Here is a 72089-nt window from a genome sequence, read left to right on the forward strand (position 1 = left end):
GAGGTCGTCAGAGAGCGGGAGGTGGCCAGGTCGATCGCCCAAGAGCGGTAGGTGGCCACGGAGAGCAGCGCAGATGAGAGAGAGAGAGAGAGAGAGAGAGAGCAAACACAATTTCATGCCCTAGATGGGCATTTTACATCGAAACTTAGCGACGAAACATTTCCGTCGTCAACACTGATGCTAATTAGCGACGAAATAATATTTGTCGCTACACCGTCATTAAGTTCTGACATGTTTTGTGATGGAATAATATCTGTCGCTAAGCAGTGATGGATATTATTTCATCGCTAATCCCACAACTAATTTCAATGTTAGGGACAGCTCGTTTTCTTTCGCTAATCCATCGCAAAATTGTGACGAATTATTTTCGTCGCAAATTTTCATCGCTAATTGACGTTTTCCTTGTAGTGGCGGGGCACAAGGTCTCCACCCCTGCCGCGTCTCAAAATTCTACCCTCCATCCCTCACGGGTTTGGATTTTAACCTCCATCACCTTTTCATGTCCTCCATCCCCAGTCCAAACGGGATGAGGCAGGGCAGGGCCTCGTTTTTCCTCGGTCCATTGCCATCCATAAAGAAGGATGGGGGGGGGCATGGTGGGGACGGGGCAAGGCGGGGATCGGGACAAGGACAGGGCAGGGCGGGAGAATGCATCCCCTCCTCCATCCCCGCACGGGTTTTGATTTTAACCTTCATCCCCGTTTCATGTCCTCCATCTCCTGTCCAAAGTGAGCGAGGCAGGTTGGGGCCCGTTTTCCCATCCACTGCCATCCCTAGAGGTAATATGCAAAGTATACACAAACTAGTTCATGGTTTGGCCCTGGCCGAAACCCAATAGAGTAGGGCCCTCAAAGGCGGACCCCACGTGGGATAAGAATAATAAGAATGTGTTGATGTCTACTACAAATATTGGTCATTTTTTAAACAGGTCACCAAAACTTTTGGTTAGCCTCTATATCCTTGGGAGAGCGGACCTGTAGTTGTCAAAGAGAAAAAAAATAACTCTAAAGGGGGCTAAAGTTCGCAAAAAGGTGCAATCGACACAGCAAAAGTTTTTCTTTTAACTTTTCGTTAAATCTAACCTTTTAAATGTAATCTACATGTTTTTAATGGACATCGGCTTTTGAATCAACAGAAGCTGACTTGTGTACAAGTTTTTTTGTTGATATAAAAATCGATGGTTATAAATGATGGTTTTTTTCCGATTCAAGAAAACATGCTTTTTCATTACAAAAACATGATCCAAATGTCTATTTCCACTAAATAGATCCCGCTGAACACATTTACTAAGTTGGATTGAAGATTTCAACTACATTGTAAATATATACATTCTTAAAAGAAATTAAGAAAAAAAAAGAAATGTGGTTTCCCGTCATTGGGTTAACCCCAAACATGCAAGAGGAGAAGCATCGACTATCCCGCGGCGTAACCGAGCAGGTAAAGCAAACTTGACAGCCCACGAAATCCCTAATTTTGTCACGCTTATTTCTTCATAAAATAGTGGCTGGTAGTGCCCACCAGCCACTAGTAGGATTTCGACTACATTGTAAATATATACATTCTTAAAAGAATTTTAGAAAAAAAAAAGAAGTGGTTTCCCGTCATTGCGTTAACCCCTAACATGCAAGAGGAGAAGCATTGACTATTCCGCGGCCTAACCGAGCAGGTAAAGCAAACTTGACAGCCCACCAAATCCCTATTTTTGTCACGCTTATTTCTTCATAAAATAGTGGCTGGTAGTGCCCACCAGCCACTAGTAGGATCTCGACTACATTGTAAATATATACATTCTTAAAAGAATTTAAAAAAAAAAAAAGAAGTGGTTTCCCGTGATTGGGTTAAACCCTAACATGCAAGAGGAGAAGCATCGACTATCCGGCGGCGTAACCGTGCAGGTAAAGCAAACTTGACAGCCCACCAAATCCCTTTTTTGTCACGCTTATTTCTTCGTAAAATAGTGGCTGGTAGTGCCCACCAGCCACTAGTAGGATTTCAACTACATTGTAAATATATACATTCTTAAAAGAATTTTAGAAAAAAAAAAAGAAGCGGTTTCCCATCATTGGGTTAACCCCTAACATGCAACAGGAGAAGCATCGACTATCCCGCGTAACTGAGAAGGGAAAGCAAACCCGACCGCCCACCAAATCCCTATTTTTGTCACGCTTATTTCTTCATAAAATAGTGGCTGGTAGTGCCTACCAGCCAGCGACTAGTAAGGGTGTCAACGGGTCGGGTTTGGTAGTCTGGACCTAAGTCCAATCAGGTTTACTATATAAAAAATTGTACCGATAAGAACTACATGTACCCAACTCGGATCATACCCGGTAAAACCATATTTTTTTCATTTTTACATTAAAAATTTGCTTAATCGAAACTCAGGTCAGGTCTGAGTTTGGTATAAAATTTCACAAACTATACCCGAACCCATGTATTAAGGTCCGGACCCAGGTCTTAATAGCGTCATATTATTTATCACCATACTCGGACCGGACTTTGTTAAGGTAAACTGGCCCATTGACACCCCCTAACCACTAGACTGCATACCGCAAACAGCTAGGACTTACGGTAGGCTAGGGAACCACCAGCGGGCCCCACTTAAAGTTAACGGGCGAAAACGTTCCACCACACGGTCCCGGAAGCTGATCAGGTCATGCTGAAAATGAGCGTTTTTGCTCATGCGGACATCGTGGCCGTCTGTTTGCATTTTGGATGAATGTCACGTGGTTTTGTTGACTTTTGAGATTTTTTAAAATGCAAATCGGATGGCCACGATGTCAGCATGAGCGAAAACGCTGCTTTCCCACGGTCCCTGTGCCCTGGTCAGAATATCAATATAAAAGATTAACCACCAGTCTCTGACTTTCTCCATGAGTGGTTGTACTCTTAGCTGTAAAGTATTAGCCCACAACCTTTCAAAAGTAAAACAAAACTATCCAAATTACACGTAGATTATGTTTGATGGTTTGTTTACGATGAAAGGAAATGAACAATAAAGACAGAACATAAGATTAGTTTTGTTCATTCAGTAACGACTGTACCAAGTTTTGTTTGGACCGTACGGATACCATATTCCAATGTCCTATGTTTTGATGATGATGTGCAGATAATTTGGAGATAATGGGTGGGATTAATTTGGTTTGGATCGTATCCGCCCAATCTTATGAGTGTTTTAACATGATTATTATGGATTTTAACTTCAGATATAGATATCGGACTGAATCTAAATACTAAAAAATATTTAAAATTAAAGTAATTTGAAAAAAATTAAGATTTGCTATTTTTTATATATAAATGCTTTAATCGGTGTCTTATTAGATCTAATTACGAAAGTTTATCAAAAAATTATGGATTTTAGCTCCAAGTATAGATCTCAAACTGTATCCAAATACGAAAAAATGTTTAAATTTTGGATAATTTGAAAAAAATAAAAAATCATATTTTTTATATACAAACCAAAAACCTCAAAATGCATATTCATGTTCATTTTATATACAAACTAAAAATAAAAAATGTAAGAAAATAAATCATATTCATATTTTTATACCAAAAAGCACATTGCAAGGAAAAAAGCGACCCAACAAAAAAAAAATCATAAAAGCCTAATTACCAAAAAGAAATGGAAAACATGCATCTCCATCCGCCATAACCACAATCTCAAATTGAAAAAAAAAGTGATAATAATACGCTATGAACACCGGAGCAATCACTAAAACAAAAAAAAATGTCGTCTAGAACATAGATTAACTATCCCAATTACAATACAAACTCAACAAGCAACCAAACCCTTAGGAAGAAACTAACTAAATAAAAAAAGAGAAACTAATCTTAATTAAAGAAAATAAAAATAAAAAGCATGTTTCCTTATCCCCCATCTTCACTGTCGTTTGGCGTAGTTGGTTGAGGCAGAAAGCCTGAAACTACCACCATCCCCAGCCCTTCCCCTCTAGATTCGGCCGAAAACCTCGGCCACTGCCACCTTCTCCCCAACCTCCCTCAACCTCCTCATCCGCCGATGTCTCCACCATCATCCCTCCTTCTATGATGCCATCACCGGTGCCCACTGCTTCCGGAACCACCTACTGCTGTAAGAGATCGAAGCCTGGTGCAGGCGATTACAAGAAGGAAAGAGAGGAATGGAGCGATTCCACGAAGAACATAGAGGAGAGAGAGACGGGCGTGCCTGTCGAAGCTTTTTTTTATTCGTTCCCCCGTCTTTGTTCTTTTCGTAATAAGGGGTGAAATGTAAATAACGAGGTATTTTGGATGCGGCGAGCAGCATTTCACACATCAACAGCATTCAACATTTGTTAAAAAAACCATGAAAAATATCCTTTTCGTCGTGCAAGATGCGGCATCAAACATAGCCTTAGAAATAGGTGGGCCAAGGCGAGTGTGGGAGATAAGGTCTTTATCCCCAGCCCGTCTCAAAATAGTGACCTTTATTCCGAGCCCATCCTTGTGATTGGGGGACCTTCGCCCACGTCCCATTCTCATTTCTGCATCTCACCAAATTTATCATACTCGTCTCCTACCACTACGGTCGTTAGGAGGAGAAGGAAAAACCGAGCGATCGAGAGGGTCGAATTATTACACGGAGCAACACAAGGAGTTTTGAGAATAGGTCAAAAGAGTTGACCACGATGACTGGAAGGAGATGAAAGAGAAGTAAAGAAGCAGAAAGGGTCGTTTTAGGCTTTAGGATTAAAATTTTAGTATTAAGAATATATATATATATATATATATTCGTATAATTTTATTAAATAAGAATATTTTATTCATTTTACTAATGAAGATTGAGGACGGACAATATGGACGAGAAAAAGTGTAAGTTCATCTCAACTTCCATCCCCTCATAGGTTTTTATTTTTGCCTCCATCAACGATCCATTGTCCGTTTCATGTCCTCCATCCCCACTCCAAACAGGATGAGTTCTGACGGATCCACACTTCCCACCCTACCCGTCCACTGCCATCCCTAAATACACTATGTCTAATACACAAAGTAGATAATCATGGGCCTAGTTCAAGATCCAACCTAGTGAGTCAAAGCAAGCCTTATCAGAATGCCAAAGAGTAGCTTCACCAAGCTTAAGAACTGACCCAGAACTTGACCTAGTTGACGCGTATCAATAACCACCGAGTTTATTTTTTCCATCTCGTAGCACTCATTGATTCCTCAGATTTTAAATGACGATCAGAGCCCCTGCTTCAATTCCCTGTGTTCCCAAGGTATCGGAGGTCATGCTGAACATGAGCGTTTTTGCTCATGCCGACATCGTAACCGTCTGTTAGCATTTTGGATGAATGCCACTTGGTTTTGTTGACATCTTTTTAAAATGCAAATCGGATGGTCACGATGTGAGCAAAAACGCTCATGTTCAGCATGACCTGATCTGCTTCCCCAGGTATCGCACCTCTCTCTCTCTCTCTCTCTCTCTCTCTCTCTCTCTCTCTCTCTCTCAGGTTTGAGGCCGGGGGATAGCGACCAGCTTAGCTGTGCTGGTTGCACTCGCGTCTCACGTGAGGTAGGGTCCATCAAATGATTATTAAAACACACCAAGAGATGCCACATAGGGTGGGTTCCATCTTCCCCACCACCAAGTGATTATTAAAACACACCAAGAGACGCCACATAGGGTGGGTTCCATCTTACCCACCTCCCCCACTTCTCCCCGTCTCTTCTATCTATACCTCTCCCCTTCCTTCCTGACTCGGTTCTCCCTCTCTCATGGTCATCATGTGAGCGAACGTTCATATAGAAACCAAAAGGCTCCTTGTAGGGTGTGTTCCATCTTCCCGCCCCCTCTCCTCACTCGCTTCTATATCCTCCTCTCTCTTCCTCTTCCGCCAATACCCAAAATTCTCTGTTTCTCTCTCTAGAGTCTAGACCAATACCCACATATTCTCCCCCTCTATGAAGATGCTAACCTCACCCTTGGGGAGGATCTTCCAGGCGTACTGGAAGAAAAAGGCCGGCCTCCTCACCATCACGCTCGCGGTCGGCCTCTGCTCCCTCTTCTACCTGTTGGGCCTCTACCAGCACAACTTCAGCACCCGCACCGTCCTCGACTCAGGCGTCTCCTGCTTCCCGGGCAACTTCACCATCTCCAGCCACCCCTCGGTGGAGCTCGACTTCGATGCGCACCACCAAGCCGAGCCCCTGGGCGAGCCAGAGAGCGCCTCCGGCTGGTCCCGCTCCTTCCCTGCCTGCGACTCCCGCTACAGCGAGTACACCCCGTGCGAGGACCACGACCGCTCGCTGCGCTTCGACCGGGAGCGGCTCATCTACCGCGAGCGCCACTGCCCCGAGAAGAACGAGCTCCTCAAGTGCCGGATCCCAGCGCCCAACGGGTACAAGGTGCCGTTCCGGTGGCCGGTGAGCCGCGAGTGGGCCTGGTTCTCCAACGTGCCCCACCGGGAGCTCACCGTCGAGAAGGCCGTCCAGAACTGGATCCGGGTGGAGGGCAACCGGTTCCGGTTCCCAGGCGGCGGCACCATGTTCCCCCGCGGGGCCGACGCGTACATCGACGAGATCGAGAAGATGATTCCCCTCCGGGATGGGTCGATCAGAACCGCCATCGATACCGGTTGTGGGGTAAGCGACACGTTTAGTCTCTGCCCCTAAACATTTTCGTCCTCTCTCTCTCTCCCTTTTATGTTCCGGGTATTATTATAATGTTGGTAGCAGTGATTTTTGTTGTCGTTATTTTGGATTTTCGAATGGAGTTTTACCTAAGGGAATTGGGCGATGGTAGGTGAATTTGGAGAGTTGGTGCGTTTGTTTTGGTGTTTCTGTTTGTTGGTGGTCATTGTTTGGGTTTCTTGCAGAGTGGCGAGATTTTAGGGATGATTTACCGAGGGAGAAAAATAGGGTTACCTATCTTCTTTCTCAAGTAACTTGACCACCAAATTCATAAATTAAGTTCGGTGGTGGTGTTGCTTTCTTTTCCAACCCGTGTTCAAGGTTTTGGAATGAAAAAAAATCAAGGTGGTTTATTTCCTTTTTGGCCCGCAAGTTGATGGAATTGGCGTTAGTGAGTTTCATCATGCTTTAATTATCGCTAGAAAAGTTAAAATTATCACGAGTTTCATCATGCTTTATCCTGATTCTGTTTCTTCTCAATTTAGGTGGCGAGTTGGGGGGCGTACCTCTTGTCCAGGAACATACTGGCCATGTCTTTCGCGCCGCGGGATACGCACAAAGCTCAGGTCCAGTTCGCGCTCGAGCGCGGCGTGCCGGCTATGATCGGAGTCATGGCGTCCAAGCGACTGCCTTACCCGTCTCGCGCTTTCGACATGGCGCACTGCTCGCGCTGCTTGATTCCATGGCACAAATATGGTGAGATGGAGCTCTCTGTGTCAGAATTGGCATTGCAATTCAATCAAAAATGAGCTTACCACCTTGTTGACAACCAATCCTGATCACAATTATTGATGCAGATGGGCAGTACCTGATCGAGGTAGATCGTATCCTCCGGCCGGGAGGTTACTGGATTCTTTCCGGCCCGCCCATCAACTGGAAGCTCCATTGGAAGGGGTGGGAGAGGACAGAGCAGGATCTGAACACAGAACAATCTGCAATTGAAGCGGTTGCAAAGAGTCTGTGCTGGAAGAAGATAAAGGAGAAGAACGATGTGGCGATTTGGCAGAAGCCCACTAACCACGTCGACTGTAAGATCAATAGGAAGGTCATCAAGTCGCCACCTTTCTGTCAAGGTCAAGATCCTGATTCCGCATGGTGAGTTTGGCCGCTCATCCAAAAAATTATGCAGGGAGATTCATCTCAGTTAGGCTAAGCTGGTGTCTTTTTGCATTTTTGTAGGTACAAGAACATGGAGACATGCATAACGCCGCTGCCCGAGGTCAGTGGGATACAGGAGATAGCAGGAGGGCAGTTGAAAAGGTGGCCGGAGAGATTAACGGCGTTGCCTCCCAGAATTAGTAGCGGGAGCATCCAAGGTGTTACAGAGGAGGTTTACAAGGCAGATACAGAGCTGTGGAAGAAGAGGTTGAGTTATTACAAGGCAGTGATAAACCAGCTGGAGCAGAAGGGGAGGTATAGGAATATATTGGACATGAATGCTTACCTTGGAGGATTCGCAGCTGCACTGATCGAAGATCCGGTGTGGGTGATGAACGTCGTTCCGGCGGAGGCCAAAGTCAATACCTTGGGAGTGATATATGAAAGAGGGCTGATTGGTACTTACATGAGATGGTAAGATCCATAATTATGCAGTTCGTGGCATCTGCAAATACGTTGTCTGAAGTTTCGAACTTCGGCACCAATATGGGTTCGTCATCTTCTTTCCGTGGGAATGTTTCAGGTGTGAAGCAATGTCTACGTACCCGAGGACGTATGATCTATTACATGCTGATTCTGTGTTTTCCTTATACAAGGACAGGTATGAAGATACTCTCTTTCTCCTGAATTAGATTCGCTAATATAAAAGACTTTCCTTTCTGTATCCAAACAAATACTGATTTACTTTTCAAAAAATTTCATCGATTGATTTTGTTTCGGAGAAATCTAAGGATTCTAAACCTTCCAAAGGTTATTTTCTTATTTTTTGATCATCCTGATTAAAATCATAAAGTGTATTGGAACAGGATTCATTTATAATTTTATACCATGTAAGATCTTGTTTCCGGTGATCTGCTAAAGATTTCGTCCCTTGTGTTGGACCGTGTGGTTTACACAAACTCCCCAGCTGCACTATGCACTCCGTCGTAAATCCTTGAATTGCATTCCTTTGCATTTTATTGGATCTAGAACTATTTCTGCTGGGCTACAGTTTAGATGAACTTCCGCGAGGGTGATAGCAGCTTCGTCAGTTTGAATTTTGAAATCCCTTGGCAAATCTTTTGTTCTTCTTCCTTTAGCTTGGGGATCCAATGCTACTCTTTTGAGTATCCGACTTCTTCGGAATTCCTAAAGAACTTTTCCATTGCTTCACGCCTCTGCTCCGTTCGAACCTGAATTGCTGCACTTCTTGCTGGTTCCTGGCCTGAAAGGTTGCAGCATCATGGAGCTAATTCCATTTATTTGCCCCTACTGCCAACATGGAGAGCTAATATGCGCAGTTACTGCTAATCTTATACTGGTATTCTGAACATGATGCACAGTTGATCTGTTTCTTCGCATGTCCTACGAGGCAAATTTCTGCAATCTCGGTAATCCTTCTTCTACATTCCTTCAACTACTGCAGAACTCTTCCAACTGTGCACTCTCTTCACCCAGACTTGCCGCAAATTCCCACGCTTCTTGCTCATTTTAGAGAAATTGCTCCAAAAAAGAAAATAAAAAACTCACTGATCACCGAGACTTTTGCTTTCTTCATCTTCATGCATCGGCTTTCTATCCGAGTAAGAAAAAGAACTGCAGAATTGTCACAAAAGAATCCATAGATCCGCTCAATTATCGCAGAAGCCGCCTCCGATTCTGATCTAAATTCCATCACCCCTACGAGATCTTCATCCTCCGTGATTTTAATGTAGATCAGAGCCCGATTCCTGCATCGCTCGTGCATTCTTCCAAAAATAAAACGAAAATTCGCATCTTTTCCCTCCGTTTCTTTGATGGATACACAAAACCCCTAAAATTTGGTGAAATATCTTTTCCGATCCTTCTTAGGTGCGAGATGGAGGACATTCTTCTGGAGATGGACCGGATCCTCCGCCCGGAGGGAACGGTGATCATCAGGGAAGACGTGGACGTCATCGTGAGGGTGAAGTCGATCGTCGACGGGCTGAAGTGGGACAGCCAGATCATCGATCACGAGGACGGCCCCATGATCCGCGAGAAGCTCCTCGTCGCCCAGAAGCTCTACTGGACCGCCCCCGCCTCTTCTTCCTCCACCGCCTCCTCTTCCGGCGGCGTCACCACCGCCGATCGGCCATCTCGCTGAGCCAAGAACTCGGAGGAATGACGAAAAATGGGGAAAAGGATCAACGGACAAATAAAGGAAAATAGAAGACGATTCGGTGGAAGGAAATCGGAGGAGGAGCGAAGAACTCAAGAACGAACCGCGATTCTCGGCCGGAGCGGTGGCCGCATTTCCTCACCGGAAGATCGACGGAGTTCGGCGATCGCGACGGAGATGAGAGAGGAAGAACAACCGTCCGTCCGCCTCGGCCTTTTTTTTTCATTTCTATGGGTTGGTATTTATAGTGCTTCCTGCTTCTTTCCTTCCCACCAATGCCAAAATTCGTTTGTGTCAATCGATTTATTATTATTTGGCAAGCGCAATGTGTAATTGCTCTTTGTATCTTTTTTTTCTCTTTTTTTTGGACGGTTAATGAGAATTAAATAGTCTTTTTGTTGATATTTACAGCGAGAAACCGCCTCCGTGAGATTTGAACGTAGACTACCTGACTAACTGCCTAGGCCCCCATCCAACTGTGCCAAGCACCAGGAATTAAATAGTTGAAACCAAACTTTCTCTATTTAGGGATGTCAATTAATCGGATTTTATCTTATATCCAACTGAATTCAATTCTATTTAGTTGCATCTGGTAAGCTAAAACCATATCCAATTATAATCGAATTTTGATATGGTTTCGTTTTGTTTGTTGTTTTGCTACTTAATCTGACAAATATCCTAATTTGACAGATATTCGAATAAGTTTATAAGTAAAAAACGGATTTGGTATGATATTTTTACCATTTGAATCCAAATTCGAGTTCAAAACCGTTTAGCCAATATTTGATTAGTTGAATATGGTATTAGCTACCTTCTATCCTAATCTGAAACGTACATCCCTACTTTTGTGTATGTGTGTGTGTGAGAGAGAGAGAGAGACCATTTGATCATTTGGGTTTTGGGTCAAATATCCAGATGGACTAGATCCACTGAATATGATTAACCGTGCAACATCTACAATGATTCCAACATTTTTTCAAGACAAACTAATCATGTAACCTATTATAGGAAGTTTAATAGGCCCCTAATCTTCATAAACACTCCGAGAAAATATAATGAAAAACTTTTTGTACATTATCTAAAATGACAAATGTGTTTATTTTACTAAAAATCATTGATTGGATCTTATCATCTTAAGTTGAAAATTTTAATTCATTTATTTTTAAGGCTTAATACAATATGTGTCATAAATTTTTTATTACTCTAATTAAGAATACATTTAAACATGAAAACTAGTTCTTTTAAAACATGTTCTTACCAAGTAAACTAGGTATAACACATCTATGAGTTCTGATTAAGCAAACATCAATGCATGTGTTTTTCTAAGCCATTTAGGATGGTTCAAGAGATAAGTGGTTATATATATATATATATATATAAAGTGATGTGTAGTTGCGCAGTCAACTCAAAATGGGATTTTGCTTAGGGATGCTCAATGTTTTTCACACAAAAAATGCTAAAAACATCAAAATCAGGCAAAAAAGACTTTAGCAGCGCCCGAAACCACCGCTAAAAGTCTTTTTCAAAATGTCAGGCTGGTCTTTTAAGGGTGTTTGTGGTGCTTTAAAAGTGTCCCTAATTAAAAAACTCACAAAACAGTATTTTTGGTGAGTTTTTCTGTAGTTTTTGCATGCTGGCCATCCATCACGTGCGCGATGGATGGCCAGCATATATGATTCCATTCGTAGATGTGCACCTAAGGATTGTGCAGCTACGGATTTTTCTATATATATATATATATATATATATATATATATATATATATATATATATATATATATATATATATATATATATATATGTGTGTGTGTGTGTGTGTGTGTGTGTGTGTGTTCAGCCAGTCCCTCTTTTTGGACTGGTCCAACCAGTCTCACCTGGACCGCCCAACGCAGTGGATCAGATGGTCCTCAAGAATCCATTTCAAATTATTCAAAAATTCGTCCTGCATTTTCCTTTACATCCATGTACTCTCTCTCTCTCTCTCTCTATCTCTCTCTCTCTCTCTCTCTCTCTCTCTCTCTCTCTCTCTCTCTCTCTCTTCTTGAGAGATTTGGAGGGTGACACATCTTCAAAATGGGAAGGATTTTAAAATGTGTTTTCCTATAATCTCAAACAGAGAAGAGTTCTCTTTTTCCTTTGTGGTTCTTTCTCTTGTTCCTTGTTTTCCTTTTCCTTTTCCTTCTTCACTTGGCAATCTATTTCATGAATGATAGTACATATGATGGGTTAGAGAGGACATCTTGAATCAAGAGTATGTTCGTGTTTTTCTTTGTTTGTGTGCAAAAATCACACAAAAGTGAAAAAAAAAAACGTAAAGAGAGAGGAAGGGATGTGGATTATACTATTTATGTTTGAAGCCACTCTTTTCATTTTTTCTGTCCTCCGGGCTTTTGTTTACTGAGACGAGGAGGTGGGGTGTGCTTTGATCACAGAAATTATGGTTTTCCTATGTAGTAGCTTCAGCCTTGGTTTTTGTCCTTCCATGTATTATCCTTTGCTTCTTTTATTTATCTTTGTTCATGGTGAACAGCTACCTTCAAGCGGTAGGGGTAAACTTCTCTATTTTGGGGTGAGTGGAATGTAACATCAATAAGATCTATCCATTTAACCTATGTATCATTTACACACTGCAAATTTTCACATGTTTGGGTATTGAATTCTCGTAGTTATGAGAATCCAATACACATTTTGGATCAAGCAAACATATTTGTTTACACCAATTTTTTCTTTTTTATCTTGGTTTTGGTTGGGAAGCATACCCAATAAATGAGGTGAAGGTAACATGTCTTTTTTGTATGGATGACTGGTTCCCAATTGGATATCCGTTATCCCATTCTCTCCCTGTTTGGGTCCTACAATTTTCATTTTCTCCTTTTGTTATTCCTATTTGTCGGATACAATGTTGTCAAAATCGTATCAGCTATCTATCGAATCATTTGGCCAACGATTCAGGTGAATTAGCCAATACCGATTTTCAAGTGAATCGTTCTAAACTAAAAAATAATTTGTATCAATCAGAACGTAACACATGTTAAAACCATTAAACTAATATTGAAATTTTATTTTAAGTATTTTTTTTTACATTTATTAAAAGTTAGCCGATTCGTATGAAGGAGTAGTAACCAATGTCCGCATTTGTGGAGGGGTGACAACCAATTTTCCGATAACGGTTGGGTTACATCAAGGATCTGCTTTAAGCCCTTTCCTATTTGCGATAGTGATGGATGAGCTTACGAGATCAATTCAAGAAAATGTACCGTGGTGTATGTTGTTTGCTGATGATATTGTTTTGATTGATGAGTCTAGAGCTGGGGTTAATGCTAAGTTAGAATTATGGAGACAGACATTGGAAGCTAGAGGTTTTAAGTTGAGTAAGAGTAAGACTGAATATATGGAATGTCGGTTTAGTAAGCAACGAAGTAGTGATGGGAGTGTAGTGAAGCTTGGTGAGCAAGAAATACCGGTGAATGATTATTTCAAATATTTGGGATCCATCATTCAAAAGTATGGAGAAATTGATGGAGATGTAAATAATAGGATAAAGGTTGGGTGGATGAAATGGAAAAGTGCAACTGGAGTGCTGTGCGATCGTAGAATGTCATTGCGGTTGAAGGAAAAGTTCTATAGGACGACTATTAGACCCGCTTTACTATATGGTACGGAATGTTGGGCTGCCAAGAGACATCATATTCAAAAAATGAGTGTAGCTGAGATGCGGATGCTTAGATGGATGTGTGGAAATACAATAAAAGATAAGATTCAGAACGAGGAGATACGTAAGAAGGTAGGTGTTGCACCCATTGAAAATAAGATGCGAGAGAATCGTTTACGGTGGTTTGGACATATTCGGCGAAGGCCTAATGATGCTCCCATTAGAAGGTTGGAGAAATGGGAAAATATATTAGTTAAAAGAGGTCGGGGTAGGCCTAGGAAGACTTGGATGGAGATGATAGGAAAGGATATGAATGCTTTGAACCTCACCGAGGACATGGCATTGGATAGAAATGATTGGAGGAAAAGGATTCATGTGGAAGACCCAAAATGAATTTCTTTTTTGGTTCATATCGCTGACCCCAATTATTTTGGGATGAAGGCGTAGTTGTTGTTGTATTAAAAGTTAGCCGATTCAGGTTAGTATTGTAGTGATTGGCACCGATACTAACAAAACAAAATTGGTGTTCCTCCTTATTTTAGTATTTTTTTTTCTTCTTTTCTTCTCTAGTTTTTTTATCTTAGTTTATTGTTAGGATTGGACTTTTAGCGCCTCTTTAGCATAGTGCTGCAACGTGAAAAGATCAGGTGCAATATGATTGCACAAATATTTGTGCATTAAGCACATGATCACCCTCCATCTTGAGAACAGGGCCTGTCAGTTGTGGAGCGTAAGGCCTGATTGAGGGCAATCAGGTGCTTAATGCACAAATATTTTTGCAATCATATTGCACCAGTTCCGGACTCGTTCTGCAACACAGAATGGTGGGATGATTTCGGTTAGTATCTGAAAACAGAGCTTCAACTTCAACGCCCATCTTTCTCCGTTTTAGTAGATTAAAGTTTGAGATTCTTGTAATGTTTTCCTTATTGCAATGTATTATTCATGCAACCTAAAATAGCTCTTAAACTTTATCTTAATAGATTGACTTTCAGATGAGGTGATAATTCTTACATATGATGAGATATGACAAGGCAGTCAAAGTTATTAAATTAACTGAGCTAGGTGGACGTTCCAACATTCAGTCAATCCATCTGAATAATCCTACTTGCGGATGACATTGATGTGGTTGTGGAAAGACTAGTAACTTATCTTTGCCGTTGCATCTCGTGTTCTGAGAGAGAAAATATCGAGAAACACGATGGACAAAGCCAAAAAGCGATAATTGTATTGACCCTTCACGAGAGAATTTTATACGATATGGCTTATCATTGGTTAGAAAAGAAAAACGATAAAGCTTATCGTTGGTTACATGCATGCCTTATCGTCAGTTATGGATAACAATATCGTGTGTTACAATCGATATCGCCAGTAATGAATGACAATGGATATGTGTTGTTTATTACTCCCCCTCAAGTTGGAGCATGGAGATCCGTAATACCCATCTTGGATGTTAAGAACTGAAATTGGTCATGTCTGAATGCCTTAATTAGGAGATCGGCAGGTTGATAACAAGAAGAAGGCCTTTGCTTGGGAAGAATTTTAAATATTGAAAGACCTGATAGGCAACATCAAGATGGGGCTTCCGCGAAGTTTGCCTGAACTGGCTCGTGACATTAACTGAATATTTGATATTCAGTTGAATGACCATCAAATAAATGAAGCGACCCACCAAGCGTATGTAACAAGTGGGATCATCGAGTGGAGCGCCTTGATCGGGTGAAAGAGAAAGACGTTGCTCCATGGGAAAGTCCATTGGGCGGGCGCCCAATAAGACACTGTCAGATAGAATGTCAAGTGTATACTTTTGCTGGGTCAAGAAAATGCATTGGGATGAGTGGGCTACCTCGATGCCAAGAAAGTACTTCAGCCTACCATGATTCTTTAGGTGTAAAAGTGAGTGCAAAAAAAGTTTGACTTGAGTAATAGATTAAGGATCATTATCGATAATAATGATATCATCAACATAAACGAGTAAAGCAGTAAACCGATATCCAGATCAACAATGATAGATTGATGATATCTGACATCTTTAAAAGTAAGAGAGAACTTTGCAAACTAATTTCGAGAGGACTATTTAAGGTCGTATAAAGATTTCTTGAGTTTGCATATATGGTGGTCTTCCTTACTAGAAAAACCAGAGGAGAGGTCTATGTAAACCTCTTCTTGGAGATCTTTGTGTAAGAATGCATTGTGGACATCCAGTTAGAAAAGAGACCATCCATTAATTGCAGCAAGATAGAGTAGGCAACGCATAGTAACAAATTTGGTGACTGAAATGAAGGTCTCATGATAATCAAATCCTTCAACTTGAGTCTACCTTTTAGCAACTAAACGTGTTTTGTAGCGTTCGACAGTTCCATCAACACGATGTTTGATTTTGAAAACCCAACCATATCCACTCATTCTCTTGCCAAGAGATAGAGGGTCAATATCCCAAGTGTTATTCTTCTGTAATGCATCAATTTCAACAGTCATGGTCTTTTGCCAATGCTCATATTTAGCCGTCTTGCTAAAGTTGTAGGGTTCAACCTGAGAGATAATGGAAGCTAGAAAAGCAAGATGAGTATGAGAGAATTTATGATATGGTAGAAAGTGAGAAATTGGGTAAGGATTACCTGAAGATGGCCAAAGATGGCCAAAGATTGGATGAATTCTCGATGGGCGAAACCTGTGTAGAGGAACACACATTGTCGTTAAGAAGGACGATGGTGAGGTCAAGCAGATCGGTGTAATGTATTTGGAATATGTGGGACATGATCTCAATGGTGGGCAAGAGCAGTGAGGGTATTGATTGAATCGGGAAGGAGATCAGATGTGGTATGAGTGTGATCAGTGGGTGGTGTGGGTGGCAAAGAAAAAAAATGGTGGTAAAGGTTTTGAATCAGGCACGGGATGGGGTAGAACATATGGATCTAGGTGAGAAAAAAATTGATTGTGAAAAAAAAAATTGTCTCATAAAATGTAACATCATGACTAGTAAATAAAACGTATTTATCCAAGTCATATAGACGATAACATTTTTTACCGAAGGGGTGTCCAACAAAGACACAATGTTTTGAATAAGGAAAAAAATTATCACGAATTTCTAAATTTCTAAAATAACATAAGCAACCAAAAGCATGTAGGTTGGTATAAGAGGGTTTGTCCTTGAGTAACATCTCATATGGAGTTTTGCCTTGTAGGATTGGTGTGGAAATTCAGTTTATGAGGTAAGTAGCAATTAAAATACATTCTCCAAAAAAAGTTAAGGGCATATTAGCCTGAAAATGAAGGGTGCGAGCTACTTCGAGAAGATGACGATGTTTTTGCTTCACTTTCTCATTTTGTTGGGGTAATGAACACAAGAACGTTGATTGTCTATTCTATTTTTGGTAAAAAAATTCTGCATCATGTGGGACATAAATTCAGCACCATTGTCTGTGTGAACATGTTGCACGTGACAATTATAGAGTTTTGACCATGGTGCAGAATTTGTAAGAAAATAAAAGGTTTTAATTTTGTATCGTATGAGATATACTCATGTAGATCTAGAAAAATCATCAACAATTGTGACAAAGTAATGAGCCCCAACATGTGTAGACTTATGATATGGACCTCAAATATCATAATGTATAAGGTCAAGGGACAGAAGCTTTATTACTATACTAAGAAGAAATGGAGACCTTGTTTGCTTAAAACGATGACAAACATCATATAAAAAATCTAAAGGAAAAATGTCAGAATACTCTTTGGATAACTGAGAAATTTGATCCTTAGAGGGATGACCTAGTCGTCAATGCCATATTTTTGAGGTAGTAATTTTTGTTGAAGTCATGGCATGATGGTGTGGGTCAACTGCTGGATAGTGATAGAGCTTATTTCAAACTTCACCCTCTCCAATCGGCCTCTTTGTCAAACGGTCTTGAAATATATAAAATGAAGGAAAAAAGGGGGCAACAATATTAGAAGATTGAGATAATTTTCTGATTGATAATAGATTAAACTGAAAAGTTGAAACACAAAGAACATCTTTGAGGCAAATATCCGAAGATATTCTGACTGTACATACATGAGTAACGTTCATGCTTTGGCCATTGGGTAATTTAACAGGTTTAATATTAGTAATAAAAAAACAAATGGTTAACAAAGATTTGTGTAGAGTCATATGATCTGAAGCACCCGTATCTATGATCCAAGAAGAAACATTTAAAAAGATATCACCTATAAGATTAGTCGAGGAGACTTGAGCATCGTTATTAAGTCAAGACATAAGCTAATTCTTGTGGTCATCAGTAAGTTGCATCAAAGAAGAGAAAATGTTATTTTGCATGGAAAGTGGTGTTAGTTGCTCGACTGTTCTATTGGCGACATTCAGAGAGTGAGACTTGGATGCAGCAGCCTTATGTTTAGGATGACCAACGGAATAACCATGTAAAGCATAACATTATGCCTTGATGTGATAGACCATCCCACAATGTTCACACCTTGGGCATCCTCGACCTTGTCCAGAGAAATAGGAAAAGGTGTTACCTCAATTACCCAGATTTGTATTGGCAGTGATAGCAGTTGATTCACTTATGACTGCGGGATTAGCTTGCAACATCTTCTGGTTTTCTTCTTGCATTACAAGGGCATACACTTGACTAATGTGTGGTAAGGGTTTTATGGTTAAGATCCGACTCCTCACAATAGTGAATGAGTCATTTAAACCCATGAGAAATTGATACACTTTTTCCTGTTGTTGACATTCATTCAACTCTTTGAAGGCTCCGCATGTGCAATCTGGAATAAGTAAATATGAATTCAATTCATCCCACAAAGATTTAAGAGTGGTATAGTAAGAAGCAAGAGACGACTGGTTTTGTCTATGATATGAAATTAATTTCTTTAATTGATAGATTCTAACAGCATTACTTTGAGAAAATTGTTCCTCTAGATCGACCCATACTTCTCTGGGACCAGCATAAATGACACTTTTTGCCAATTCCTTAGTTAAGGCATTTAAAAGCCATGACAATACCATACGATTACATCAGTCCCATGCTTGAAAATCTGACGAAGGAAAACGGGTTGTGGTAAGGATCCATCAACGAATCAAAATTTATTTTTTGCATTGAGAGTCATTTTCATGGCTCTCTTCCAAGTTGAATAATTGCCATCATTTAAGAGAGAGGAGACTAGAATTGCCCTTGGATTATCAAAGTGGTGCAAATAAAATTGCATCTTTGGAATATCTAAGGCTCTGGATTTGTCATCCTTATGTTGCACTTTGATAGCGGCCATCGATTTTATGTGGGTAAGACTGAATGAATCAACTATGAAAGTTGATGACACCGATGACAGCCAATTATTTGTCAAACACACACTGCGATAGCTACGAAAAACAAAAACAACGAATATTGACAGCAAGAATAATCTACTGTCAACTCAGTGCAGAATAGAAATGACAACAACCGACCTAGTAGGAAATCTCAAAAATAGAGGGTCACTGCTGTAATGCAATAAAGCAAGCAAAATATGTTGATGGATGGTGAGGTCCTTTGTGACTAGCCAATAGTCTAGAATACAACAGATGAGACGCGATGGAGGCAATCTTTGCAACAAACAAGGAAAATCGACAAGAGTGAACAAGATGCATAAAAGTTTAACTTGAGTGATGGAACACAGCCTGCTCTGATACCATGAGAAGAAAGAAATATCGAGAAACACAATGGACAAAGCCAAAAAGTGATAATTGTATTGCCCTTCACGAGGGAATTTATAGGTGTTACAAAGAACAAAAAAGAAAACGATAAGGCTTATCGTTGGTTAGAAAAGAAAAACAATAAGACTTATCATTGGTTGCATGTATGCCTTATCATCAGTTATGGATAAGGATATCGTGGGTTACAACGATTTCATCAATTTTGGATGGCAATGGATAAGCGATGATTATTTTGTTCAGAGCATTAATAGGATACAACTCCAGGATACATCCCATTTTATTCCCTTGGGGCAAGGGGTAAGAGGTAAGCCCACGGAGTTTTACACTTTAAGGACAGTGACCAGTGATCGTAAGTACGGCATTCAAAACCCACGTGGCTAGCTCTTCGATCCTAGGTGTGGTTTCTCCATGTAAATATAAAAATAATAATAATACATTATGTTTCACTCCTTAGGCAGTGTGGGAGCATTTAATTATGCTGAAAGATTTGAAATTTTGTGGGGTCTTGGCTGTATCAAAATAGTTTTCTTTTCTCTATGCATAAGTGACTTATCTTCACCTTTTGATTGTTATTTTTGGAATACCCTATTTTTTTTAGCGATGTTCTAGCTTTGATCTAAACTTCCCTGTTTTGAGAAAAGCAACATTTTATGAAATTTGTGCACATGATCCTCCTTCCTTCACCACAAGATAGTAATAAATCTTGTTCTCGATGAAGTATTGCAAAGAAGAAATTAGTTTTTGGAAAATCTGAAGATGTCAATATATAAGAAATTAAGACATAAGATATTTTAAATTTATCAAAACATGAATATTAGACAAAACTACAATAAGTAAATTGTGATTCCAAGATAAGCAATATTTTGAAAACAACATGCTTGTGAGTGTGATATCAGCTTTTAAAAGATCCTTGTATTTTCAAATATCAGAGATATTTGTGACTTCAACTCCAACCTTTCTCTGTCAACACACACAGAGACACACATCATTTCGCAATTTTTATCCTCATTTGCATATTCAGATGCGTTGCACAATTTTTATCTTCATTTGCTAAGTTTTGTAACATTTTCAGCAAAAAAAGAATATATGTACATTGCCAAATTTGATTTTTTTTTACAGCCAAATATGATATTAAGTGAACTGAAGTCATTTATTAGACTATGGAACGTAACCATTACAAGCCACACAAGAGTTACAATGATGAGATTATTTGCTTATGGGAAGCTTCAATTGGTCTATTTTGCTATAGAACAGAACCTAAAACTATTTTGGTATTCCACAACCTGTCAAACAGAATATTACCAAATTGTTCCTCTCTCAAAGCAGATTCACAGAGCATGTTTTAGTTTCCGGCTATTAGAATAAAATATATCTCATTGGACATGTACACCAGAATCCTCATGTTACTGTACATCTATGATTTGCAGAAGTTGAAGATTAATATTACGTGTGATCCAGTAGTTGACTTTACAAGTGTTTTATTTTGCAGATGAAGCTTGCAATATAAATCAGTGCACATTCTACTATAAGAAAAAAAAAAGCTTCAGCACTTGAACCCAGTCATAATACTTTTCTTAAGCTACATTCTGCAAAAAGTGAAATGAAAGAAGTAATATGAGGCACAAAAGTGAGAGACTGAGAAAAATGAAATGAAAGAACCAATATGAGCGACAAAAGCCACACACACACAGTAAGAAAAGTTACTTTCTAGAAGTTCATCAGTGGTGGGTTTCTTTCTTCCTCAGCAAAGAGCAACACAAGGGGAACCTCTGCAGCGGAGGCTCTAGCAAGCCTTTCTCCGAGACTGTGAGAGAAACAAAGAGGAGAACGGGGGAGAGAAAGTAGCAGCAGATGAGGGAGGAGAAAGGCAGATTCTTCTTCCTCGACAGTGAGCAACACAGGAACACAGGGTTGGCATTGGCAGCGGCGAATTCTGATGTTGCTTCCTTGGCAGCGAAGAGCTTTGGTTGTGCTTCCTTCTTTGGCACTTGGCAGTAAATGATCTCGATCCATATACCCCGGCGATGCGGCGAAGAGATGAAGGTGAGAGAGAGAGAGAGAACATTTATCATTCAACATTACCAAAATACATCCAACCGAATATTGGATGAGAGAGGAACATAAGAGTAAGACAGCCACCATCTAGATGGTGACTGTGCACAGTTCAAAGTACAAGTAGATCCAAACTCCCGTCTCTACTATGTAATTTAAGAGTCAGATACACATCAAACATAACCCGCTGACGTAGCCTTCCAAAATTGAATTTGATGCCCCTGAAAAAGATATCGTTTCTTTCAGTCCATATCACCCACCATGCTGAAAACAACCATACCCGCCACAATAATCTCCCTTTTTTTGTTTCGTAAAGTCATGGGACCAAACAAGAGGTCCTGAATAACAGAACTCGAACGTGTTTGAACAGGCGATGCACCCCAAGTTTGAAAGAATAGGTCTAAAACTACCGGGCAAAACCAAAATAGGTGAGTCGTGTCCTCTACCGCCTTCTCGCAAAGAACACACATGCTTGGAAATTGAAGCCCCTGTTTTCTGACATTAATCTGGGTTTGAACACAATCCAGAGCCACTAACCACGCCAACGCTTTTGCCCTTGGAGCGGGCCCCTTACCCCATATACAATCAATGGAAAACCAATCCATCCCGGATGGCAACAAGGAATAGTAAACTTGCTTAATGGAGAACCTATCTCCGCTCTCCATGGCCCAGTGAAGCCACGGGCGGCCATGGTCAGGCCTAAGATCCCTGTCACTGAAGGAGCAAAGTGTTTTCCGCCACTCCAACCAGAGGGACGAATGGCACACTGAACTAGGCGTTGAAAGAATGGAGTCAGGTAAACTACCATATTTTTCCCTAACAAACGTAGCCCAAGAAGATGGAGATGTGGAAGCGACTCATGCCCACTTCAAGACTAAAATGATGCTCCTCTTTCTCAGAGTCAGAATCTTCAAGACGCCTCGCTGCCTCGAGAACGATCTGCTGCCAAGAAATAAGTGGGTACTTTTTGTGAGAGGCATTCCCAGACCAAAGAAAGTGCGAAAGCAAACGGTTAATCTTTCATTCTACTGTCGTCGGTATAATGGATAAGCTCATACAAAAATCTTGTAATCTGGCCAAAACATGGCGAATTATGAGCGTCAATCGTCCCGCAAAAGATAAATATCGGGTCTTCCAAGACTGCAATATCCCTTGCACCCGCTCTATAGTAGACGTCCAAGACGAAGTTCTCGACGGCTGCAGTGAGTGCAATGATAGACCCAGGAAATTAACAGGAAGGTCGGATATCGGGCAGTTGAAGATCCTTGCAGCAGCCGATTCGAGAAGAGGGTCAGCATTGAGTAAGACCAGAGTGCACTTACTCTCATTCAGGCGAAGGCCAAAAAATGCAGCGAATATTTTAATAATGAAGCACAACCTAGACATTTGATTAACATTCGCATGAGCAAATATTATAGTATCATCTGCATATTGAATTGTGTGACCAACAAAACCAGGAATGCCCAATGAATTCAAGAAGCTTGTTTGTTCTGCCCTTTTCATGAGAATAGGTAAACCCTCTGCCGCGATATTAAAGAGGATGGGGGCTATGGGACAACCTTGTCGCACGCCTCTAGCCAACTTGAATTTTTTCCCTTTTAGTCCGTTGATGCACACCGACGACACTGATTTGGTGATCAGCTCCTTAACCCATGCAATAAACCGGTTGTCGAACCTCATATTTATTAGAGATTCAAACAGAAAATCCCATGTCAGACGTACGGTGCTCCAGTCGACTGTAAAGAGTGAAGAAGCTCAGTTGCACAAATAAATGACCCTTACACACTTCGACCTGGAATAAAAGCCCCTGATTCGGAGAGACAAGTTGATCAATAACAGCGCGCAACCGGTTAGCCAACACCTTAGATATAATGCGATACAGAGTGCCCATCACCGAAATCGGCCTGAAGTTGGATATGTCTGACACCCCTTGCCTTTTAGGAATCAAAGAAATGACTACCACATGGTATGGTTTAGGCAGCCTGGCATTACGATAGAATTCATCGAACAACTGGAGCAGGTCGGCTTTAACAATTGGCCAAAAACTTTGAAGAAGTCTACATGAAAACCATCAAGGCCTGGGGCATTCCATCCTGAGAGGTTGTTAATAGCATCAGAAATCTCAGCTTCGGTGAATCTAGCCTGCAGAGGAATAGATTGGTTTGCCGCCAACCGCTTATAACCCATATCGTCGATGACCCCCCCCCCCCTCCCCAACGCCTACGTCAGTCGAATACAGCCTGGAGAAATAAGAAGTAATAGCTGGCAGGCAATTATGCTGACCAAACTGGCATCCATCGATCTCGATCGAGAGGAACCGGTTCTTTTTGTACTTATTTGATGTGTTCATATGAAAAAATCGTGTATTATCATCGTCATTTGCCAACCATGCAACTCTGGCCCTCAATTTTCATCTAAGCTCATCTCGCGCTCTCCATTCTGCAACGAAAGCAGAGAGGACAACGATATGCTCCTGCAATTGAAGCACTTGACCTTCCGGCACACCAACAAGAGGTTACGTAAAGTAAATGTTGACCCATTTCTAGGAGGGAGAGAGAGAGAGAGAGGTTACGTAAAGTAAATGTTGACCCATTTCTAGGAGAGTACGAACGGATGGGGTCATTCAAATGGCGGGAGCTTTTTTTTTGTTATTTTTCCCGCCCATAACTTTTAAAACAATTTGAAATGGGTTCAAAATTCAAATAGGCTCATCTGGATCGTCCATCCACCGCTTGGATGGTTCAGGTGGGACTGGTTGGACCAATCCAAAAAGAAACCAAACGCATTTCTTTATATTATATATATAAGGTGGTAGCTATTAACCACTTTTCTAGCTAACAGGCAGCTAGCCGGACTTTTAAAGTGTTTTATCTATGTCTTTCTTAAACATGACCGTATAGGTGTGATATACATGCATGATTTTATAAGAATCTCCGATTCCAATATGCAGATAGGTTTTTATAAGGTTTAAAATTTGACTGTTTAAGATTTTCATAAATATTTAAGGCTTATACATCATATTTTTTTTTATCGAAAAGACATGATCCAAGTGTTGTTCCTTAGTAAATTGACAGTAAGAAAAACAAAGGAGAAATCTCTTCAGAAACCCGGTTAGTTATCAAAGTGTTTAGCAGCTATATATATATATATATACATAGATATATATATAAGGAAAAATAGTAGCTCCTAGATAGTTTTATGTCATTTCTTTGAAGAAAAAAAAGTTAGTTTTATGTCCTAAACAGCATAAACATTTCCAAAAAATAAGTGTACCACTTTATGGTTGAGATAATTTGTGATTATGGTGCCACTCTTGTTTGCATGGATCAGCAACTGTTAGAACTAATCATATTTATTTAGTACATTAGTAAGTTCAATTAAATCTAATATTCCATAAAATTCTATTTTAAATATGGTGAAAAATCAAAGACTAACGATTCATAAAGATATGAAATTTATGAATTAATGTAAAGTGAATTAAAATTTATGACCTCGTTCATGAAGCTGTCTGAATTTTGAATTCAGTTTGGGCCATATACCAGACACAGCCATCAAATTGATAGCCCTAAATGGAACCCTTCCTACTGGATTTGGGTCTTGTCCTAGAAGGAACTTACAAGCGGATCCAAATTTGGTTTTAGCTTATCCAAATCTAAATTCGATTAGGCTAGATCCAATTAGGTCTGATTTAATAATACCTAGATTAGAACCAAATCTGACCCGTTTACATCCCTACATGGGAACCGCTTTCTGCGCAAAAGCCACAGCTTCCCATGAACATTCCCCGCAAGCCCCCACATATTACATTGCATGTTAAGTAGGTCCAGCCATGGCAGTGTGATCTCCATGGTCTATTTAGTGGAGAGATCATGATGTGTGAATAGGGTTCTTATTTTTAAAAATCAATAGTTTGTAATAAACCATTACTTTGCAATAAAATAACATTGAATTTTCTATCAATACAACTAGATCCAAAGAAAAGATCAAATGAGATAGCTGGATTGTTATGTGACACCATCATAATTGTGGGGTCTCGGATTCGAGTAGTACGGAGTTACCCCTCAAGTTCACTATCAGAAAAAAGAAAATAATAAAATAGTTATATCCAAAGCATGTTTCCTACTAAAAATATTATAGCCAAACACACTTGGACTTTTTTCACGAGGAACGCTGCTAAGCCTGCAGTGCGGTAACTTTTTAGATGGTGTAAACCCATAGTGCACCCCTTGCCCTTAGCAAGTCACCTTGCTTCGACACCAGAAAGGGGCACAATGCCCTTTCCCTTATATGCAGGGGCTGATGCCCATGAGAATGGAACCCTGATCACCAGCATAGCAGCCAAGGCCCCCTCCCACTAAGCCAAACCCCTTGTAGCTCCAAAGGAACTTGGACTTGGTATTAGAGATTATTGTACTAGATCAGGCAAGGGTCAGTAGAGGTCAGATCCTATACAAAGTCACAGGTGTGGTTTACCCATAATTAACAATGCACGAAATGGCAAATATTCATTAAACAATGGATACATGATTAAAAATGTTTTTCGTTAGAAAAGACGCACGAAAAGTGGTATAAGAAATTGAGTTAACATTAAAAATCATTGACCCACTGCACAAACGTTTAATTAGGTTTTAATTTATAAAAACGACAACAAAAAAACAGGCATGCATGAGAGTTTTTCCTTGAAAATCAAGATAGAATCCAACACTCGACATTATCAATTTTGAGGTGATAGCTGCCTACCACTTTTCTAGTTAAATGGGCTTTGAAAGGTTTTATTTTTATTTTTTTCTAAAATCTGACCATATAGATGTGATATACATGATTGGTTTTATTGGAAGAGTTGAATTGTGATATTACAATTTTCAAAAATGTTCAATGATTAAAAAATTATATTTTTTCATCAAAATTTTACTAACAAATCGACCATGCTAAACACATCTGAAGGGTCAGATTTGCAAAAAATAACCCAAAAACACCAATCCACTGCTGGTAAGCAGCTCTCTCTCTCTCTCTCTCTCTCTCTCTCATATATATATATATATATATATATATATATATATATATATATATATATATATATATATATATAGCTGAACAACCCTCAAGTATGAAGCTACAGTGGAACGATGTTGGCCATCCATCATCTCGCATGATGGACAGTCAACAGGCGAAAACAGAACAAAAAATACATTTTTGTGCATTTTTTGCACTTTAGCAGCAGTTCTGAACAAGGCCTCAATTCCACTGAAACCTTTAGCAGCGGCCGAAACCGTCGCCAATACGGTAATACCTACAGGATGAACCCGGTACTAGTAAAATGCTGTTTAATGGCGGTCCAGAACCGCCACTGCTAAAAGGTGTTTTGGGTGTTTTTTATGCTGTTTTCAGCATTTTTTGTGGGAAAACGCTGAGCATCCATCACTCCCACGATGGAAAAACTCCACTCTGAGTTTCCAGGTTGGCTGCATGGAACTCGCATAACCTACAGTAACATCAACTAATAACCGAAAAGGCCAGCATGTTAAAAAAAAAAATAGAAGGCGGGGTGGAGAATAACAAGATAAAAAACATTAACAGAACAAGAATAAATCACTGCCAACGCATCACAATAAAATTACTGGCGCAAATGACAGGTTTCTTAAATTTTGGATATTTGATTTTACTGACAGAACTGCACAAACTTGCAATATCCAACCCAGTAAACCTCCAGCACAAAAGTTATTTCCGTCTCCCACCTTATCTGTGGTGCTAAAGGATATTATGGCTTAAATAATTCCAAAAAGAGTGCTTCCTGCTTACTGGCAAGACCTAAATCACTCAAAGACGACTCTTTCTCTGCCTCACTGAAGGCACGCCGAGGGTATGGCCTCACCTGCAAAGCATAAAGGGTACAGAAAAATGTAAAAGTATGGCATTACCAGCAAGTGTCATTCGCACATGGATACGTGACTCGTATATAAAGAACATGATAAGGGGGCCAAAGTGGACTATCTGTACGATATAGGCAGGCTCAATCCATTATGGAATAGAAAATAAAAAGTGGTTTTGAGCAGAAGCTATACCAATCTATAGGTGCCTGGCTTAACTGCTCCCCCGACATCCATGAAGTCGAAAAGTGACTGTGAAGGGAAACAATTGTGAGATAGGCAGGAGAATATGAACTAGGTAAGAATGTGAACTGTCAGCATGACAATGAGCTTACATGAAGTTTGTTAGACTTCAGGAAGCGCCGCCCATGACGGCTGCCATCTGGCATCCTTACAAGAAGTGTTACTGCATTTTCATTGTCTGAAGCTGGCTCTGGAGGAAGGGAGGCTTCTTTTTCTGCAAGCTTTCTTTCCAATTCCTGCATAGTTACTAGGTTCAGAACATGATGTCCAATGGCTTTCAAGAAATTAAAATGGTAATGACACGGCTTAGAAGAATGCAAAAAGAAATGTGGCTACAAATATTTTAGCATTGGTCACAAAGACCAAATACCACATTTCAAAGCCAAAAGTGAAAACAGAGAACAAAACTCAATCATGAGCAGAAGGGATGAGCTTCACTACCCAAGAGGCATTTGATTCATGAACAATTGGTTTTATTACTTTACATATATTGTACTGCATGCTGGGGTTGCACCCTAGCTAAAAAGTGAAGAGTTGTACAGTGAATGTCAGAATTTTAGATATAATGAGTTAATACTAGCTAGATAATGAATGGTGTCAAAAGACTGAACAAGCTACACAGATGCTTATACTGACAACACATGCATCCCATTGCTAATCATTATTTTTTCTTTTGGCTAGGCCAAGGGAAAAATCCCATCATCAACCGCAGATTGGCAGACCTCTAGTTGATAAAACCCTTCAGTTCCCCCCTGCCCACCGACGAGTACACCCAGCTTCGATCTTGCGACAAGGGATGACTCCTATGGGTTTTTAACACGTGTGACCCATCAACTTAGTGATATTCACAAGTAACCCCAACTAGATGAGCAGAGCCTTTGCGAATTATGCCTCAACGAGGTAAACCTAAAGGAAACTCCCAGTGATACTGTCGTGCAAATCATTCGTCTGACTTGGGTATTCATTCTTCCTATTGCATCACTGAATGCAACAATTATACCATTCATAACAGCAGACCACTAGTATCTTTACATTGTACTCGTAATCATCTAAGTTCAAGGAATGCACTGCAGCCTAGTGCCTACTGACCATTCATAACAGCAAATCACCGATCTGTTTGTTTCTTTTTTTCTAAATGAAAATTAAATCCAATCCTGTCAGAAGTTTTAGTATAAAATCAGAGTGATTTTATCATTCTGACCAATTCATATGCATCAAAGAGACAAAAGAGGGGCAAATCTTCATTCAAGAGGCTTTCATGTGCGTCAAAATGAAAAATCTCACATTGATGTTTATCAAAGCAATAGAGTTCCAACCATGAGAGAGATATCAAAGAAGAAGATGAGAAGAGAAAACAAATAATACAACCATATATGGAGGTCATCCCTCCTATCCAACTACAGGACAAAAATAATTGACTCTCCACTGCTAGAAGTACAAAATACCCCTGTAAAGAATGTAATGTACACATAAACACATAGAGGAGGTAGTACACAAAACTTAATACACATATGAAAGAAGAATCATCCCAAGTTTGGAAAGGAATGTGCTTAAATGCAAGAGAGCAAGACTTGGCAAACATGTATGCAATCTTATCCTTAGAACCTATGTTACATGGGTGCGGGTGCGGGGGTGCGGCACTTTCAAAAAACATGTGCGGGAGTGTGGCCATATATATATATATATATATATATATATATATATATATATATATATATATATATATATATATATATATATATATATATATATATATATATATATATATATATATATATATATATATATATATATAATTTTTAAGTTTTAACAGTTAACAACATTAACACTAATGAAATAAAAAACAATTATCACAATATCATCAAATCAATTCATCATCATGCATGCAATAAATCAAATTAACAATCTACAATTCTATTCCACATAATGAAAACTAACACCACAATTATAAAAACAATCAAATAAGTAAAAGCAGAAAAGAAGTAAATTATATAGTATACTAACAAAAGAAGCAAAAAATGCATAATTACGTACCAAAAGTATATCCTACACAACGTATATGACTTGGCTGATACTGTGAATCAATTTGTAGATTCCACTTTTAGTAAATTCCCAGGAAATGGTTCTGGTGGGCCTCAAAATGTTCATCTCAAGTGGAATGTAGATGGAAAAGAAGCACATAAAAATGGTTCAGACATCATTCAAGGAAGTATTTTTGAATTTGGGAATGGAGATGTAAGTACTATTATCCGGTTATTCATCTTCTCGTTAAAAGTTCTACTGTTTAGGTTTGCATAAGACTCATCTAATTTAGAGGACATATATGGAGATTTCTCTGCATTAGTTCACTTACTGTTGATCCCAATAATCTATCAATAGCATTTTTTCCTATTCTTTTACTCTCTATAATAGTCATATGTTCTTTTTGAGGTGGAATACAAACTAGGACTTTGCAGTTCCATGCTTTCGACTTCCGTGCGACCACAAAAAGTGAACCATTTTCACAGCTTTTGCATTGTCTGTATCTCTATCCATTGACCGTGAGTTTGAGCCAGAAAAGGAATTTGTTCATCAGGGTGGAACTAAGAAAGGATGATGTTGATTTTCGTAGGTCTTTGCGGGTGTAGGTTTGCAGGTAAGGGTACAGTGATTGAGAGTGATGGTGAGTGAGACTGAGAGTGAGAGAGAGAGCGTCTGAGAGTGAGAAAAGAGAGACTAAGAGTGATGGAGAGCTCATGAGACAGAGAGAGCGAGTGAGAGTGGGAGAGAGAGACGTACATAATAAGTGAGGAGGAGCGGCCGGAAGGAGTCGGAGAACGTCGATGCTGGCATCGTCGAAGGCGATGTCGCCATCGTCGAAGGCGATGTCGCCATCGTCGAAGGCGATGTCGCCATCGTCGAAGGCGATGTCGCCATCGTCGAAGGCGATGTCGCCATCGTCGAAGGCGATGTCGCCATCGTCGAAGGCGATGTCGCCATCGTCGAAGAGGGAGGCTGGGGAGGAGGATTGGGGCAAAAGTATTTTGCCCTAATCCTCCACATCTCAAGCAATAAAACATTGGGTTTTTTCAGTTTTAAATTTTGACAAAAATGACCCTAGGTGTGTTGACCGCACCCAGGGTCTGTTGACCGCACCGGGTGCCGCACCCGCATCGCATCGACGCTGGTGCGGCACCTGGTTAGCCGAATCCCTGTGACTTAGCTTAGAACCTACATGCTAAAGAGAAATGACTCCATCTGCATAGTCCTTCCATATAAAATGACAATCTATCTCAATATGTTTAGTCCTTTCATGAAATTTTGGATTCTTTGCGATATGAATGGCACTCGTATTGTCAAAATGTAAAGAGGTCCGACCATCGATAGGAACTCTCAACTCTCCCAATAACCACCTTATCCAAATAATCTCAATTGGTTATTGCTATATTCAGCTTCAATTGTAGATAAAGCAACTTTTTTTTACTTCTTACTTTTCCAAGAGATTAGGGAGCTTCACAGAAAAATACAAAAACCAATAGTAGAGAGACAATCTCGGGTAGAGCCTCCAAATTCAACATCACAAAAGGCTCTCACATATGTGGAGAATGACGATGAAAAGAACATCCCATAGTGCATGGTGTCCCTCACATATCTAACAATCCGAAGTACGTCCTGAGGGAGCTAATAAATTGTCTAACTAAAGGAATAGTGTAAGTGATATCTAGTCCCATAGTTGGCAAACTCGACGAGTCAACTCGTGACTCGCCTGAGTTGGCTAGGATCGGGACCTAACCGAGTTAAAAAAGTTGTATAACTCGATTAGGACCAAATTCGGTTGAGTCATGTTTTGACTCGGCCAAGTCAGCTAAGACTCGGTTGACTTTATTATTGACTAGGCCGAGTCTTAGCTAACATGTTGAAACTTAAAGGTTTCTCTAAAAATTTAAAACATTAACTAAAAGCATTAAAAGCTTTCAATTTTCCAAAGCTAGATTTGAAAATATTTCTACTTTCCAAAGTTGCATTTGGTGTTGGTACTCGGTGGATGAGAATTTATTAGCATTCAAGAGAGATAGAGATAGAGGGAGGATGAATTAAATGATAATATTTAACACTGAAATAATGATAATAAATAGGCATTTTACCAAAATGACACTTTTAATGCATCTAAATAACTCATGCAATTATGTACAATTTCTGAAAATTTTATGTTTAGAATATAAAATATCATGATTACAATGTGATATTTACAATTTATCAAGTACATTATGATACTTTGCAATGCCATTTTTAATATTTTAAAAATATATTTAATATTTGTCACTATGTACATATATATAATTTTTTAAGTTATGTTTATTACTATATATAATAAATCACACCTAATATGTTTTTTTATTTTGTATAATAAATTATATATTATTTATTTTTAATAAATTAAATACAAATTCTTGACTCAACTAAGTTACCTAGTTGACTTGCCCAAGTCACTGAGTTGTATGTGGCAGATCCAATATCAAGTCCTGAGAAAGCCAATTATGTTTGGTCTAGATATAGTCAAGTATATCATGCTCTCAACTAACTACCTATACACCACCAGATCATCCAGCTCTACCACATCTGAAGCTTTCAACTTGACATTAGCTTTCATTGAAGAACTAACCTTTTTTAATCATCCACTAATCTACACTTCACAACTAAATCAGTTGCATACTTATGTTGGGACAAGTAAAATCCGTTCTTTGAGTATATAATCTCTAAGCCAAGAAAATATTTCAGATTTCCCATATCCTTCATCTCAAAAATGTTGGCCAACTTTTTTTTAATATCATCTACAAGAGAAATATGCACTCTCCTTGAGAAGAAGATGCCACAAACAAGGCGGGATCATGGTAACATTGCTCGAAACCAAGAGATTTGATAGCAATACTAATTTTTTTGAACCAAGCTCGAGAAGCCTGTTTGAGCATATACAAATCCCTCTTCAACCTGCAAACTCTACCCTCGAATATCCTTGTGGCAACTGCATATATACCTCTTCATCCATATCACCATTTAAAAAGACATTCACATCTAATTGCCACAGGTTCCATTGTTTCATTACAACTAATGCAAGCAAGGTTCGTATGGTAGTCATATAAGCCACAGGTGCAAATGTTTCTGCAAAATCAATTCCAAATTGTTGGAGGTAACCCTTTGCCAGTAATCTCACGATTGAGCCATCTGCCTTAGTCTTGATCTTATAAACCCATTTTCTCCCCATTATATTCTTGTCTTACGGAGGCTTTACATGATCTCATGCATGCATTCTCTCCATAGCATTCATTTCCTCAACCGTTGTTTGTTGTCACTCTTCTTTACTAGCTGCCTCTGCATAATACTCAGGTTCAACATTAGTAAGTTGTCATTCATTTCTTGTCTGTTAGACTCAGGTTCAACCAGTACAATTGTGAAGTTATTTTCACTCTCGATTGTTGCTTTATGCAAGATCGGTTGACAACGAAGAGGATTGGAACTGGTAGACGAGGTCACATTTACTTCCTAGATCATCTAGATCAAAGACCAAGAGGCGTAATTGAGCATGATGCCTAGTGCAATTTTGGAGCTATGTCACAGGGACTCTTCAACTAGGTGCCGCACCCGTGTCGCACCCGCACCCGATGCAGTCAACCTGACCCTGGGTGTAGTCAACGCACCCAGAGTCATTTATGTCCAACTTTTGGACTTTATATATATATATATATAGAGAGAGAGAGAGAGAGAGAGAATTTTTTATATTTTTGCCGCACCCCCGCACCCAAGTTTTTTTAAAGTGCCGCACCCCCGCACCCGCACCTATGTGACAGTTTTGGAGTCATATGTCTTATGGCACCAAAGGTTAGGACATATGTTTAGTTCTTGGTTGCAGCATATGTTGTTGCCTGATATTCTTGGTAGTAGTTGTACATATGGTGTGCCTCATGATGTCAGATGTGAGTTGTACGTTAGCTAAAGGTCATGCTCTCCCATTTAGCCTTAGAGAGGTTGGGTCAGTATATCCCCTTGATCTTGTTTATTCTGACGTTTGGGGGGCATCTCAAGTTGTGTCAAAGAAAGGATCTATGTATTTTGTGACACTTATTGATGATTCTACTAGCTACAGTTGTGTCAAAGGAAGGATCTATGTATTTTGTGACACTTATTGATGATTCTGCTATATATATATATATATATATATATATATATATATATATATATATATATATATATATATATATATATCATGAAAAACATGAGAATTATTTGATATCTTTAAGCAATTTTATTTTTTGTTGACACTCAACTTGCAGCTAGGGTGAAGACTCTTTGTTCAAATTCAGGGAAAGAGTATCTAGGGCATAATCTGCATGAGTTCTTATGGAAAAAAGAATAGTACATCAGAGATATTGTCTCTATACACAAAAGCAAAATAGAGTTGCTAAAAGAAATAACATACACAGATTGGAAACTACTAGGGCATTGTTATTTAATAGCAGGATGTCTAAGGAGTTTTGGGAAAAGGCTGAGGGTGTAGCAAAAGAAGAAAGATTCTTTCCGAATAACCCCTTTTCGATTTAGAAAGATGTGGACCAGGATAAGTGCAGGAGTACTGTTGAGAACAGCTGGAGTATCCCTTGGCCTTCCGATGTTGTGTGTGACTCTTAAGCTAACTGAAGTAAAGAGAAGACTGTCAATTAAGCTTCTAAAAGAGAAATATATAGTTGGGTGCAAGTGGGTATACAAAATTAAGACCAGAGCTGATAGATTGATAGAAAAGTATAAATCTCGACTTGTAGCAAAAGGGTACAGTCAATAGTATGGGATAGACTTTGTTGAGAACTTTGCTGATGTTGCCCATGTAACCACTATCAGGACATTGTTGTTAGTTGTCGCAGTTAAAAGATGGGATTTATTTCAACTGTATGTCAAGAATGTGTTTCTGAACGGAGATATGAGAGAAGTTTACATAAAACTACATCAAGGGGTTATTGATAAGGAGGGAATAGTACGAGGTTAAATAGAGTTTTGTATGGCTTTAAGCAAACCCCTAGAGCTTACTTTGACAAGTTTAGTTTAGTTGCTAAGAAAATAGGTTTCAAGTTGAGTTCTCATGATCCTGCTTTATTTGTTACTACTTTCAATAGAGAGCAACAGATACTCCTGTTGTATGTAGATGATCAAAGTGAAAACTCAATTGACAGAAAACTTTAAGATGAAAAAGTTGGGCAAATTGAACTATTTGTTGACAAAACATAAGTATGCAGTAGATTTGATCAGCATGGCGAAGCTAGCCGAGGACAAAAAGCAAGTAGTTACTCCCATGGAAGCCAACTGCAAACTGAAGCATACAAATGGTGAGCTTCTTGATGATCCTACAGTATACAGCCAATTGGTAGGAAACTTGATTTACTTGATCATCTCTAGACCAGATATTACCTTTGCAGTGCCTTGTTAAATTATATGTATGTAATTCTGTTTTGGGTCGAGTATTTTTATCTTTTCTCCTTGTAATAAAATATCCACTAGGGATAATTGTGTTTAGTATTTTTTCCTTTTCTTTTGTCTTTTATCTAAAGATTAGGGGCTCTTTGGGCATTGACCCAAAGAGTCATCGTCCTACATGTGTCTTTTGTGTATAGATAGGGGTTAAACCGTTAAAACCTTGTTTTTTAATGCTTTTTGTTAAGCATTCGGTGGATAATATTCTATATTTTTTCACTCTTGTTATTGCCTTATTGGCTTTTGTTTAGTTCCACAGTGAACATGTGTATGTGCATGTGTGTAAGTATAATCGTGTAAGCCCTTAGTGGCTAGTATTTATGCTTCCGCGTATTTCATTACATGCCTGTGGTGAGCCAATTCATGAGGGTACTTAGATCTTCTCACTTGGCAATGGGATTGAAGATCATTAGATATGTCAGAGGCACCATGCATTGTCTTATTATTTTCTGTTTCATCTGCATTAGAGTTAAAAGCTTATTGTCACTCAGATTTTGGAGGGGTATCACAGACAAGCATTTCACCTTTGGATTTTGCATATTCTTGGCTGACTCTTTAATATCATAGAAGAGCAAAAGGCAACAAAGAGTTGTTTTTTCCACAGTGACAAAATATTGAGTCATGGCACAAGCCACTACTGAAATTGTAGAGGATATGAAAGTTAAAATTGATAGTGAAACCCCTTCACATTGTGACAAATCAGAGTGCTAATCACATAGCAAAAAATCCTGAATTTCATGAGAGGACTAAGCATATTGAGATAGATTCTCGCTTCACCCGTAGAGCATATTTGGAGGTAGTCATTTCTTTGTCATACATTGGGACCGGTAGTCAGATTCCGGATTGTTTTACCAAAAATTTACACTTGAAGACATTCCAATCATTTTTCTTCAAACTTGGAATGATTGTGTTTTCATCATCCCAAGTTTGAGGGGGAGTGTTGAGAAACGTAACATGTGTATTACAAGTATTTGTGCTACCCTTCCACTCTTGTACATATTATTATTTTAAAAGGGTATTTTTTTACCTAACTATGGAGTTATTTAGTCAACCAGTTTTGTCTTTTTGTGAGCAAAGGGAGGTCAACTCTCATATATTGTTGTAACCACAGCTATTGCTTAATGGTGTTTTTTCCTCTAGTGCTTTTCTCTTTCCATTGTCATCTTCTCGCTCTGAAATAACCACCTATCTTAAAAATGTGTAGCATTAATAAGGAAACAACTACAAATCATGTCTAGAAGGGACTGGATGTTGGCCTCTTCTTTCCCTTCTTTTGTGGTTTTACTCGATAAGGCACCACCAACCGCTGTTCAATCCACATGTGGTTGGCTATGAGACTTATTCACTATTGGCTTCTATTTAATGCTAAGTGTGCAGTCTCTCACACTGTCCCCCATTGTTTCCTTCATACTATATGCAAGTATAGGTGCATCTTAACGTCTGAAACGGAAAGCTAAATGCATATACATATTTGACTCTGTAGGATTAAAATATTTTCAAAAAATAAAAAAAAAATACTTCTTGTTGCTTTTCTTCTCGCATAGCAGCTTCTCTTGCAGCCGCCTCTTCCAAACGACGGATTTCAGCTTCCCGTGTTGCCTTCACTTCTTTCTCCCGGTCTGCTTGCAGTGATGCAAGATATTCATCATCCTATAGAACCAGATCTTATCATCACCAAGTACATCCATGAAATAACTTGAAATATGGTTATTGTAACCAAAGAAATAGAGAAACCTGCTGTTCTCGAAGTAAGCGTTGTGCTGCAAGGGTAGGAGAAGGTGGCCTTGGTGAATGCCTAGAGTATGAGCGTGCAGTGCCATCAGCACCTTGAACAGATGGATATGTAAATCGGTATGAAGTTCCCCTAGGAATTCCCCCAAAAAGTGCAGCCTCAAGCATAACCGCTTCATCATGTTCCTCTGATGATATGCCTCCCCACTGCAGACATCACATTACCAAACAAAAATTAATTAATGCAGTCCCCATATATCTAATTAATATAGTGATAAGTTACAAAAGCTTTTTCCTTTTTTTGGAAAGGCAAGCTGGGGTTTGGCAAACCCCTACAAGTTATACAATGATACCATTGGGATTCAAACTTGCAACGTCCCAACACAAGGTAACGTGCACTAGCTGCTCCTACCAGACAAGCGGAGCCCCCCATTGGTAAGTTACAAAAGCTTTAATGGCATAGAATACATTAAAAACCTCATCAAAACGAAAATAGTCCCCATTATCCCGAGAATGATTAGCAGCATGATTTGGTTCAGTAGTTGAAGATGCCCTTTCCAACAGCTGGTCAGTTTCATCAGTAGTTTCTGCAGCTCCAGAGGCAAGACGCCTTGACCTCTGCCTGATCAAAGGCTGTTCCACCCCATCATCACTTTCTCCTCGAATAGATAAATCCTCTGCTTCTGTATTGATTCGGCTTGAAGATCCCTTATTAGATGAACCAGCCCGATGCCTCCAAGATGGAAAAAGAAAATTTATACATAAGAAAGTTGTTCCTCAATTAGTAGTTTTTCATACCATGCTTCAATATGCACATGAAAGCAGCACCCAAGCCCAACTAATTGCAGGGGTATCACCCAAAGGGAGATGGGCTGGAAAATCTTGGCATTCCAGTACTTCCTAAATGGAAGGCTGATATCTGAAAATAATTCAAGGAAATCAGACCCAAAGGCAAAAGAGCCAGACCGGATGTAGCAAAGACAACTGGGCAATTTGCTAGTCGCCTTGGATAGCACGAAACAGCTTTGGTTCTCAGTGCATATTTCAAACACAAAGATCCAAATTCTAATTCACATTCTATGATTATAATTATGCAAGAACACATTCATGACACAAAGGACCAACTCTAATATCCACCTTCCATTTGCAGTAGATCTTCCAACTCCAACGCCAGATTCATCCAAAAGCCCCCCTTCTGACACTCCATCTGTTGCCCTGTGTTCGCGAAGTGCCTTCTCTTGCTCTGCTGTCTGAAACCAAGAAACACCATCAACGAGAAACAACAATATACAAATAAATTAATGAGAAACCTACAGATGACAACTACCTTCAAAGATAATGAAACAGCCCGTGCAAGGTCAGGGTCTTCCATAACAGGTGGAATCTGCCTATGTTGAGGGCCAGCTGTATCCTACATCACAAGTGGTTGACATGTTACAGGAAGACTATGCAAAAATGACTCTGGAATAATGAATGATGTTCCACGCTGGCCACAAAGGAATGACATACATCAACAATGCCAGAAAGCATCATCTTGTTAGCATCCTGTTTTGAGGCCTCAATCGCAGCTCGCAACATCTCTTCCTCTATATCATCTTCCTCTATATCATTGTCTGTCATATTGTTCAATTGTGGAGCACTTGGTTCAGGATATCTGTCAACAAATGTACCATCCAAACTGCTATCTATGTTCCTATTTTGGCCTGCAGCGCTCACTCCTGCAGCACTAGTTTGAACCTCATCATCAACAATTGTCACAGTCCCATAAGTTTCTGGTCCACGTAAATCTGCACTTCCAGGAATATCCTCAATGGTAGGTCTAGTCCCAGAAGGTCCAGACCGACCTTCCCCATCCTTAAACTCTGTAGGGATCTCCCTCACCTCCCTTGGGTGTGAAACCCGAGGTTCATGGCTTCTAACATCTGTAGGGCCTCTCCCATCAAAGAAACCTCTAACAAAGTCTGGGTCCAGGAGTGAAAAGGGATTCAAACTGGAATTCGCAAACAAAGATGGTCCTGGAGGCTGCCGAGGTTCAATTTCTTCTGGATCATCCACGTCCATGAAATCATTTTGAGAAGCAGCAATAGTTGGATTCACACTGAAACACAGAAGGTGAGACATTTATCCATCATTTAGTGACAAATATAATTTAAAAAAAAAGCATACAATACATCATTCTCTCATTTCTTAGTTCATGAGACTTCTAGCAGAAGACAAAAGGTGCCTCTCAAGTACATACATGCTGCTGCTTTCTCCTTCGTTAAAATAAGCATTCACGGCATCATTGAGATCACCTCCATGTTCCTGACAATATCAACGGCAAAAATCAGCAATAAAATCGCTACATTATTTGATAAGTATGATAACATCATAAGTCTGTATAGCACGCACAAAAGGAAAATCTTTAGAAGGAAACAGAACTTGAAGAAAAAATAGGAAAATAAAGAAAAGTACCTTTCATTAGTGTTTCCCAAAAAACTATATGAAAACAAAGTTCAAAGGTATCAACACATTGATAGAATATTACATTAGATAAAAATCCATATAAGTTAAAAATAATATTTACCAGATTTCCCAGGATACTGCTGACATTTTCCTGAGACACAAATTTTACACATTTGCCTTAAAATCATTGATATTCTCAAAATACAGGAGAAATCTTGAATTTTTCCAAAGAACACAGATTCATGAGGCAAATTCATGTTTCTCACAGAAAACAGACATGAGACATGCAAAAATGCATTTTTAATTTGCTAATATACAAAAATTATTTTTTAATAGGTATAATACTATGTCACAGGGATTCGGCTAGCAGGGTGCCGCACCCACGTCGACGCGACTCGACGCGGGTGCGGCACCGGGTGCGGTCAACCCGACCCTGGGTGCGTTGACCGCACCCAGGGTCATTTTTGTCATTTTTTTTGGATTTTTTTTTTTTTTTAAAAATGCCCTATGAAATGGGCTGCGGAATTTTAAAACAATTCTTTGGGGGGGGGGGGGGGGGGCACTGCCCCCCGCCAGGGGCGGCCCCCCCTGGACCCCCAGTGCAGCAAGACCCGCGCCGGGGGGAGCCCCCAGACCCCCCTTCCTGCAAGGGCAAAAACAATGAATCAGGCTCCACAACTCATCACTTTCATCTTTGGGGACAACCATATAAGATAAAAAAATGGTAAAAAGTAAGTTGGGCATAAATGTCATGGACCTTAACAGCTACCATACATTCATACATATACACTATACATGATATATATATATATATATATATACATTTTTGCCCCTGCCGCACCCCCGCACCCGGGTTTTTTGGAAGTGCCGAATCCCCGCACCCGCACCCATGTGACATAGGTATAATATATAAGAATATATCTATTAATATAAATATATGTATTTCAAATATATTAAAATGTATTTAAAAAAATCAGTTCAGGTGTAGGATACCTATCCAGAAGATTTTCCAACTCAATCATGGAATCATCAAAACTATTGATCTTTTCTAACACTGCCTATAACTCACTAGAGACTCGGGAAATCAAGAGAGGTGTACGAATGAGATATCCAGCAACAAGATGAAGGAAAAGCATTGAATAGAAGAACTCCTAAGCGCTTGGTGATCTCAGATAAAATCATGTCACAGCGTGTCACATGGTGTGCCTGTGTGTGACGAGGAGCATACATGCCCAGAGTTAGGACTAATAGAGAGAAAGAAGGAACTATCCAATCTATTCTCACAACAGATGAGCTGAAGCCAATGCCCCAAGGACAACACCTATTCGGATATCTTCTCTGGCCATCTTAGCCTTTTCCAATAAACAAATATCAAGTTGTACCAACCAATAGCTGTTACAAACACTTTCCTCCCAAAAACAATAGCTGTTACAAACACATGAATATCCTGGAAACCTCATACTCCTCTCCAGCCAGAGATCCAGAAAGCCAAGAGCATCCACCATCATCCTAGTGGCTCCTTCCTGGCCACTCAGATTCAACCATTCAGATAAAGCCAATAACTTCACTTGACAGATTAATCATTTCAAGACCTTCCAAAACGTCATGAAGAAACTGACTTTATTTGCAGGTTCTCAACGTGTACATGTTTTTATGAACTAGGAAACAGTTATTTTATTCATACATTCATAACCTCATGTTTGCATATACCTACAGGTTAAAATTTCTTATAGATAACTACAGGCAAAGACATATAGCCTGGCATTGAACAACTCCAAAAACAGTACTGTATGAACCATGGTGCCAATGGTTCAGAAACAGCATGCAGAAGATAATCATTGACATTTTAATGGTTGAAGAAAATGCCTTGGATCAGTTTGGGAAAATCCATGAATGCTATTGAGGACATTGATGAGGTTTTTTCATTCCCACAAACTTAGTTGTCAAAGGCAGCCCCTAGGCGCCACCTGGGCGACCAGGTTTGGGTGGTGGGGCCCTATATTACTGCCTAGCTCGCATAGGATTAAGCCTAGGTTGGTCCCCTTTTTCTTTTTCTTTTGCATTAACTTCTATTCAGCTTATAAATGGGAGAAAAGGTCCATTTCCCCCTTTTTCACCCCCTCTCTAGCTAGGGCAGCAGAAAATGGTCAACCCTCTCTCTCTCTCTCTCTCTCTCTCTCTCTCTCTCTCTCTCTCTCTCTCTCTCTCTCTGTTTTTAGATGTGTTTTATATCTTATTTGATTTTTTTATTTTTTAGTTGCTCTTACACACTTAGAACTATTAGTTAGCTATGTTTTGCTGGTTATGAATTTACTGTTGGCTATTTTTTTGTGAAAACGAATATGCCTTGTATATATAAAGATATATTTATACAATGATTTTTAGTTATCATGAACTCTTAGTAGTTTAGTTGTGACTTATGACATTTTAGTAAGACTTGGATGTGAATTTAATATTGTTAAGGCTTTAATTGTGTTTAAATTATGTAGTTGCCTACTTGCCTTTTATTTGCATTGAGCAGATTATTAGTTGCATGGCTTCGTCTTCTTATATGTTGATTTTTTTGTATACATGAATTTATTTTTTGTATATTGTTTATTGAACTTTATTCGCATTGTTAGTTATATGGTTTGGTTATTCAAGTGCTCATTTATTCTTAATTTTTTTGAGCAGGTTAGCAGTTGCATCATTGTTTGTTTATTTAATTATTCATTTTTTCTTCTTATTTGTCTTGCTTGTATTATATCTATTGTTGTTAATTCTTTTGTATACATGATTTTATTTTTTGTATATTGTTCATTCAAATTGTTAGTTGTATAGTTTGTTTATTCAATTGTTAATTTATTTGAGCAGGTTATATAATATAATTGCTTTACAGTGTTTGACGACATGTTATTATTTGTCTATTGCTTATTGTGAATTGATTTTATGTTGTATACATGTTTCTTATTAATTTTAGTAGTTTATTTACATATTTTGTATTTTTTTTATTTAGGATAACACCTAGTCTGCCCGCCTAGGCCTTCTTAGGGGTTCACCGCCTAGGCTCCGCCTAGCGCCTATGACAACTAAGCCCACAAAACATCCAAATGTACCTTTCATGCTGCATCCATTGGAAATATGGATAGATAATCACAAAAATTCGGCAAAGATAATTACATGAAGCACAAAGACTTAGACCTCAGTCGATGAAATGAACCAGCATCAAGTGCTTATGCCACATAAAATTGACAAGGGATCGTTGGCAGTCCATCTTGTGGAAAACATGAATGGAAAAAAAAATATGAAGCTCAATATCTAAAAGACAAAAAGAAAACAGCCCCTGGTCTACCACTTTGTTGTAATGAAGTATGCGGAAATGTAATACAAGAATGTTTAATGCATTCACAAGGTCCAATAATGGACAAGCACAAAGTCACAAGAGAGACATAGAAAAGAAGTCCACTAAGGGACAATACAAGAGGCCCTTAAAAGGCTACACATAAAAAAGTAAAAAGCTTTATTGAATGGGAGCTCAAAAGCTTAAAGAATACAATGGAGAAACACCCCTATTTATACACAAAAAAAGTAGGGAAAAAGGGAGCCATTGGGGGCTCCCACATGTAATCGTTGGGGGGTCCCAACGACTATAGTGTGGGACCCCCAATGCATTAAATAAAAAAAAATAAAAAGAATAAAATCTAAACTATTTATTACAATAGTTATTTCTAGAAACAACTATGTGAAATGGCCAAAATACCCCTATCGGGTATTTATATATATTAACATTTGTCTCCATTTGCTTCATAAACAAAAATAATGTAAAAAGCAGGATTATTGCACTTGATCCAAACTTCAACTAAAAATGCTTTGCCCATATAGATTTATACAAATTAATGGTCAAGACTCAAGAGACTTCGAGGGAAAACAAGCTAAGGTGACCAAGGCACATCTAAAGCACCCCAAAAAAGAAAACACTGCATTTGTATTGTATGCCAACAAAAATTCCCCTAATCCCCTGCTAACACTTGCAAGAGCTATGTAGCCAAAAGTGGCAACTAGGCACCTAGGCGCAAGTCCGGAGACTAGGTGCTAGACCATGAAAAGGTGACAATTTTGCTGACTAGACTGCCCCATCAGGCTGCGAGGGCAGCCTAGTAAAATTTAAAAAAAAATAATGTAAAGGGGTGGGGGCTGGGGGTAATTAAGTAAAACTTAAAAAAATCAAAGGGGGGGGGGGAGAAACCGGCAGGGGCGGGATGGGTTTTAACCATAAATCTCCCTCTTCTTGCCCTTTCTTCTTCTTCTGCCCCTTCTTATTTGTTTCACCCGGTCTCCTTCTTCCTCTTCTTTTTTCTCTCGTCTCCCCTCTTCTTCTTTTCTCCCATCACCACTCTTTTGCAACCTTTTTCTACTTTTCTTCCTTTTTTTCTCCCCTCTTGATGTGTGTCTGGGCCTGGGGTTCGAAATTTTGGGCAGGGGTAGGCTCGGTTAGGTCAAGTCAAGGTCAAGAGGCTAACTCAGGTAAACAGGGTATGGGTTTCTAATAGGATGGGAGAGAAAAAATCAGAACTCCTAAACGGTGACACAAAAATCCCAAATTTGGAGAGATGTTTATGGACACCTTGAACTAAGTTTGAAGGTCAGAGGACTCAGAACCAAGGAGATACAATTTTAGGAAGTGACGGGTTTTTCAGAGTTAAGCAAGGAGACTGGGTTTTAGATCTGACAGACCCGAATTGAAAAATAGAGTTCTGAGAGCTGGGAACTCCATAAATCCTAAAATTTGGGGGGTTAAAACTAGACACCCTAGAGTCCGAATTGCAGACTCGGATCCTTCACGGTTTGGGTTGAGAGAATCCGTAAAGTCTGACGAAATTTTGGGTTTGTCAGAATTCAGGTTGGGCTGAATTGGGTTGGGTAGGTTCTTAGGTTTGGGTCAAAGGGGATTGGTCGACTTACAGGGTTTAGGCTGACTCAGGTGGGGTCTTTGATGCAGAGCAGGTCTGGAACGTCCCAAACGTCACATACCCAACAGCACACGGACGTGTTTCGGGTCTAGGACCGGACCCGAGACCCGGATCCAGTTGAAGCCTTTAAATAAACTTTTTTAGAGTTGCGTGCAAAGAGAGAGAACATTGAAAAAATCGCAGCAGCAGCTTTTTTCCTTTCAGCATTTTTTCCCCTTTGTCTTCTTCTCGACAGTAGTTTAGTTATATTAGATTCTTTGCACTGGAGTTCTGAAAAGTTTGGCTGCCACTTTTGCTTCAGCTGCACGTTATTATTGTTTTGTTTATTTCTTTATTCCTTTTCAATCAGTCTGTTTAATCTCTGTCAGTCTTGGTCTTTTTCATTGTTACTACTCTCAGTTTATAAATGTTACCAATCTTTAAATGCATTGTGGCTCGAATACATTGATCTGAGCTTTCCTGTCTTCACGCTGCCATTGGATTATCGTTTTGCACAGTCGTGCATTGGGAGGATACAGCCTACGGCATTCCATTAACAAGGTTATTAGCATCCTCACTACACCAGCAGGCTTCAAACGTCAACGTCTGTGCGTGAAGGTTGCAGTTTCCACCACTGCGTCAAGTGGTGGTTGTCCTTTTCATCGTTGAGTAGTGCACGACCGTGTGGGTCGTGTTATGGTTTGCCAAGACGACGCACGCGATACCGGTTGTTCCACTGCATCACTCTTCTTCAACAGTTGGGTTGGCTAGTGGTGGTCGGGTTCACTAGGGTTCGGCTTGGGAAGATGATGACCGCCAGAGACTCGATTAGACCATGCTGGTTGAGTGGACCTTGGCAACAACCTTGGTCCACTTAGTGAGCTCGACCTACTAGAGGTCAGCACAGCAAGATGAGAGAGAGGGACGAGCCCTTGAGAGAGAAAGAGAGAGGAGAGGGGAGGAGCAAGCCTAAGAGAGAGACGAGTTTTAGAGAGAGAGATTCAATTTTTTATGATTCTCAAGTCAAGAAACAAGGCCTATATATAGGCCAAGAGGGGCTCATAAAGCCTTACACAAGTTACAAAATATTTCTTAAAAGCAAACCTAAATCTAGATAAACCTTCTAAGGGTCGAGCTATTTCTAGTTAAGCCCTTCTTGGACCAATCTATTTGTGGGGTCTTGTATCCCCGAAATAGACCAACTTTTTGCTCTACCATCTTCCATCTTTAGGGGGGTCTTAAATCACCGTGCACGAACCTCATTTAGGTCCAAAAATAGATGGGCGCCAATTGGGTGGGTCCCACTAAGCCTTCAAGTCCCCATTTAAGAAGAGGTATATCCCATGAGTGGGCCCCATCGGCTCTAGCACTTGGGTAATTGGGTTTTGATCTGTATCTTCCAAAATTGGGCATGTATCATCCCCTCCTCCTTAAGAATTGCCTAGTCCACTAGGCAAGAAGTTGGAGTAACACTTTTGAAGATTATAATCAAACTCCCAAGTTGGTGCTTCCTCATCGTCACATTCCAAAATATGCTTCTTGACTCTTCACTCGTTGACGCGCAACTTTTGGGTTTTGAGAACCCAAACTAGCCTCCTGAATTCTACCTTGTTTGAGGAAGTTCACTCCTTTAGGAATGTTCCCATGGTCAGCCTCGAGTCTTGAGACATGGAACACCGGGTGAATTTGGACAAGAAGGGGTAATTTGAGCTTGTATGCAGAGTGAGCTTGTGAAAGACCCATTCTTGCTCTGGTACTTGCCTTCACGTTCTATTTTACCCATTCCCCAACTTGAAATTTTGTATCCCTTCGGTTCTTGTGATATAATTGTCGTATTCGATTTTGTGCCTTTGTCAAGTTATTTTTGAGGTTATCTCTTGTCCTCAGTTGTCAGTCTACTTCTGGGAACTTGGCGTCAAGGATTTGGGTGGGGGTTGACAATATAGGGCTTCATAGGGGGTCATTCAAGTAAGGAAATGAAAGGAGGTGTTATAAAACCATTCGGCCCAAGGTAAGTAGTTGGATCAAGACTTAGGTTTCTCATTGGTGAAACAACAAAGATAGGTCTCTATTGTTCCGTTGACTACTTTGGTTTGGCCATCGGTTTGTGGGTGATAGGTTGTGTTCTACTTCATTTTGGTTCTTGAGAGACTGAAGTACTCTTTCCAAAATCGACTGGTAAATAGAGAGTCACAGTCACAAACAATGGCATTGGGCATTCCGTAGAGTTTTCTTACGTTTTGGTGGAGGGTTTTCACGATGGTTTAGGTAGAGTATTTTTCGAGTAGGGCCATGAAATGGGAGAACTTGGTAAACCTATCAACTACAACCTATGTCATATAGGTACGGGTGCGGATGCGGCAGTTTAAAAAAGGTTGGGTGCGAGGGTGCGGGGAGGGTATATATATATATATAGTTTTAAGTTAACACTAATGAAATACAAAAGCATCATGATAAGATATACAATGTCGAACCAAGCTCGGTCTGGAATGAGCAAGGAGTGGAGGTAACAGGCGGGATTGAGGGCCTTATATTTGTTAGCTTGGCAAGCGAGGCACTCTTTGTCAAACTTCATTACATGCTCCTTCATTTTGGGCCAATGGAATTCTCCCTTGATCCATTGTTGGGTCTTAAAGGCCCCTTCATGACCACCCAAGGGGGACGAGTGGTAAAGGTGGAGGTCAGGGATGATCTCAACATCTTTGAAAAGCAAGAACCTTCCCTTATAGAAAACTGCTTCACCCTTGGTAGTGGGGGTGGCCTCTTGGATCCTCCTCAATGGTCCTCTTCAACTTTTGTAATTTCACGTCATTCCCTTGTATTCTATGCACTTTGCTCCATAAATCACAAGTCACAATAGAGAGGACATTCAACCTTGCTTCCTTCTCTTCGTGGGCACCCTTTTTGCTCTTTGTTTAGATCTCGCGATGGGCGACCTCTTGAGTAGCTCTATAATTTTGGAGAACTTAAGGCCTATAACATTGCCTTCCTCTTGCCTATGGGCTTTGAGGCAGATAGTTTTCCCATCTCTTTCGAAGCTCATCTCCATTTTACAAAAATTTCATTTGATTTTTTCTAGGAATCGAAGCCAACTCATCCCTAGCACCACATCAGTGCCTTTCATAGCCAACACATAGAGATCCACCTTGAATTTGGATCCTTGGAGATCTAAATTCACTTCAGAGCACACATTATCACACTTGAGGTGGCTGCCATCCCCAACCATTACACCAAAGAAGGGTTGCTCTTTCACACGGCATCCAAGGATTTGCACAAAGTTGTGGGTTGATCTGGCACTTGTTGTTGATGCATGCACCCCTTCATCTTCATGGAATTCAGAACGGACACATCAACAAGGGCATGGTAAGAGATTCCATATCCATTATCGTGTTGCACAGTCGTGCATTGGGAGGATACAGCCTACGTCATTTCATTAACAAGGCTATTGGCATCCTCACTACACCAGCAGGCTTCACGTCAACGCCTGTGCGTGAAGGTTGCAGTTTCCACCACTGCATCAAGTGGTGGTTGTCCTTCTCATCGCTGAGTAGCACACGACCATGTGGGTCATGTTCTTGTTTGCCAAGACCACGCACGCGACGCCGGTTGTTCCACTGCATCAGTGTTCTTCAGCAGTTGGGTTGGCTAGTGGTGGTCGGGTTCACTAGGGTTCGGCGTAGGAAGATGATGACCGCCAGAGACTCGATTAGACCATGCTGGTAGAGTGGACCTTGGCAACAATCTTGGTCCGCTTAGTGAGCTCGACCTACTAGAGGTCAGCACAGCAAGATGAGAGAGAGGGACGAGCCCTTGAGAGAGAAAGAGAGAGGAGAGGGGAGGAGCAAGCCTAAGAGAGAGACGAGTTTTAGAGAGAGATTCATTTTTTTATGATTCTCAAGTCAAGAAACAAGGCCTATATATAGGCCAAGAGGGGCTCATAAAGCCTTACACAAGTTACAAAATATTTCTTAAAAGCAAACCTAAATCTAGATAAACCTTCTAAGGGTTGAGCTATTTCTAGTTAAGCCCTTCTTGGACCAATCTATTTGTGGGGTCTTGTATCCCCGAAATAGACCAACTTTTTGCTCTACCATCTTCCATCTTTAGGGGGGTCTTAAATCACCGTGCACGAACCTCATTTAGGTCCAAAAATAGATGGGCGCCAATTGGGTGGGTCCCACTAAGCCTTCAAGTCTAATTTTAGGAGGGGGCATCCCATGATTGGGTCCCACTAAGCCTTCAAGTCCCCATTTAAGAAGAGGTATATCCCATGAGTGGGCCCCATCGGCTCTAGCACTTGGGTAATTGGGTTTTGATCTGTATCATCCCCTACTCCTTAAGAATTGCCTAGTCCACTAGGCAAGAAGCCGGGGTAACACTTTTGAAGATTATAATCAAACTCCCAAGTTGGTGCTTCCTCATCGTCACATTCCAAAAGATGCTTCTTGACTCTTCACTCGTGGACCCGCAACTTTTGGGTTTTGAGAACCCGAACTGGCCTCCTGGATTCTACCTTGTTTGAGGAAGTTGTCACTCCTTTAGGAATGTTCCCATGGTGAGCCATGAGTCTTGAGACATGGAACACCGGGTGAATCTGGACAAGCAAGGGTAATTTGAGCTTGGATGCAGAGTGAGCTTGTGAAAGACCCATTCTTGCTCTGGTACTTGCCTTCACGTTCTATTTTACCCATTCCCCAACTTGAAATTTTGTATCCCTTCGGTTCTTGTTATATAATTGTCGTATTCGATTTTGTGCCTTTGTCAAGTTATTTTTGAGGTTATCTCTTGTCCTCAGTTGTCAGTCTACTTCTGGGAACTTGGCGTCAAGGATTTGGGTGGGGGTTGACAATATAGGGCTTCATAGGGGGTCATTCAAGTAAGGAAATGAAAGGAGGTGTTATAAAACCATTTGGCCCAAGGTAAGTAGTTGGTTCAAGACTTAGGTTTCTCATTGGTGAAACAACGAAGATAGGTCTCTATTGTCTGTTGACTGCTTTGGTTTGGCCATCAGTTTGTGGGTGATAGGTTGTGTTGTACTTCATTTTGGTTCTTGAGAGACTGAAGTACTCTTTCCAAAATCGGCTGGTAAATAGAGAGTCACAGTCACAAACAATGGCATTGGGCATTCCGTAGAGTTTTCTTACGTTTTGGTGGAAGGTTTTTACGATGGTTTAGGTAGAGTATTTTTCGAGTAGGGCCATGAAATAGGAGAACTTGGTAAACCTATCAACTACAACCTATGTCATATAGGTACGGGTGCGGATGCGGCACTTTAAAAAAGGTTGGGTGCGAGGGTGCGAGGGTGCGGGGAGGGTATATATATATATAGTTTTAAGTTAACACTAATGAAATACAAAAGCGTCATGATAAGATATACAATGTCGAACAAAGCTCGGTCCGGAATGAGCAAGGAGTGGAGGTAGCAGGCGGGCTTGATGGCCTTATATTTGTTAGCTTGGCAAGCGAGGCACTCTTTGTCAAACTTCATTGCATGCTCCTTCATTTTGGGCCAATGGAATTCTCCCTTGATCCGTTGTTGGGTCTTAAGGCCCCTTCATGACCACCCAAGGGGGACGAGTGGTAAAGGTGGAGGTCAGGGATGATCTCAACATCTTTGAAAAGCAAAAACCTTCCCTTATAGAAAACTGCTTCACCCTTGGTAGTGGGGGTGGCCTCTTGGATCCTCCTCAATGGTCCTCTTCAACTTTTGTATTCTCACGTCATTCCCTTGTATTCTATGCACTTTGCTCCATAAATCACAAGTCACAATAGAGAGGACATTCAACCTTGCTTCCTTCTCTTCGTGGGCACCCTTTTTGCTCTTTGTTTAGATCTCGCGATGGGCGACCTCTTGAGTAGCTCTATAATTTTGGAGAACTTAAGGCCTATAACATTGCCTTCCTCTTGCCTATGGGCTTTGAGGCAGATAGTTTTCCCATCTCTTTCGAAGCTCATCTCCATTTTACAAAAATTTCATTTGATTTTTTCTAGGAATCGGAGCCAACTCATCCCTAGCAACACATCAGTGCCTTTCATAGCCAACACATAGAGATCCACCTTGAATTTGGATCCTTGGAGATCTAAATTCACTTCAGAGCACACATTATCACAGGTGGCTGCCATCCCCAACCATTACACCAAAGAAAGGTTGCTCTTTCACACGGCATCCAAGGATTTGCACAAAGTTGTGGGTTGATCCGGCACTTGTTGTTGATGCATGCACCCCTTCATCTTCATGGAATTCAAAACGAACACATCAACAAGGGCATGGTAAGAGATTCCATGTCCTTGATATATTTCCTTGTATGTTTCACCCATGGTATTTGTTTGTTCGTCTTTGCTTCCATCCTCGCTTTCGCACGCTAAGAAGAACTTAAGGGCCTTACACTTGTGCCTGGTAGTCCATTTTTCATCAAAGTTGTAGCCCAGACCCTTGTTGTGCCTATCCGCCATTTGGACCTTGTTAATAAATTTTGTTTTGACAAGGAAACCGAATTTGGTCTTGGCACCCTCCTCTTTGCCTGGGGTGCATGTTTCCGGCCTATTAGGAGAGTCGACTAGTCCTCTTTACATACATGGTCTTTTTCATGTGCTCTTCCACAACTTGAGCCTTTACAAAACATTCCTCTAAGGTCTGAGGGTCAAGAGCCATGAACTAATCCCTAATTTCCTCTCGTAATCCTCCCATGAATGTGCCTACCAAAGCGGTTTTGGACCAAACTCCGTACATAGTGCTAAGGTCATCGAATTCCGCTTGGTAGTCTTGGATGGACCCTTTTTGCTTTAATTTTTTCATCGCTATGTTGTGATTAACACAGGGAGGATTTGAATCTTTTCAAAAGTTTTCTTTCGAACTCATGACAAGTGGGTGTCCCATGGCATTGCTCATGCTATCGATACCACCTTAGGGCTTCACCTTCGAGGTGAGCCACGGCGCATCCTAGCATATTTTCGCAAAGTCTTTCTTGGCTAACATAATATTGTTTGGCTTTGTACATCCAATCATGGAGATTTTTTCCCGCGAAGGTAGGGAAGGGTATCTTGACGGGCCACGGAAGAGAGATGCTAAGTTGATGCGTCCTCGAGCCAACTCCATGATCATCCGGTGTCATCCAAGGATAGATTCTTGCATGTCCTCCTCGCGATCGTCGTGCTCCTCATGATGCTCACTGCCTACGATAGTGAATTAGAGATGTTGGGCGGCTTGGCCTATCGTTTGGAGTTGTTCCAAGAGGTTGGTGATGTTTAGAAGGCTGGTTTTGAAACCAGCCATACGAGTCTCAACACCACCAAGCTTGGTGTTAGTGTCCTCCACGAACTTGTTTAGGATTTCGGGTTCATTTTTGGGATTTGGTCTTGGTTTTTCTTAGGAGGCATGGGGGTTGGCTCTGATATGACTTTGATGCATATCTAGGCCTAGGGTTCTCAATTTTGGGCAAAGGGTATGCTCGATTAGGTCAAGAGGTTAACTCGGGTAAGCAGAGTATGGGTTTCTGACAAGATCAAGGAGTAAAAAACAAAAATCAAAAAAATCTCAAATTTGGAGGGATGTTTCTAGACACATTGAACTAAATTTTGACCAAGATTGAAGGTCAGAGGACTTAGAACCACGAAGATATGATTTAAGAAAATAGTGGGTAGGTTAAGCAGGGCATACTGGATTTTGGATCTGACATATCCAAATTGAAAAATAGAGTTCTCAAAGCTGGGAACTCTATAAATCCTGAAATTCGGGGAGTTAAAACTAGACATCCTAAATAATACTGAGTCCAAATTGCAGGCTCAATTCATTCACAGTTTGGGCTGGGTGAATCTGCGAACTCTGACAAAATTTTGGGTTCGCCATAGTTCACGTTGGGCTGAATTGGGTTGGTTAGGTTTTTACTTAGGTTTAGGTCAAGGAAAGGGGCTTGGTCAACTTACTGGGCTTAGGCTGACTCAGGTGGGGTCTTCTACAACAGTCGAGTCGGCTGGTGGAGGTCAAGTTCACCAGGGTTCGACATGGGAAGATGATGACCTATGTAACACAGACTCTTTTAACAGGCCGCGTCGCACCCGCACCCAGGCGGGTGCAACACTTGGACACAATTTCCTTTGTGTTAGGTGAAGTCAACCATATTGTGGTCCATTTCTATCCAAAAGTATTTTCAGTTAACCCTAATCAAGCCTATTTTTATCTATATTATATATATATATATATAAATACATAAATGAACACACATGTAATGTTAACTTAAAACTGCTAAAAATTATATATACCCTCCCCGCACCCCTGCAACTAAGTTTTTTTAAAGTGCCGCATCACTACATCCGCACCCGCACCTATGTGACATAGATGATGACCATCGGAGACTCGGTTAGACCATGCTAATTGAGTGGTCCTTGGTAGCAACCATGGTTTGCTTAGTGAACTCGACCTACTAGAGGTCAGCACACCAAGATGAGAGAGAGAGAGAGAGACGAGCCCTTAGAGAGAAAGAAAGGAGAGGGGCAAATAGAGCATAAGAGAGAGAGAGGGACGTGAGATAGGAGAGAAGAGAGACAAGTTTTAGAGAGAGAGAGTAATTTAATTTAATTTTTCATGATCCTCAAGCCCAGAAACAAGGCCTATATATAGGCCAAGAGGAACTCATAAAGCCTTACACAAGTTACAAAATATTTCTTAAAAGAAAACCTAAATCTAGATAAACCTTCTAAGGCCTGAGCTATTTCTAGTTAAGTCCTTCTTGGAAGTACCTCGCACGACCCTCCTTGAACTCAAAAAAAAAGTGGGGCGCCAATTGGGTGGGTTCCACTAAGCCTTTAAGTCCAATTTTCGGAGTGGGTGTCCCAATGAGTGGGTCCCACTAAGCCTTCAAGTCCCCATTTAGGAGGGGGCATCCCATGAGTGGGCCCCATCATCTCCAACACTGGGGTAATTGGGTTCGGATTTGTATCTTCAAAAATTGGGTCTGTATCACCACTTCTTCTTCCTCTTTTCTTTTTCTTCCTCTTTTCTTTTTCTTCCACTTCTTTTTTTCTCCCTTTTTCTTTTTCGTCCACTTCTTTTTTTCTCCCGTCTCCCCTCTTCTACCCCCTTTTCTTCTTTTTTTTTCCTACCCTCTCCCCTCTTCTCGCCCTTCTTCCTCTTCTTCTTTTCCTCCCTTGTTTGCTCGTCTCCTCTTATTCTTCTTTTTTGACCGAGTAAGAGAAAGTGAGAAAGAGAGAGGATATATATAGGGTAATACACCTGTGGTAAATGAAACATGATAAATGGGCTTTTTTGTTTTATTTTTAAATTTTGACCGTGCAGAGGTGATCTATGTATTTGATTTTATAGGGATCGGCTCTTGAAGCATTCGATTACGATGCATGGGTGGGTTTTTATATGGTTTGAAAAATCAACGATCCAAAATCTTTGTAAGTTTTTTAGGCTCCAAATATCATTTTTCATCGAAAACACATGATCCATGTGTGGATTCCTACTAAATCGACCATGCCCAGCACATTTATGGGGTCGGAACCGCAAAAAAAACAATAGAAAAGCTGAAAAAACCATTTAGCATGTTTCATTTAGCACATATATATATATATATAGGGAAATGAAAACCTCCCCAAAGGAAACCCTCCCAAACCTCCCCAATGAAAATTTTGTGGTGTTCTTTTCAAAATTATGACCGTACAGATGTGTTCAGCATGATTACAACAACAACAACTATGCCTTCATCCCAAAACAATTGGTGTTCAGCATGATTGATTTACTATAAATCGACACTTGGATCATGAATTTTGGATTGAAAAAATGGTATTTGGAGCCTCAAAAATTTATGAAAATTGTACGACAATGATTTTGAAACTTATAAAAACCTATCTGTGCATCTGAATCAAATGCTCCAAGAACTGATTCCAATAAAAAAAACATATAGATCACATCTGTACGGTCGGAATTTTGAAAAAAAAAACAATAAAACATCCACTAGGGAGGTTTGGGAGGGTTTTCCATCGGGGAGGTTTTCATTTCCCTATGTATGTATGTATGTATATATATATGGCTGAAGCATGCGTAGTTAGAATATATGTATGTATTCCAGTAGTAGTATATTATATGTATATATATCATGAATTTTGCATTAATATATAACTATATTCTGAATTTTTCTATTTTTATAGATCCCGTCTATAATCTGAATGCATGTTTCCATAAAAGCATGATTTTGTTAAGGCATGTTTTGAATTTTGTATTAGCATAAGTCTATATTCTGATTTTTTTTTGGTTTTATATATGTTTCTTTGAGTGCATGTTTCGTTAAAAGCATGATTCTATATTTCTATTAAGGCATGAATTTGTCAATACATTATACATATCATGTTTATGGAAAAGCATGTTTCCGTGATTCTCTATTAGTAACATAGTATGTTCTGAATTGTTTCTTTGAATGCATGATTCTGTTAAAGCATGATTTTTTGTTGCTTATTTGCTTGGCTGAAAGCATGTGTACTCGTTTGATGTATACATCTTAATAAGATGATCTTATTAGTTACAGATATGTTTAGTTCTTTTATGATATAATATAATCTGTATTATATGTTGTGTACATATTATATTGATTATATATTGTATACATTTTGTTATTGATTTTAGCAGTTTGTTTACATATTTTCTGTATTTTTTATTTTTTAAATTGGGGTACCAACTAGTCCGCCTAGTCTTTTTAGGGTCTCACCGACTACTACTTTTGACTACATAGTGCAAGAGATTGACTACAAGCACCTAAACGGTGCACATTTTTGCAACCAAACCCTAAAGGCAAGTCTAACTTCAATGGGCACCAAATGAAAATTATTATTGAAAACATAATTAAGACAGTGAGAGCAGAAAGGAAACTACATAACTCCAACTTAGCACGACATTGCAATTTTTAATTTTTATTGATATTACTTGCACCTTATATGTGTGTATTTTACATGTTTTTTAAAAACTTATCTATGCCAGCTTTTTCATGAGATTTTACTTTAAAAATATTTTGAATTGCTGAAATTGTACGATGAATAAGCCTTCTCGTTCTAGGCATACAACTTGGAGACATGGTGGAAATCGAATATATGTCAAGTTATATCTACTAGCTAATATGCTTGAATACAGGTTTTCAAATAGTAGTAAGAACAAAAAAAGATATATGATTCAGGAAAGACAAGACTAATAATAAATATGAAAGAGTTCATTTTTTTCCCTTCCCAACACCCAGCCTCGTCGTGATTGCCTTCCTATCGCTGCCCAGCAGAACAAGGGACCCTTCGGTTCATCAGTTCCATGCTTAATGATTATTAAAGAAAGGAGTTGATCTCCGGGAAGGGAAGCCTGTCTATCAAGAGAAAAGAGGAAAAGTATGCATCTGATGTGTGGGGGCCATGTATGTAAAAGGAATATGTCTCTATCCAACCGAATATGTTTTAGTCTGGCTGCAAAGTTAGACAATTCAAGAAGAGTGTATAAATAACAATGAAGCAAGCCAACAAGCTCAAACATGAATAGTTGGTTGGTGAGCTAGCTCCATTTCTTTAGAGTCAACGCATGTGCGGCAATGGAGGTAAGATCAAAGCAAGGGCTAGTACATCAGCCGCATGTCTACGGTGTTGTTAGCAGGTGAGAGGCAGCACACATGTTCCTAGTCTCAGTTAGCAGCAAGCCCACGGAGTTCCCAAAAGGGAACTCATAGGAGCCAGTTACCGAGGTTGGTAAACTCAAGGTGCCTACCATACTTGTTCCATGTCCATCCATGGAGAGAAGACGGAATTCTGTCTTTCGGGAGAAGAGGGGCACTTGATGTTGACCAAGGGGCGGGCTGATCGACAAAGAAAGAGTTGGCTTACATTGCCACCCAAAAACACACAAGGATAGGATTTGCAAAAAAAAAATCTTATTTGCATGATCACAAAAAGATAAGGGAAGCAATGAAAGACAGACTCCAATTAGAATAGGATGGATCTTGACCAGAAAGAGAGAGCACAAAAACAGAGATTGCATGTTGGCAACAGAAGATAACAATCTTAATCATACTGAAGTAGAACCAACATTCGGCCTTCTTGCCTTCCTCATTAATCTTGGCAGGCAAGCTACCAAAATAAGAGCAGAAAAAACTCAAATGAGTCGAACAATTATAATTTATCATGAGATTTCCCTCAACAGAAAACCCCGAAACCAATACTCGTCCAGCAAGAGAGAGCACAAAAACAGAGATTGCATATTGATAACAGAAGATAACAATCTTAATCATACTGAAGTAGAACCAACATTCGTCCTTCTTGCCTTCCTCATTAATCTTGGCAGGCAAGCTACCAAAATGAGAGCAGAAAAACCTCAAATGAGTCGAACAATTATAATTTATCATGAGATTTCCCTCAACAGAAAACCCCGAAACAAATATTTGATGCATTAATTTCAATGACCTACAACTCAAGGATTTAATTATGCACGTTAGCCAGGGAAAGAATAACCAGCATATCGAAATTTAAAAAGCTGATCATGTAGAGAAAGAGGACTTAAACGACAGCTACCAAAAGCAAATGAGTCGATCGGTAAATGATCGAAATGGCCACGTTCCATGTTTCCCCTTGGATTTTGCTTCTATCCCCAGCAAGCGTAAAGTTTAAACCCAAAAATAGGGGATTATTCACAAGCATGAATAAAGTTGACACAACCTAAATGGATCAAACAACACACTGCGAAAGCAGATCATATCAATTCTCTATCAGATCATCACAATTGCTCCGCATAAGCAGCATCAAAAAATTCAAGCCGGAAACCAATAATAGCAAAGGAGAAGTCAAGAAACCGAATGAAGCAGCTATAACAGCAAGGAAAGAATAAAACGCGCACTTCCAAGACAACTAATTAAGCAAAAACCGATCATCCAAACACTAAATCCTTAGCAACGAATTCCAAATTACGTTCGCAAAATTAACGTCATAAAATTCCACAAAAACTGCTTCTACTCAAATTAACGAATTCAGAAAAGAGGAAAAAAAAAACACAGCGGCACAGTCTTGCGATTTTAAAAAAACTCATCACTTCCACGAACCAAACGCGACAAAAGATGAGACAAAAACCCGAAAAAACGCAGAAATTCACTGCAACTACGCCAGCTCGAAAACAGAGCAATCATCAACAACCTCATCATCGTTTCGCGCGATCGGAAATTCATTAAAACGAAACCCTAGCGGCAAACAAAACCCTATCGACGCCCGGTGATTGATTAGTGGCCGTACGATCGGGAAGGATACCTCGAGTTTCTGCAACGCGACAGCTTCGGAGGCGCCGGTGATGCTCATGAACGTCTCCATCGCATCCTTCTCCGTCCTCGCCATCACCGGAGCAAATTCTCCGAGCAGAGAGAGAGAGAGAGAGAGAGACCTGGTTTGCTTCTTCTCGGCGTTTAACGACGAGGAGATTTCTGGATTTCCACGGTGAGGATTTGGGGCTTTTGTAGTCGGTTTCCCCACGAGATTACGACACGTTTGTTGTATTAACATATAAGTTAATCTTGTTTAGTTTTGGTAATCTCTGGTGTCCTAGTCGTCACGGGACTTACTATATGACTCCTAGAAAATTCTAAAATGAAGCCATTAATTAATATTTCGAAACGTACGAAATAGTTGTGCAAAATTGCTCCATGATTATCCCTTCCATGAGAACCCTGAACCTTTCTCGTAGAGCTTTAGTTTTGCGTCACCAATATGTCACTTCATTATTTAGCAAGTTATTACATCAGAAAACTCAGGTCAAAGTCGGAAGTGGGATGATCAGGGAAGGACGGTTTTCGACTTTGAACCTCCCTAGATGACGAAAATGTCCTAAAAAAAGGCGGGAATGACTAAGAATTCAGGTAGTAGTTTGGGTATTTTGGGAAATTGGGAGGGGCTGTTTTTGTTGAGCTTGGGGTTTGGTGGAAACCGTTTTGTAATTAAGGGATTTGTGGGATGGACTTTGGGAATTCGACTTTTTCTGCTGTGGGACCCGCGTGATGCTTTTGGCTTTTTCTATGGAGGGAATGAGTTGTGACGTGTAGACTAAGAAAGGGTTAGGGGCGTAAGCAATCGAGGTTGGCACATTAGGGGGGACTCTCGAGGTTCTTCGGATATCGGGTTAGATCCAAAGTTTTTACACCGGATCTCGGATCCAATTCTAGAGTATATGGAGCAAGTAGGCTGTCCTACTCCATTGAAGTATATACCAATATGGACTAATATTGTCACGATCCGTTTTCTAAGAAGAAGCCGATTCTTCCTAAATGAGTCCGGATTGGAGTGGATCTTTGATTCAGACCCAATTCAGGGCGAATTTGCCCTATATAGCTGAATCAGCTCTCAAATGTAACTGAAAACTGGTCAATTTGATTCGAATCGACCTTAATGGACTGATTTGATTTGATTTTGATAACATTTGTAAGGACCATATTAGATTTTTTTATGTTTGATTAACTGTTATGTAAATTAAAGCATACAAGGGTGACGGTTATAATATATTTAACAAAAAACTTATCAAATTAGGGATTTCTTAATAAGTTTTCCTTTTTAAAAATGCATGTTTTTAATAAAATAAACAGTGACAAAAATATATATACAGAATTATAGTATGCAAAATACCAGCAACTGTACACTTGCTAGCCTGAGAAGAACATGCTTACCCCTTCGTCTCAGGTTAACTCCCACTATGTATGTAAGTGCCGTTGACCGATGGGCTCTCTAAGGGCTTGGATGTCATTGACCCCACTCCAAGTTCACCTTGCAAGCCAGACCATCCATTAAATGACTCGGTTCTCAAGGAGAGTTCCACATCATATATATATATATATATATATATATAAAGTGGTAGTTGCGCAACCATCAGCGTAAACCGTCCATCACAGTGTAATACCCTCAATTTTTTTTGTGATTTATTTCGATTATCTAGCATTTAATTGAGAATTTATGAGGTATTTGGATCTAGACCTCAATAGAGATCTAAGGTTATCAACCCTCACAAGCACAAGCTAAAACTATTCGAATAATGACATTAAATTCACTGGATCTTAAGTTTTTCAGATTTGGATCTCTGAATGATTAATGTCAACCCAAATGAGTTTTGGCAGAGTTTAGACCCATATTGAAGTTGAAACCGGATATAGAAGAATTTTGGATCTATTCGAGACCCACATGGATTTTATTAAAAAATTGGATCTACTGGAGACCAAACAGATCTCTCGAAGGTAAACAAGATTTTAGATCCATTTGGGGCCCAAATGAATCTCACTAATACTAAATGATGATTTGGATCTATTTGAGACCCAAATGGATCTCACAAAAAATAATTGAGGATTTAGATCCACTTAAAACCCAATGGATCTCAATAAGGTAAAAATGATTTTGGTTTATTCGAGACCCAAAATAATCATATTAAATATAATATATATATATATATATATATATATATATTAAATATGTATATAAGTATATATATATATAATGGATTTGATTTGATAAGACCCAAATGGGTCTCATTCTACGAAGGGTTGACCCTCCCTATCATGGAGTCGCCTCCCGACGCGTGTCTCGTTGCTCCACCGCCATAATCGTTAGTCCCGCTTAAGTTTTTATACTTAACATGGGACATGAGCTTGCTTCGTCGCATTCACATCGTCGACGAATATACATTAGCCTTGCACATTTCGAGGTAAGGTGAAATTTACACTAACTCTGGTATTTATGTGATTCGAATGCATATTAGTGTAGCATGTATTGTTGCATGTAATTATGTATATTTATAATGTTTATGTATGTTTGATAGCTTTAACAATGTTTGCATGAAATTACTCGGACTTTAGAAAATGTATATATGCCTTGAATTTTGCATTCATGATTTAATTACATAGAAATTATGTATGCTCGAGGTTTAGATATTCATATTATGGAATATGCATGTCCACATATGCATGCATGGAATATCATGTTTTATATACGCATGTCTGGATTCGCATACGTATGATTTGGATTTACTTATTTTGTATATGCATGCTTCGAGGTTCAATTTATGAACATATAGATAATATATGTGATGTTACTTGTGGTTATGTTATGATGTCAATGCATAGGATGATATACTTTTGTATGATGTTGAAATGCCACATAATGTGGAGCTATGAATGCATGTGATAAATGTATAAGCTCAAGATTGAGCTATGGTTCATAAAACTCTTTGGTTATGCTAAATGCATGATTGTATGAACGATGCATGAAATAAAATATGTGATAGATCTTTTGAGATCAATTGAATGTTCGAGATCAGACAGGTGACTCACGACCTTGTGAACAGTCAATTAAATTGATATGTGTTGGTGCCCCCAAAATGGTGGCCGATAATCTTGTGAATTATAGTGCCATAGGACTGAATTTATTATGTAATTCATGTTGAATGTATATATGTTTGCGCCCGAACTGGTGGCCATTGACCCTGTGAGCGATCAACTGTGTTTTTGCATGTATGGCAATATAATTCATTTGATAAAATAACTTGCTGATGAATTATTTTCAAGAGGACCATCCTGTGAGTTTTTATATATCCAAGATCGAATAGTTTGGTCAAGATGAGCCTGTGAGGATATACAAATCCAACACCAATAGTCTGGTAGAAACGAGCTCGTGAGGGTGTACAGGTCAGATACCAGTAGACTGACTAGGACGATTTTGTGAGAGTGTACAGGTTCAATACCTAGTAGTCTGATAATGACGAGCTTATAAGGTGGTACATTTTCAAGCCCAAGTAATCTCATAGAAAACTTGTTTCAATATGTAGTAAATCTTAGTGAGTGTGAACATATTAAATATATTGATTGTAATGATCGAATGAGTTGTTTTAGATAGTCAATTGTGAATCTATGGATTTAGTTATACTCCAATTGTTGTAGCATGATTACATGCTGAACTCGAATTGAATATAGATCACAGTACAATTGAAATGAGTATGTTGACATATTAGGTGAATGCCACATCACGCATACAAACAAATATGCTGACTTACTATAACACATCACGCCAATTTAGTCATGTTGCTAATAAATGCATTGTATTTTCCTAATTTAAATATATCACATGTGTGTACTATGATGGATGTATATCATGGATATTTGATCAAATGTATTATGTTGTTATTAATGTGTTACATGTGTTAGCTTTGTATACTCACCAAGTTTTGGTGTAGACCTACCAAGTTTTCACAAGTTGGACTAATTTTATGTGCATAAAGGTGATTACAGGTTTAGTTGTAGATGCGAGATGTTACAACAACATTGACAAGCCAATCATATTTTTTCATGGGCACTGGATCTAGATACATGTTACTATTGTGTTAGTTTTGTAATACTCCGTTCTTTTGAAATTTAAGTATTTTAAATGAGTCATGTTATTCGCATTTAAATTCAATATAATCATTTTTTGTGGAATATAACTCGCTTGAGGTTTTGAACCAAAGTTAGAAATGTTTTCATTGATGATTATGCAATAAATTTTTTTTATTTTTTACGTGTTTTACAAGTGGTTAAAAATCTCGTAGCATTATAGATGATATAAAAGCATAATGAAAATATTGGCTCATGACACATCCAGTAATTAGCATCGCTTTATAATTATTATTTTAATTGATTAAAATTGTAATGATTAGTAATGTAAGTTTGCAATTATGAACCTAGATGATGCAATGAGGAATACCTTGATTTATTCGAGTTGTCCTTAAGTAAAAATTTCATCGACAAAAATTCTTTAAGGTGTGTGAAAAGTGAATCCTCACAATTTGTTGTGATTTATTTAGATTAGATGGCATTTACTTTGGAATTTATGAGGCATTTGGATCTAGACCTTAATAGAGATCCATGATGATTAACCCTCACAAACACAAGCTAAAACTATTCGAATAAGCACATTGGATCTTAAGTTTTTCAGATTTAGAAATCTGAATGATTCGGGTTAACCCAAATGAGTTTGTGTATGTTTAGACCCATATTGAGGTTGAAACCGGATATAGAAGAAATTTGGATCCATCCAAGACCCAAATGGGTCTGATTAAAGATTTGGATCTATTGAAGACCAAACGGATCTCTCGAAGGTGAATAAGATTTTGGATCCATTTGAGACCCAAATGGATCTCGCTAATACTAAATGCTGATTTAAATCTATTTGAGACCCAAATGGATCTCAACAAAAATTAAATGGGGATTTGGATCTACTTGAAACTCAATAAGGTAAAAATGATTTGGGTTCATTGGGGACCCAAAAGAATTATATTAAATATAATATATATATAATAAATTAAATATGTATATCAGTATATATATATATAATGGGTTGGATTTGATAAGACCCAAATGAGTCTCACTCTGCGAGGGGTCGACCCTCCCTATAGTGGAGTTGACTATCCTGTTGTCGTCTCCCAACACCTGTCCTATTGCTTTGCCACCATCGTCGTCAGACCCGCTCAAGTTTTCATACTTGACACGGGACCTGAGTGGCATGAGCTTGCTCCACCACATTCGCATCGTCGACGAGCATACACTAGCCTCACATTTTGAGGTAAGGTAAAATTTACACTAATTCTGGTATTTGTGTGATTCTATATGCATGTTAGTGTAGCTTGTATCGTTGCTCGTAATTATGTATGTTTATGATGTTTACATATAATTGTGTATGTTTATGAGCTTTAAGAATATCTGAATGAAATTACTCATACTTTGTAAAATGTATATATGACTTAAATTTTGTATGCATGACTCGAATTACGTAAGAATTATGTATGCTCGATGTTTAGATGTTCGTATTATAGCTAATCTTTCTATTTCTCAATGATTGGTAAATGTAAGAAAGAAAGATAATCATGGCCTCATACAAAGCCCTCTCCTTGGCCATGTCCAAGTATGCATTCATGGAATATCATGTTTTATGGATTCACATACATATGATTTGGATTTACTTGTTTTGTATACATATGCTTCGGGGTTCAATTTACGAACCTATAGATAATATATGTGATGTTACTTGTGGCTATGTTATGATATCAATGCATAGGATGATATGCTTCTGTATGATGTTGAAATACCACATAATGTAGAGTTATGAATGCATGCAATAAATGTCTAAGTTGAGGATTAAGATATGGTTCATGGAACCTTGTGGTTATGGCAAATGCATGATTGTATGAACGATGCATGAAATAAAATATGTGATAGATCTTTTGAGATCAATTGAATGTTCGAGCCCAGACATGTGGCTCATGACCGTATGAACGATCAAATAAATTGATATATGTTGGTGCTCCAAAATGGTGTCCGATAATCTTGTGATTTACATTGTCATAGGACTGAATTTTATAGGTAATGCATGTTGAATGTATATATGTTTGTGCCTGAACTGGTGGCCATTGACCCTATGAGCGGTCAAATGTGTTTTTTCATATACTATTTCCATTTGATAAAATAACATGTTGATGAACTATTTTCAATAGCACAATCTTGTGAGTTTTTACATATCCAAGACCGGATAGTTCGGTCAGGACGAGTCTGTGACAATGTACATGTCTAACACCAGTAGTTTGACAGAGACGAGATTGTGAGGGTATACAGGTCAAATACCAATAGCCTGACTAGAATAATTTTATGAGGGTGTACTAGTCCAATATCAGGTAGTACCACAAGAATGAGCCTGTGGGATGTATGTTTTCAAGATCAAGTAATCTGACAAAGAACTTATTTATATATGTGGTAAATCTCGGTGAGTGTGAACATCTTAAATATATTGATTACGATGGATTGTGATGAACGAATAAGTTGTTTGAGATAGCCATATGTGAATCTATGGATTTAGTTGTATTCCAATTGTTGTAGCATGATTACATGTTGAACTCAGATCGAATATAGATCAAGGTACGATTGGAATGAATATGTTGATAAATTTGGTGAATGACACATCACACATACAAACAAATATGTTGACTTACTATGACACATCATGTCTGCTTAGTCATGTTGCTAATAAATGCATTGTGTTTTCTTGATTTAAATATATTACATATGTGTACCATGATGGATGGATGTCATGGATATCTGATGAAATGGATTATGTCATCATTAATGTGTTATCTGTGTTAGCTTTGTATACTCACCATGTGTTTTGGTGTAGACCTACTAGGCTTTCACGAGTCTGACCCATTTTATGGACATACAAGTTATTATAGGTTTAGCTATAGATGCGGGATGCTACGACGACGTCAATGAGCTAATTAATTTTCTTTCCTAGGCACTGAATCTGGACACATGTTACTATTGTGTTGGTTTTGTAATACTCTATTATTTTAGAAGTTAAGTAATTTAAATAAGTTATGTTATCCACATTTAAATTCAGTATAATCATTTTTTCTGTGAAATATACCCCCCCTAAAGTTTTTAACCAAAGTTAAAAATGTTTTCACTGATGATTATTCAATAAAAAAAGTTTTAATTTTTACGTGTTTTACAATTGATTAAAAACCTTAGAGCGTTATAGCAGGGCTTGATGGATGGCTAGGGCAAAAAAGTAAAAAAAAAATGCTAAAATGTGTTTTTTGTGCATTTTAGCATCTTTAGCGTGGGCTTTTTACCATTGTTAAAGGTCCCAACGAAAAATGGGATGTTTCGAGGCGAAAAAAAAATTCAATAAAGGTCCCGGTTTCCGCTGGGGCCTTTAATGATAGGTTTTAAACCACTGCTAAAGGTCTTTTTTTCGCTGGGTCATTTAGCGGTGCCGTTAAAGGGACAAAAAATGCAAAACAAAAAACATGTTTTCCCCTTTTTCACATTCTTTTGTGGCTATCCATAACGCCTGTGATTAGGGGTGGCAAAATCTGACAGGACCTGAAAACCCGCTTCTTAGCCGGGTTAGGGTTTGGCTTAAACGGGTTTGTGTCATAACTGCCTAACCTATTTATTAAACGAGTTCATGTTAGGGGTATGCCAACCCGCCAACCCGGTGGACCCATTTAATAAACGGGTTAGGCAGGCAGGGCAACCCGTTTAACCGAACCCGACCCGCCAACCTGTCTGCCAACCCGTTTACCCGAACCCAACCCGCTCGCCAACCCGTTTACTCGAACCCAACCCGCTAACCCGACCCGTTTATTAAACGGGTTAACCGTGTCGTGTCGGGTTACCCATTTAATAAATGGGTCGGATTACAGCAGACCCGTTTAATAAACGGGTCGGGTTCGTGCTGAGGTACGCTGACCCGCCAACCTGCCTACCCGACCCGCCAACCCGATTGCCACCCCTACCTGTGATGGACGGTCAATGTGGTTGCGCAGGTAGTTGCGCACCTAAGGGTTGCATAGCTTCCACTCACTATATATATATATATATATGCACAACCCTTATGTGTGCAACTACATATAAAGGGATTGATGGGCAGCCAGTGCAAAAAACACTAAAAACTGCTTTTAGCACTTTTAGCGATAGTTTTTGACCGCCGCTAAAAACCCCATTTTTTACTGTGACATATTATGGTGGTTTTGGTGGCCATCCATCATGCCCTATGATGGACGACCAGTGTAGTTGCACAGGTAGTTGTGCAGCTACCACTCACTATATATATATATATGGAGAGAGAGAGAGAGAGAGATGGGTAGGTGCAAAATTGATGCATGCTAAATGGTTTTTTTTGCCCTTTCATTTTTTTTCCTCAGTTTCAACCCCATAATTTATAAGGAATCCATACCTGGATCATGTGTTTTCAATGAAAAAAATGACATTTGGAGCCTCCAAATTTTACAAAGATTTTGAATAGTTGATTTTTCGAACCTTATAAAAACCTACCCATGCGTCAGAATCTAACACTTTAAGAGTTGATCCCTATAAAATCTAGTACATAGATTACATTTGTATGGTCAGAATTTAAAAAAAAATGAAATAACCCTAAAAAACTCTTTTAGCACCTATCATTTTGCACCTACCCATTACTATATATATGTATACACACTAGCAACTATGCCTCTTTGAGGTGGTTAATATTGATTCACACTTAGGAAGGAGAAACCATATATAAAATATTTTGGGAAGGGAGGCCTCCAACTAAAAGAATGTCCAAAATCTACAACCAATGATGATCGGATGGATTTCCTTCTCCAATGTTTGATTAAACCTTATATATTCATTTTTTATAATTTATTTAGTAAGAAATATGCTTTATATAAAGATTTAATAATATCTATGTTTCTCAGAACTTGAAAAACAACAAAAAATTATTATAATGTATAGGAAAATTAACACATTTCTCGAAATGCCATATAATTTTTGAAATCCGCCTCATGTCCAAATTCACAAATGTCGTGACTTTTTAAAACCTTTTACCTTTCTCACGAGTGAACCTCCTAAGGCTCACGCAATATATAGGTACGTTGTCCTGATCTTGCAACCTCTCACAAAAAAGTATATTTGCATGATGACTGGGGACACCGAGTCATTTGCTCAAGAAATATGGTTGTTAACAACCTGTCCATGAGAGTTTTGTATCATCCCATCCTCTCCATTGACATAACCAAAGAAACGAATGGGTATGTCGGGTTCTATTTTAGCTCACAACCCATTCTACATGCTTTGATCTTTTAAACCAACGTGAGCATCTCGCCTGTGAAGGTGATTATCACAATTTATGTGATTTCTTTTTCATCATTGTCTATTTGCACGCTACGAGGTTACCATAAATCTCTTATTCAATCATCATAGTACTAACATGTTGTACATGTCTGATAGTACCGCTACGATAAGAGAGGTATCAGTTTCTCAGAAAGAAAACTCAATTTTATTTTGTTGTGAAAAAAATGATGTAACCATTTTAGTTTAATTTGACATGCTCTGGTCTTTTAAATCAACGCAAGCATCTTACCTATGAAGGTGATTATCACCATTTGTGTGATTACCACTTTTATATCATTTGCACGTTACGAGATCACCATGAATCTCTCATTCAATTATCGTAGTATCAACATGTCGTGCATGTCTCGCGATATTGTTTACGATAAACGGGGTATGGGTTTCTTAAAAAAAATCCTGACCTTAGCAATTTTCACCTTCCCATGCTCCCAACCGGGGATATCTGGGTTATATCAGATATCATACAAAAGTTTGTAAACACTTCTTCCTATTGTGCTGGTTTGGGAAAAACTTAGTTGCAATTAGGCAACCTTTAAGTGTTTGAATTTGCTTTTCAAAACCACACATATTTGAATATTGGATTCTCGCAAGAAATCCCTTTTCTTTAAAGTTTTGGTGGACATGCGCAAATCCATATTTTTTAAAAAAAGAGCAAGCATGATACAGGGTAGGGAAGAGTATGTCAATTGCGTACCTTATGAGGTTGTATATATGTACATGTAATACATATATTACATAATGCAGGCATGTGCACATTATGACACTATGGTAATGTACAAAGCAAGACTCGATGTGCGAAACTACACATCGAGCTAAATAAATACATAAGCAGTGCACGAGGTACAAAATCGTACATTGGCTAAATAAATGTGTATATAGTGCATGAAGTATAATTTTGTACCCCAGCTAAATAAATACGTATGCAATATACGAGATACAAAACCGTACATCGTCTAAATAAATGCGTAAGCAGTAGCCTGTACACGTGATAGTGCGGCGACAAAGTAAATAATATAAAGCAAGACTCGATGTACGAAACCATACATAATGTTAAATAAATTACATAAGCAGTGCATGAGATGCGAAACCGTACATTGGCTAAATAAATGCGTAAGCAGTAGTCTGTACACATGATAGCGCAACAACAAAGTAAATGACAAGGATACGTAAAAATGCATCCTTTAGTTAAAAGCATATATATATATATATATATATATATATATATATATATATATATATATATATATATATATATATATATGTTAGAAGTGTTCTGCCATTGTCCTCGTATGCAACTTTTTCCTACCTCGGAGATGATCGAACTTGCAAATGATTTTGAAAATAGGTCTTTAAAGGATTATGCCTTGGTGAGCGTGTCGTGTTTGTTATGCCATTTTATTATATTGCAAAAGAAATGATGCAACAATTTAAATTAATAAAATAAACAATATCTTAATTTGCACAAGTCAAACCGGAACCCAGTTCGAGCCGATCGGCCTGAGTCGGGCTTGGTACAGGAGCTGCGATAGGGGTTGGCATTGTCCGGGCTCAGCTCGGCTGACCAGGGAGGGTGAGCTCAGCGGGTAGGCCAACCCCAGACTGGTCTGACACCCATGTTGCGACAGTGGCAGTGGGGCCCACTATGCTTCCGCTGCGCTAAAAGCAACAATCATGGGGCCCACCTAATTTGGTGGCAATGACGATTTGTGCACCGCCTGACTACCTTAAAGGTGAAAGAGGCTGGCACAGGTGGTGCCTGCCTTCTGGCCAACAAAGGAGGAAGAGGGGAAACAGAGGGCTCGACTACCAGGCCGAGCCGGGTCTGGCCCCCAACCAAGACAGGACCGAGCCTAGGCTCGGTCCTCCTACTGATAGAACTGAGTTGGGTTTGGTAAGGTGACTCAAAGGACAGTTGCAGCAAGATATTGCAGCTGTCACAAAATAGAGTGAATCAACACAGGGGGCAAGGGCCGCCCACGGCAATTGGGTCTGCAAAAAAAAAAAAACAGGGAGGAAGGAGTGCTCGGGGTGAGTAGGGAGGCATAAGGGTTTGGGGTTCTTAGTGAAGAGCAGGCTTCCGGTGAGGTGTAAGGAGGGGCAGGGTGGTCGGTGCCGGTGAGGCACGTAGGCTGGCCTGTCGAGTACAACATCAGAGGACGAGGTGGGGGAAACCACCGTGGGTGGTTTCCGGTTGACCACCGCAGAGTGAGGGAGAATATGCAGAGAGGAGAGAGCAGAGGTCTCGAGGGTTCGGGTGGCTCCAGTGAACCATGCGAGGCAAGAGAGGGAGAGAGAGAGACGAAGGAGACAGAGAGGAGAGGGTCGTACCTACTTCGGTGAGGAGGGGTCCCGCCCCCACCGAAGAGGGGGGGGGAGGGGTTAAACCTGCGAGGGGTCCGGTGTCACGCTGACGAGCGAGAGAGGCAGACATGAGGGTTTCGCAGGGGAGGAGTCAGGCGAGGGTGGAAGGAGAGAGGTGAGTGCAGGGGGAGGTCGGGAGTGTCGAGGGGGAGAGAAGACGAGGGACGGGGATAGAGAGACAGAAAATGAGGGTTCTACGATTTCTTTACAAGGAAATTCGCTTTGGATCCGGTCGGATCCAACGTGGATCTGTTTTTTTTTTTTTCTAAATTCTCGGGTCTTACATTCTCAATAGCCTATTTCATGTCTCTATTATCTGTCTATTTACCTTTATTTATTGTTTTGTTATTATAGAAAATTTTGAACTTGTTTATTATAAAATAATAATTATGGAGATTGTTTGAGAGGAGACCACATCCACACCATGTCTTACTGTTGGAATACAGTAGAAAAAATCAAAGAAGGAAAAGTACATATTGGGTGATACTTTTTACTAAGAAGTACGAAGTAGGCTTGACAAGTGGGTAGAGGGGGACCCTGCTCCATGGCCAAAAGCCTGGGTATCCGACATTTTTCATAAAATTATAGTCTCTATCAACTGTGACCCCAAAAATTGTACTTAAACAAGAAACAATTAACACCTTAAATGTGTCCCAAATCTAGGGCTGAAGCTGAAAAAAAGGAGTTTGTGGCCACATTTATGTCTCTCATTCTGAAATCATATGACGGAAGGGAAACTCTTGTTTGTAGTTAGTGGTGAAGAAGTTTGTGCCATTAGCTCAATCAAAGTTTATTGTTAATCTCAATGTCAAGCTAGAGGAAGCTGGAGACGTGACCATCTATAGTAGCAGTGGCGAGATGAAGCGGGAGTGTGTGAAGAGTAGAAGGAAAGAAACATGTACAAGGGCGAAGGAGGTACCTCAACAAGGAGAGGATACAAGGCCTGAGTTTGAGATGATGGTGGAGAATATAGAAGTTAGAGATATTGAGGGTCCTCAGGAAGTGAAGGAGAGTGAGGGTCCCTTGGCTGGATCGGATGCTCAGCCAAAGGTTGATGTTGGGTTGGAGAGTGCACAAGAAGATATTGAGGGAGATTATTTGGTGGCATCAGAGAAAGATCCTTAGGATTTTGAGGTAGAGGTCCTAGATAATAAAGTGGTAGATTTGCTCTTGAAGGAGCAAGTGCATGCTCTAAGGATGAAATTGCAACAACAATGAAGGTTAGGTGCTGGTGGCCATGCATTTTCTTTATTTGTTTTATATATACATGTTTGCAAGATGTTCATAATTATTATCAATTTTAACCTCAAGCGCAAGTGGCTGGTGCCACCGCCAGCCACCCAAGTGCTTTTTTTGTCGTGAGTCGCAGGGCCACCCATGGTCGGGTGACCCTTGCACCCCCCCCCCCCCCCCCATTTGTCATTGTTGACTAGCGACAATGGTTATTACCACGATTACTGCCATCTGAGAGATGCTGAAGTATTTTTTCGGCAGACACCAACTGGTTTCCTTCCCTCTTCCCTTCCTGCAGAAGGAAGAGTCAGACGACTCTTTCCTCCTGCACCCATGAGGGGTTGACCCTCACTTTCCTCTCATCTCTCCTTGTTTCCGGCAGGAGGGAACCACACTCCTACCTCTCTTGTCTCTCCCTGCCACTCCACCAGAGGTAGGCAGGGTCCCTTGGCTGGCAGCGGTGGCTTCGCCACTGGACTCACTCCCCTTTTCCCCTCTGGTCTGTCTGCAAGCCTCACTCCCCTTTTCTCCTGCTCTATTAGTAGAACACGACAACCACTGCCTCTGGTACTGGCCTGGTCGTCGACCCTCTCACTCTTTTCCCTTTATTGGAGGACTGAGCTTGGCTCGGTTCTGCCTCAGTTTGGGATTGGGTGTGGCTCGGCCTGATTGTCGAGCCCTCACCCACCATCCTCTTGTTGTACTCGAGCAGCAGCAGCAGCAGCTACTGCTCCTGTTGTCTCGAGTTAGGCTGAACCGAGATGAGCTCGGCTAAAGTCAAACTCAATCTATTTTGGTCAGCTCCCCCAGGCTATTTTGGGTGCACCAAGTCTAACTCGGTTCCACCAAGCCAGCTTGATCAGATCTTGTCTAACTCCCTCAGTTCACCTTGGCCTAGCCTGTCTAGCCGTCGATACTGGATCGACTTTTTCTACCGAAACCGGCTCGAACTAGGTTCAAGTTTGATCGCTGCAACGCAAACGTCGCCACTTTCACTAAATTTGAAAACCTAACCTTGTTCCTTACGCAATGCGATAAAAAATCATTTGCAGTGCACCATATCGACGCTGTAACGCCCCAACTTTTTATAGTAAAAATTTTGGAGTAAATTTTTTTCTTCTTTTTTTATGAAACATCGGAAGTGCGAAAAACACAAGTCGTGTGCATTACAGGGTAAAACAAAGAAGTACTAAAAGCATAGCATTCATTAAATAAAGAATTAAAGTCATTAATTACATCGCATAACAGAAATGTAAATCTATTAACCAGAGTTCAAACATAAAATACTGAATAAATGGGATCTCTTGGCTATTTCCATGACGACTCCTTGATGCTCTAATTTAGTTGCTTCCTGAAAAATATTTAAAGCATAAGGGTCAGACTCCCCTGTCTGCGTAAAAAGCATTATATTTATATGTGGTGCTCAGTGTCCTGTACAAATATGTGCAACAATTGTAGATATAACTAGCATGGAGATTTATATCATTCTAAGAAAATGATTATGCTTTCTAACTCATGATACAGTACAAAAGACAACTGAACTAAAAATACATTTATTCATATTAGCATAAGTTGTAGATTCTAAAAGTTTTACGAAAGTCATAACAACAGTTCACGATTCTTTAAGAATGAGTATTTCATTTAACTTAAATTATTTAATGTTTATCTTACTCTTACTCTTACCATGTGGGTACGCACAGGCATAGACCTCGTAGCAGACCGAGACCATACGGGGGTCTATTAATTAATAACTCATATGACTAGCTATACGGATATCCAAAGGGAACGGTCTG

General features: G+C 39.7%; 2 protein-coding genes across 3 annotated transcripts; one reads left to right on the top strand and one right to left on the bottom strand.

Moving 5' to 3' along the window:
• The first annotated feature begins 5451 nt into the window (after nucleotides 1-5451).
• Nucleotides 5452-10309, top strand: LOC149836123 (putative methyltransferase PMT15). 2 transcript variants are annotated; one of them, XM_090009003.1, is made up of 6 exons: nucleotides 5452-6597; nucleotides 7131-7341; nucleotides 7443-7740; nucleotides 7825-8217; nucleotides 8327-8404; nucleotides 8610-8771. In XM_090009003.1, exons 1-6 carry the CDS (start codon nucleotides 5917-5919, stop codon nucleotides 8620-8622), a joined length of 1674 nt encoding a protein of 557 aa, XP_089865129.1. In that variant the 5' UTR covers nucleotides 5452-5916; the 3' UTR covers nucleotides 8623-8771. The 2 variants fall into 2 exon arrangements, with proteins under 2 accessions (XP_089865129.1, XP_089865128.1); XM_090009002.1 differs by lacking the exon at nucleotides 8610-8771 and adding an exon at nucleotides 9634-10309 and having other exon boundaries at nucleotides 5457-6597.
• A 16592-nt stretch (nucleotides 10310-26901) lies between these two features.
• On the bottom strand, nucleotides 26902-57427 carry LOC149836124 (plant UBX domain-containing protein 8-like). The gene is made up of 11 exons (XM_090009004.1): nucleotides 57284-57427; nucleotides 38890-38954; nucleotides 38160-38748; nucleotides 37978-38061; nucleotides 37788-37900; nucleotides 37128-37383; nucleotides 36654-36857; nucleotides 36438-36569; nucleotides 27515-27658; nucleotides 27375-27431; nucleotides 26902-27184 (listed from the first exon to the last, which is right to left on the bottom strand). Exons 1-11 carry the CDS (start codon nucleotides 57365-57367, stop codon nucleotides 27071-27073), a joined length of 1842 nt encoding a protein of 613 aa, XP_089865130.1. The 5' UTR covers nucleotides 57368-57427; the 3' UTR covers nucleotides 26902-27070.
• Between the last annotated feature and the right edge of the window lie 14662 nt (nucleotides 57428-72089).

This window comes from Nuphar pumila, chromosome 6 (genome assembly GCF_984573655.1).
Source record: "Nuphar pumila chromosome 6, dmNupPumi1.hap1.1, whole genome shotgun sequence".
NCBI classification, from domain to species: Eukaryota; Viridiplantae; Streptophyta; class Magnoliopsida; order Nymphaeales; family Nymphaeaceae; genus Nuphar; species Nuphar pumila.

Bases quoted from the DNA above. Each gene is read 5' to 3' on its own strand.
- LOC149836123 (XM_090009002.1), top strand. From the start codon at position 5,917: ATGAAGATGCTAACCTCACCCTTGGGGAGGATCTTCCAGGCGTACTGG. The intron at 7,342-7,442 runs GTGAGATGGAGC...TTATTGATGCAG, and splicing joins GATTCCATGGCACAAATATG to ATGGGCAGTACCTGATCGAG. The intron at 8,218-8,326 runs GTAAGATCCATA...GGAATGTTTCAG, and splicing joins ATTGGTACTTACATGAGATG to GTGTGAAGCAATGTCTACGT.
- LOC149836124 (XM_090009004.1), bottom strand. From the start codon at position 57,367: ATGGCGAGGACGGAGAAGGATGCGATGGAGACGTTCATGAGCATCACC. The intron at 37,384-37,787 runs GTGGATATTAGA...TCCATCTTGGAG, and splicing joins AGATCTACTGCAAATGGAAG to GCATCGGGCTGGTTCATCTA. The intron at 36,570-36,653 runs GTTTCTCTATTT...CTGGTTCTATAG, and splicing joins GCTTACTTCGAGAACAGCAG to GATGATGAATATCTTGCATC.